Below are 72,089 nucleotides of genomic sequence, written 5' to 3' on the forward strand. Positions count from 1 at the left end.
TCACTGCATCCAATAATATTATCATTTTAATTATTAATTTGATTTTGCTATTCATTAATATGAATTATTCACACTTCACCAACTCTATAGATTAAATCTCATCCACAAAGTAAGCATCAATATGACCCATGCGCATTATTAATAATAATGTTATTATAATTACAATTATTATTATTAAATTATATATCTTCATTAATAGTTACTGAACTAGTCTTGACACTTGAAGTAGTGGTTAGAACATGTTTAATATTTTGTACCAAACATTATTAATAAATCTTCTTAACAATAAATTAACACAAGATCTCAAAACATCAGTTATTTTTAATTACTAGTGAAACAAAAATTGAGAGTGATGTGATATATATTATTGAGTTGACTAATTTAATTTAATTAAAAAAAATACTCAATAATTGTATATTGTACAAATGTATTTGTTTTCAAATATACAAAATGGTGTTTAGATGTCATCAATGTTGTAAATGAAATGCAATAATTTGAGGGTAGGTAAAATAGACAGTTGCAGAAGCTGACTATTAATCAATATGGTCATTTATTACTAATAAATATATATAGAAATAAATAAAAATTCAATTAGGTTAAATTTCATGCATGTTTCTCCCCTGTAATCAACATAAAACAATAACATGAGAGAGAATTGGGTTTGTTTGTTTAGACAATTGTAGATATTTTTCTTAATTATATAAAAAGTTTATTAGAAGAAAAAAATCAAATCTAATTCTTTTTTAAGATTATTATTTATTTTGTAACAATTAACATTTTTATGGTAATCATATAAAAGATAATTTTTATCATTTTTCTTACAATAAAAGCAACCAACCAAACAAGCCACAACATCTTCCACATGCCAAAACAGCTTATTTCTTTCTTTTTGTGCATGTCTATACATTCACGCAACACTGTCGGTGTTGGTAAACTTTTAAGAAAATACTAAATAAAATTTATTATTATTGTATTTTTTTTTTTCAAATTTATAACCTCATAATAATAAAAGTTTCAATCTTATATAAGTGCAACAATAATAAAATATTTTCAGCTTAAAACATTTTTTAATGAGAATTGAAGGTTCAAACTTTATTTGGACAGCTTTACTATTAGCCCATAAAACACTCAAAATTATAAAACATGAAAAAAAAATTACATAGGAAGCAAAGCACATCTGTCATTTTGTCTTGCACAATAACATTATTGAAAGTTATTACTACTGAATAAAATAAATAATAGACAACTATACATTATATAATTGATCAATCTTTAATTCCCACTTTTCTTTTTCCTTTTTCTTTATCTCTTTCCACAATTAATATGTAGATCTATGGGTTAATTAGTATTATGGCACATGGTATGAGACTATGAGTTTAATTTATCCACTGCTAACTTTAATATATGACCAACTCTTCTAGCTAAGCTAATCTATAAATATATACATTTTTCTTATAAAAAGATATCATAAATCCAATTAATATATTATATTAGCACATCACATGCTCATTTTTTTTATGGGTTTTAACTTTTATTATTTTATATGTTCAAATCCAAAAAAAAAAAATTAACCATATTTTGTAGACAAATATATTTTTACGAATGAATAAAATCAATAGGATTGATCTTTGTATAATCCGATCAATAAATCAAAATCGATGATTGAAAATTTAAATAAATCAAATTCACTAAGGTAAGGTAGTTTAAGTGATAAGAGTGATTCTTAAGAGATCAAATGTCACAAGTTTAATTTTTATTTAAAACGCCTTAAATAAAAGCAAAAATAATGAGTTTGGATCATAGTTTTAAAACCCGGCTCGGTCATCAACCCGGTGAAGAAACTAGGTCACTGAGTTACTAGTTTAATCGGTGGGTCAATTGGTTCAACTAATGTGTTTCATATCATAATAAAATAATACAAAATAGCAAAAATCCATCAATGCCACTTTAAATTGTTTTTTTAGTATGTTAAAAGCGTTATTAGTTGGTTCAGGTAGGAGGTTGAACTTGATGTGAATAAAAAAGTTTGTCATTCTTAGTGTCTAAAATTAGAAATCGTAATCTACCAACATGGAAAAACCAAAAAATGGAGAGAAGAAAATTGAGAGATAAGTGAGAAAGAAAATAAGTGATTTTTTAAAAATAAAATAAATCCACTAGGTTAACCCGGGTTGTCGGATTTTCGGTACAACCGACGGGTTAACCGAGTTTAACTAGGTTAATTGTATTTCCAATTTTTCATCAACTCAACCTGGTTTAACGATCGGTTCACCGGATTTATTGGTCCGACTTGTGGCCGGGCCGAGTTGTAAACTATGGTCTAGATGATTATGATAACTTCCACATACACACCATTTTTTTTTATAAAATAGATGTCAACGATTTAATTATGAATTTTGGGTAGAAACTAACCCTAGGTCTTCTTTGGTTTGGGTTATTTAAATAACTAAAATTTAAAAAACATTTTTTTAACTGATCTCTTTTATTACATCACTCAATTTATAAAATAAAATATTTTTAATTTAAAATTATTATTTTTTATTTTATCCTTATATATTAATATCATTATAATATTTTTACCAAAAATATTTTATTCTTCCATAAAATCACCTTCAATTAAATAAGTTATAATTTTAACCCAAAAGAATAAAACTATTTACCAATTAACACTTTAATTAAAAAAATGTAGAAACATAATGATTATTTTTTCAATATTTAAAGATGACTCTACATGAGAGAATAAAAAATTTTTTATTATTATTTTGTTAATCTAATTAATCATCTCTCACTTCCCCCCACTCGTTGACAAACAACTACAGCTAGCAAAAAGAAGAAAACTTTGAACATGTTACACAAATCTAGTAATTGAAAATCCAATTAGTTGTGATTCAACTTCTATTCATAAACATAATATTCAAAAACATAAAATAAAAAAAGTTTGATTATTTGAAATGATTAAAAGTACTATACAAAAAATGAAAAAAAATATATATAAAAATGAGTGATATTCTTCTTCCTACGTTAACACAGTGACAGTCTCCACCGCTGCTTCGCTGTGAACCAATCCCACTTTCACCACCTCATGTGTTCAGGGTCCCACCGCCAAATGCTCCGATCACACAAAATAATTTTACAGGCAGATTCATCAAACAAATCTTTCTTTCTCTCTCTCTCTCTTTCTTTCTGTCCGTTCTGTGTGACTTACGCGTTGAAGTTTAGAAATCCCCCTCTCTATCCTTTTGCCCTTTAATTATCTCTCTCTCAAAGAAGAGAGGTGAGGGAAGAAGAAGAAGAAGAAAAAACCATTTCTGCAAGGTGGGTTTCAGCCATTCTCTGAAGAAAGGAATCTAAAGTGAAACCCACCAAGGGGATTTTAGGTTCCTTAGTAAAAAATCTACATAAATGTTGTATCTTTGGACTTCCCCCATTTTGGTTTAACGAGGAGTTGTGTTTTTTGGGTTCTTCATAAGACTATTCAAGTGATTGACTAGTGAATGTGAAGAATTTCACTTTGTTTCAAGTTTAATGGCTACTAGAGGACGGCTTATTGCGGGTTCACACAACCGGAATGAGTTTGTTCTTATCAATGCTGAAGAGATTGGAAGAGTAAGTTTCTTCTTTCTTCTTTTAGAAACCCAATTGTAAAGATCTGTTATTTCATTACTCTGTTTCAGTCAAAATAGTCTAGTTCATTCATGGCGGCTTTCTTCTTGTTCATTGGCTTTCTTAAGCTATTTCTATTACATGGTAGGTAGATCTAGATTTAATTCTTATTCATTTGTTTGTGAATGGATAACAGGTAACTTCTGTGAAGGAATTAAGTGGACAGATTTGCCAGATTTGTGGTGATGAGATCGAAATTACGGTTGATGGAGAACCGTTTGTTGCTTGCAATGAATGTGCATTTCCAGTTTGTAGACCTTGTTATGAATACGAAAGGAGAGAAGGAAATCAAGCTTGCCCTCAATGTAAAACCAGATTCAAGCGCATTAAGGGTAATCGCAAAACCATATCTTCTGAAATCAAGAATGTTTTTATTTATAGTGTTGTATACCATTACATGCAAAGTTAACAGTTTCTGAGTGAAGATAGCTACTTTGTTTATTTTCAGGTAGCCCTAGAGTTGATGGGGATGAAGAAGAAGATGAATTTGATGATTTGGGTAATGAATTTGAAGATCATCAATATGCTGCAGATTCAAATCTATCTTCTCACCACCATAATTCCGGTCGTGTGGGTGCTCACAACTACTCCTCAAGAATCACCACCCCTTCAGAATTCGATTCTGCTTCTGTTAATCCAGAAATCCCTCTTCTAACCTACGGGGATGAGGTGAAATCAACGTTCTATTCTTTATTGTTCTTCGTTTTATCATTGCTGTAACTGTAATTGTTAATGGTTTTGTTTTTTGTTTGAAGGATTCTGTTATTTCAGCTGATCAACATGCTCTTATAGTCCCACCGTTTATGGGAGGTGGGGGAAAACGTGTTCATCCAGTTTCATTTCCAGATTCCTCTTCAATGTCGGCAGTTCCTCCTCGTCCCATGGATCCGAAAAAGGATTTGGCTGTTTATGGATATGGTAGTGTTGCTTGGAAGGATAGAATGGAAGAGTGGAAGAAGAAGCAGAATGGAAAACTTCAGATGGTTAAGCATGAAGGAATGATCAATCCTGAAGAAGATGAGCTTGATGATCCTCATTTACCAAAGTAATTAAACTAAATAATAGGTTTTTAATCTGGTTTTGGTTTATACTTTCATTCTTAATTTATAAATTATGATGATTTAGGATGGACGAAGGAAGGCAGCCACTTTCAAGGAAATTACCGATTCCATCGAGCAAGATCAACCCGTATAGAATGGTGATTTTACTTCGTATGGTCATTCTCGGGTTGTTCTTCGATTATCGTATTCGTCATCCCGTTAGAGATGCATATGCTCTTTGGATGGTATCAATTATTTGCGAAATATGGTTTGCTGTTTCGTGGATTTTCGATCAATTTCCTAAATGGTTCCCAATCAAACGAGAAACTTACTTGGACAGACTCTCGCTAAGGTACGAGAAAGAAGGGAAACCGTCAGAATTGGCTCCTATCGATGTATTCGTTAGTACAGTCGATCCCATGAAAGAGCCGCCTCTCATTACTGCAAACACGGTTCTTTCGATCCTAGCTGTTGATTATCCTGTTGATAAAGTAGCTTGCTATGTATCCGATGATGGTGCAGCCATGTTGACATTTGAAGCGCTCTCGGAAACCTCGGAATTCGCTAGGAAATGGGTCCCGTTCTGTAAGAAGTTTAGCATTGAGCCTCGTGCTCCCGAGTGGTATTTTGCTCAGAAACTCGACTATCTCAAGGATAAAGTTCACCCTGCATTTGTTCGTGAACGACGCTCGATGAAGGTATTATTATTTTTTTGAAAAAGTTTGACTATTTCTCATTAATCCACAACACCTTGAAGGTGACAATTGTGGGGAAAACGGTATGTCATGTGTTGTCACAAGTTTAAACAAGCAAAGAATAAAAAAAACATCAAGAAAAACACAACCATCGGTCACATTTTACCGTTTGAGATAATTGTGTGATTTGTTTATATAATATTCAAATCGTTTGTTTGTTTTGTAGAGAGAATACGAAGAGTTTAAGATTCGAATCAATAGCTTGGTTGCCATGGCTCAGAAGGTTCCGGAAGATGGTTGGACAATGCAGGATGGTACTCCATGGCCGGGAAACAATGTTCGAGATCATCCCGGAATGATACAGGTGAAAATTTAGAGCTTGTTTGATGAATAATATTTTAAAATGTTACACAAAAATAATGGTATTTTAGTTGTTGATTTAAATGATAGAGTGATCGATGAGAATTGGTTTAACATTGGCTTCTTTTAATCAATAGGTGTTTCTCGGGCACAATGGTGTTCGTGACGTTGAAGGAAACGAATTGCCCCAACTTATTTACGTTTCCCGTGAAAAAAGGCCAGGATTTGATCACCATAAGAAAGCCGGAGCCATGAATGCCCTTGTAAGCTCTCAAGATGTCTACTTCTTCTTTTTTGTTTCTATTGCATTATGACTCTTTTTAGAACAATAACAAGTTGTTGGACCCATTTCCATGTCTAATTCTCTTCCAAATTTCACAAATGTGGATTTAAAAATATTTGAAAAGAGCTTTTTTGTTTGGTTCTCAGAATCTTAGACTCCTCAATATTGTTCCATTCTGTAAGGGTACTATTAATCTTATATCAAACGTTGTTATTTTTGGTTGATGTTATTCAGATACGAGTATCGGCTGTCATATCAAACGCACCTTATGTGCTGAATGTGGATTGTGATCACTATATCAACAACAGCAAAGCGTTAAGGGAATCCATGTGTTTCATGATGGATCCAACCTCCGGAAAGAAGATATGTTACGTTCAGTTTCCTCAACGATTCGACGGCATTGATCGTCACGATCGATACTCTAATCGCAACGTCGTGTTCTTCGATGTATGTGAAGCAATAACTTTCTCATCTTGTGGACACCAAATTGGAATTTTAATTTTCATTATTTTTTTTACTAACTTAATTTGCAACAGATTAACATGAAAGGGCTGGATGGGATTCAAGGGCCAATTTATGTTGGAACTGGTTGTGTCTTTCGGAGACAAGCACTTTATGGCTACGATGCTCCTAAGAAGAAGAAGCCACCGGCAAGGTCTTGCAATTGTTTGCCCAAGTGGTGCTGCTGCTGCTTGTCTAGTCTTAGAAGGAAGGGTAAAAAAGGGAAAACGGGTGATGTTAAGAAGACAACGTCAACGACTACGACGGCGATGATAACTGCGAAGAGCAAGGATTCTTCGACGCAGATTCATGCGATTGAAAATATCGAGGGAAGCGATAAAGGTGAAGATTCAATCATACAAATGTTACCTTGTTTGATCTTGAGATTTTTATGGGGTTATTTGAAAATATCCTGCTCTAAGGAATAAACTGGTCTTATATTTTTCTTGTTTTATTTGAATTTCAGGGATTGATAATATTGAGAAGGCACCTCTAGTTCCTTGGATAAAACTAGAGAAAAAATTTGGACAATCACCCGTTTTCATTGCGTCGGCGCTTCTCGAGGAAGGCGGAGTTCCGACTGGAAAGTCTTCGGCTTCACTCTTGAAAGAAGCTATACATGTTATTAGTTGTGGTTACGAGGATAAAACAGAATGGGGCAAAGAGGTAACAAAAAAATAATAATAATTCATCCCAGTTTTTATATTTCCATTTGTTTATTTTTGTTTTAATTTTCCATTTAGGTTGGTTGGATTTATGGTTCGGTTACTGAGGATATTTTAACGGGATTCAAGATGCATTGCCACGGTTGGCGATCTGTTTACTGTATGCCTAAAAGGCCTGCTTTTAAAGGATCCGCTCCAATCAATCTTTCGGATCGTCTCCATCAAGTTCTTCGATGGGCTCTCGGATCTGTTGAAATTTTACTAAGTAGGCATTGTCCTATATGGTACGGGTATGGATGTGGATTGAAACCGCTTGAACGGTTTTCATATGTCAACTCAATTGTCTATCCTTTGACGTCTGTTCCTTTGCTCGCATATTGTACCTTACCCGCTGTCTGTCTCCTCACCGGCAAGTTCATCGTTCCTGAGGTACGTTTTCCAAAAGATGTTTTCTATTTGAGTTAAAATGTTATAAAAATAAAGTAAGACATTATTGTTCGATCTAGGTTATATTATAGATATAATTTCAAATAACCCATTATCCTCTTTATCAGTTCTATTATGAATCACATTGTTCAAATCTTCAACTAAAAAATTATAATATTCTTGATTATTTAAAACTAAATACTTTTCACTATATTTACAACCCTAATGTTTTTTTTTATCCAAATGACCCGAGGGTTATTGGGATAACCATTAGGTTATTGACAATAACTTTATTGGGTATAAGTTATTTAGAAATTATTTGGTAAAAAGATATTTTGAGTATAAATATATAAAATGAAAAAAACACATACCTATACATTAAATAAATAGAGAATATTTTGATAATTTGTTGATAATTTTTAATAACCTACCATCTCGATGGTTATTATTATATTTTAATTGATAATTCGAATCAATAGATCTTGATGCAAACTAGCCCAAAGCTGAAGTTTTCTTGGTAATAACTAACTTCCAATTTTGTTGTCTTATCAAACTCGACAGATTAGTAACTACGCCAGTATTATATTCATGGCCATGTTTATATCAATTGCTGTGACTGGCATAATGGAGATGCAATGGGGAGGTGTGACAATCGACGATTGGTGGAGGAACGAGCAGTTCTGGGTTATTGGTGGTGTCTCTTCACATCTTTTCGCGTTATTTCAAGGTCTACTAAAGGTTCTTGCTGGAGTCAACACGAACTTTACAGTTACATCAAAAGGAGGTGACGATGGGGAATTCTCAGAGCTTTACCTCTTTAAATGGACAACATTGTTGATCCCACCTATGACTTTGTTGATCATAAACATTGTCGGAGTTGTGGTTGGGGTGTCGGATGCAATCAATAACGGGTACGAATCATGGGGACCACTATTCGGGAGATTGTTCTTTGCTTTGTGGGTTATCGTCCATCTTTACCCCTTCTTAAAGGGGTGGATGGGTAAACAGAATAAGATTCCAACCATTATTATCGTGTGGTCAATCCTTTTGGCATCTATCTTAACCTTATTGTGGGTTAGGATTAATCCGTTTGTATCGAGAGATGGTCTTGTACTTGAAGTATGTGGGATGAATTGTGACTGAAGACCGACGATACTACGATGAGAAAAAGATTTGGTTTTTGGTGGATGCTTCGGGTGTGTATGGTTGACACGCAGTGTAGATAAAAAAAGGAGGAAACATTTATATTTGTTCTGCAAAGTTTTTTATTTTTTTTGGTTTGATTCTTTGGAATAGTTTGTGAGTGGTTTTGAGATAGAGACAATTTTCTTCTTAGACATTTGTTCCCTTGTCTCAATAAGTTAAAGGGATGAATGTGTTGTACTTGTTCAAGTTGTTCTTTGTTATTTATATCTATCAATCAATCCATTTCAATGGAATGTTTAATGGTCAATCTCAATAAGATACTCATTGAAATATATATTTGATTTTTATTATCACAATCACTTGTCACAATGTTTAGTTGTTCGTTTTGGATTATTCAAATAATTAAAAAAAAATATATAACATCATTTTACTATCCTCTTATTAATTAAATTAATTTATTAATTAAAATATTAAAATACTTTATTTTTTAAATTATTGTTTCTTTTACGTCTTTTTATCAAAAATAAATAAATATATATATTCTTACATTCTCAAAATTATCGCTGATAAAATAATTTAAACCTAAACAAAGCCTTACAAGATATTCAATGAAATAGATTCATTTGTCACCATTTTCACTTTTAAGGACATCTAACAAAAAATAGGTCTAGCATAGTTTTTGTCCCTTGATCATTTGTATGTAAAGCGATAGATAACCAAGCCTCCGTTTGGTTGGAGGTATAGCACTGTTTATATAGCATAATAATATGTACAATACATTTAATTAGTTGTTTGGTTAAAAATTATATATTTACAGTATTTATAATCATTATAAATTATACCTCATATGCCGTATAATATGTATAATATGCTGTATAAATTAGTAACTGATAGCACTAGGTATAAGGTTTACTAATTTTATTCTTCCATATTTAGCTTACATATAAATTTCCATTTATAATTATATACTCAACATTTCTGATTTTTAGTCATATTTTTCATTCTCTCTTAATTGCTTATCAAGTTCTTCTACTCCTTAACTGCAAATCCTCTTTAGTCCTTATCAAAAAAAAATCCTTCAACCTAAACTACAAATCTTCTTTAATCCTTATAAGTTCTTCTTCTCCTTCAACCTAAACTGCAAATCCTCTTTAATCCTTATCATGTTCTTCTTCTCATTTAACCTAAGCGACAAATCCCGGTGAAAAATGGGATTTCTACTCGACCATTTAGAAAAGTCTCTAGTGATTTTGGCTTTGTATATATAGGTCAAGATTGAAGGATTTCCGTTGTTTCCTTATTTAGTAAAGATGGGTGTTTTAGCTTCTGGCCACACTTTGTGGTCCGAAGAGAAGAAGAGAAAATCATATATAAATTATTTTAAAATATTTATACGATAATCAAATATAATTTTTAATAGTTTAAATATAATTAATAATAAAAACTAAAATAAGATAAATATTAAATTAATAATTAAAATAGTTTATATAAATATAAGGGTAAAATAGTCTTTTATTTCTTTTCTTATTCCACCAACCAAACACAAAATTATAAAATATATACAATTTATACCTATATTGAATTTTCAACAATACACATATAACCTATATAATTTATACATCTTAATACCCCATATAATTTATACCCTTATAACTTGTACCAATATAACTAATACTTCCTACCAAACGATGCCCAAGAGTAATAGTTTAGAAAATGAATACTAAGAGTGGATCGTGTTAACTTTTTAGTACATTTTCGATTAACTTAACTATTAAGTCTTCAATTTATTCTATCTTTTTTGTTTTTGTGAGAATCATTCGAATAGTTTATCGGTTTAGTTTCATTTTACTGATTTATCGATTAACCGATTTTAACGGTTCCGGTTAAACCGATTTTTACCGGTTAAACGATCGATTTTCGGTTGAATTATATTTCTACCGATTTTAATTATATATTTATATTTTATAATTTATATTAGTTATTTTTGTAAATATTATAATATTTAATTATTTATATATATTAGTCATTTTAATTTTTAAATTAAATTTTGTATAGAATTATTTTATAAAAAGAAAATATAATTATATAAAATTATAAAATAAATAAATAAAAAGCAACTAAAATAGTTTAATTGAGATATGTAAAATTATTTTTATAATATTAAAATAATTTAAAATTATATTATGATAAAATTCTTGACAAAAATTGAATTATCAGTTCTGGTACTCAAAACCATAAAAATCGATACGGTTGGTTGATCGGTTCGTAAAATAAAGAGGAAAATCGAACTTAACCGAAACCAGTTAATAATTGATTTATTTAACTTTTTATTTGAGTGAATAAAATTTATGTTTCATAAGTGTGAATTTATCATAATAATTTGTGTTTTTCTTCCTAATCTACTTCTTTTTTAACATTTTTTTAAATTGAGGTTGAATTTGGATGAGAAATTATAAATTTATATTTAACAATTTTATTTATTTATTTATTTCTAATTGACATTTTATTATCCTTACAAATGGGCCAATTACCTTTGTAAATTTGTGATCAAGTTATATATAGAATCTCGGCCCATTTGTCATTGGGTGTTCTTCTGCTGGGCTCATCAAATCTAGGTTATACTCAATTAGAACAAACTTCCTAAAATCTCACTATATCAATCGCAGCCATTAGGGTTTACTTATCATCCTCATTCCTCAGTCGACGACGCCCTCACGCAGTAAGGCAGCTCAAGGTACATTTCTTCTATCTCCATTTCCTTGTAATGTTGTATTCAGTTTCTGATGCTTAGACTTATGGTGATGAAACTTATTGACTGAAATGAATGTGCCTTTGAATGATTGATATGAATAATGTATTGATTTGTTCTGTGTTTTATGATCTTGAAGGATGTCGCACAGGAAGTTCGAGCACCCCAGACATGGGTCTCTTGGGTTTCTCCCAAGGAAGAGGGCTAACCGTCAAAGGGGAAAGGGTATGTTCTCTTTGTTTATAACTAGAATCTCATATACCAATTCATCTTCTTAGAAATGAACAGAGGTAAAGATTAATCTTTTCGAACTTTCAACTCTTTAACTCTTACAGTGAAGGCTTTCCCCAAGGATGATCCATCAAAGCCATGTAGGCTTACTGGGTTCCTAGGTTACAAGGCTGGTATGACCCACATTGTTAGGGAGGTCGAGAAACCTGGATCAAGTAAGAAATTGATAGTTTTTTTTGGGTTTGAATTTGTTATGTTGTAATGAATTAGCTAAATCTGATATGTGATGTTATGTTTATGTTAGAGCTTCACAAGAAGGAGACTTGCGAGGCTGTGACTATAATTGAGGTTCCACCAATGGTAATTGTTGGAGTTGTTGGTTATGTGAAAACCCCACGTGGTCTGAGGTCTTTGAACACTGTCTGGGCTCAGCATTTGAGTGAGGAGATTAGAAGAAGATTCTACAAAAACTGGTGCAAGTCAAAGAAGAAGGCTTTCACTAAATATTCAAAGAAGTATGAATCTGATGAAGGGAAGAAAGACATTGCAACTCAGTTGGAAAAGTTGAAGAAATATTCAACTGTTATCAGAGTCATAGCCCATACTCAGGTTCTTAAAATTTTCTTAAGATCTATTTAGCAAGATGAATATATGAATTATGAAGACTGATAGCTTTAATTTGCCTTTTTGTTTCAGATTAGGAAAATGAAGGGTCTAAAGCAGAAGAAGGCTCATATGATGGAGATCCAAGTAAATGGTGGATCAATTGCAGAGAAAGTTGACTTTGCCTACAGTTTCTTCGAGAAACAGGTTCCAGTTGATGCTGTTTTCCAGAAAGATGAGATGATTGATATCATTGGAGTTACAAAGGGTAAGGGTTATGAAGGTGTGGTCACTCGTTGGGGTGTGTCTCGTCTTCCTCGAAAGACCCATAGAGGTTTGAGGAAGGTAGCTTGTATTGGTGCATGGCATCCTGCCCGTGTCTCCTTTACAGTTGCCAGGGCTGGTCAAAACGGTTATCATCATAGAACTGAGTTGAACAAGAAGATTTACAGGCTTGGAAAGGCTGGAACTGAAACTCACACTGCTGATACTGAGTTTGACAGGTTAGTTTTCTCTTAATATTGGATAATGGTTTTTTGTTTTACAGATGGATGAGTTTTATCTAAATTCCATTTTATTATATGATGATAATAGGACTGAGAAAGATGTTACACCGATGGGTGGTTTCCCTCATTATGGTGTGGTGAAGGACGACTTTTTGATGATTAAAGGATGCTGTGTTGGGCCGAAGAAGAGGGTTGTTACTCTTCGTCAGTCCCTGCTTACACAAACTTCACGTTTGGCTCTTGAAGAGATTAAGCTTAAGTTTATCGATACATCTTCCAAGTTTGGACATGGAAGGTTCCAAACAACAGAGGAGAAGCAGAAGTTTTATGGAAGACTCAAGGCTTAGTGATGATAATGATATTTTGATGACTGAAGTGGCCTTTCTTTTTCATGTATTTTAGTTTTTTATGCCTTGTTTGACTTTATTCTGGGCTGCATTTCTGGATTCTTACACCGATTTTGTTCTTGGTTTTGGTCATGAATATTAGTTTTCTCTGTTTAATCAGACAGAATTGTGTCGGTATTGAATGGCTATTTATATTTCTTTGTTGTTGGTATCATCAAATCATAGTATTGACTTAATTTTTTAAATGTTTTGGATTTTATTTTTGGTTTGTTTTAAAATTAGGTTTTAATTTAGGAAAAGGTTAACGATACTGTCATTTTAATTAAGTTATTTTAAATAATCTTTTTTATTTGCTTGTTTTCCCCTAAGTAAGGACAAGAAATGATTTTGGGGCTGGTTAACACTAGTATATATATTGTTTTATAAATTAAAATATTTTAGTATTTTAATTAAGTATAGTTGTGTATAGTAAATATATGAAATTCTTGTATACAAAACGCTCAAAACATTCACTCCTCCCTCCATTTCCTCACTTAGTTTTTGTGTTTTAGTTTGATTATTCAGTTTCAAGTGCAGATATTTTTTTTAATTAGTTGATTATGTTAAATTTATCTTACTCTTCACTTGTTCTAAGTAATGGGTCAGTGTTGTTTGACAATTTATTTAGTAGTGGATTAGTGTGTTAATCTCTTTAATAGTTAACTAGAATTAATATTTTGTAGGACATCAATTATTTGATGAAGTATTTAAGATCATTTTTTATTAATATTATTATTATAAGTTAGAATAGACTTTTGATTAATACTTTGTACCATTTGTATCAAGAGAGAATCACCTCTCTAGGGTTTGATTTGTAATCGAAAAGGGTGGAGTAAGACGCATTCGATTCATGGACGAAAAAAACGTGAAATAAGACGCATTTAATTCACAAGGATGGACAAAAAAACGACAACAACCTTGCTAGGTTACCCACCTTCATTGGTCAGCACTAAGACCACTAGAGTGAATTGTCGGAAAATTTGCTATGGCAAAGGGATGTGGCATCTAATCGAGAAAAATGTGAAAGAACACGCATGAGCGGACTGTTTAAGCGAAACTCAAATAGAAGAACTAAAGACCAAAGATTGCAAAGTGAAACACGTCCTCTACCTAACAATCGACAAAGTTACTTTAGAACAAATCTTTGATCGCAGTTCAACTAAGATTGTTTGTGAGTCTTTAAAGAGAAAATTTGGGGGCAACGAGAGGGTCAAGAGATCTCTGTTCAACACTCTAAAACGCGAATTTAAAATCCTAGAGACGAAGAAGAGTGAAACAATTAAGGAATATTTCGCGAGGGTTACGACTGTAGCAAACCAGATGAGAAACAACGGAGAAACAATGTTGGACACCATTATCGTAGAAAAAATCCCAAGAACCTTAATTGAAAGGTTTACCTACGTTGTGGTTTCGATAGAAGAGGTAAGAGATGTCAGAACTATGTCAGTCGATGAACTACAAAACTCATTTGCTGTACACGAGCAGAAATTAAGTCCATCGAAAAAGAAGAAAATCAGGCCTTGAGAATGTCTATTTCTCTTAATGGAATAATAAGAGGTAAAGGGTTGGATAGAGGAAGAGGCGGAAGAGAATGACATTTGACAAGTCACATTTGAATGTTTCAAGTACAAAATGTTGGGACATTTTTAGATTGAATGTTCTGAGTGGGACAAGACAATTATGCGGTAGAGGATGAATAAAATAAGTTCTACTTATGACTAATGTTGAATTAGAGGTTCCAAACAGCAGCTCCACCAAAGTACAAGCAGAGCTCAAAAGTAATTATTGGTTTCTAGACTTAGACTGCTCAAATCACAAGTGTGGGGAACTACATTGGTTCACACATTTGGATACTAAGTTTAATCACTATGTAAAAATGGGAAATGACATGAAAATTGTTGTATTGGGAAAATGAAGCATCCAAATTAAAGGGGATGACATTAAACAATTGATTGAAGATGTTTATTATGTTCTGGAGCTGAAATGTAACCTCTTGAGTATGAGTCAGTTACAACATAAAGGTATATGACTTCTTCTGCTAGACGATGAAGGCAAAATCTATTATCCGAGAAGTGGATTAATAATGACCACAAAAATAAACTCAAATATACTTTTTAAAATCAATGCTGAGAATATAACACTTCAAAAGAAAGCCAAAGTAATAAAAAAGTAGTCTCTACAACTACATGTCTTTAAACTATTTCTGATGAGAAATCTCAGTTATGATACTGTAGAATGTGACATCTTAATTATTAGAGTCTACAAAATATGCATTTTTAAAATATGATAAAAGGATTTCTTTAATCACCACTCCTGAAGACACTTGCTATACTACCTGATTGGAAAGCAACATATGAAAAACCAGTAAAAAAAATATAAGTGGAGAGCCACAAAGAAACTGCAGTTAATTCACTCAAATCTTTGTGGTCCTATTATTCCAGCCTCTAGTGGAGGAAAAATGTACTTACTAATTTTTATTGATGATTACAACAGAAAAATATGGGCCTATATATGTGAAAAATCTGTTTTTTTTGAGAAATTTAAGAACTTCAAATTAATGGTTGAAAATGAGAGTGAACTACAACTAACTTGCCTTCATACCGATAGAGGTGAGGAATTTACCACCAAAGAGTTCAACCAGTTTTGTGAAGAATTAAGAGACAATTAACTGTAACATTCACTCCTCAATAAAATGGAGTTCCAAAAAAAAATAGGACAATAATGAACTCTACAAGGAGCGTGTTGGCTAGTAGAGAAATACCTAATTTTTTTTGGGTAGAAGCAACTGACTGATGTGAATACCTAATGAACAGAACAGAAGTCACACTTCCGTAGTATATAAATTGACTCCAAAATAAGTATGGAGCAACATAATACATTGTAAGTCACTTGAACGTTTTTGGTTGCATAGCTAATACCTTAGTTCCTGTACAAAAAAGACATAAATTTGATGATTAGAGTCATATTTGCATATTTTTTGAGTAGAGAATCTAAGGCATATAAACTCTATGATCCAGTGTTAAGAAAGATCATTGTGAGCAAATATGTGATATTCGAAAAAAGAAAATGGTAGGAATGTAAAAATAAATGTCTGAATATATTGTAGAAAATGAAGAGGAGTTAGAATCTTACAACTCATCATCTGAAAAAATAACAACAAATCAACCTAGTCTGTTTCCAGCTCCTCTCAAGAAACAACAACAATTCAACCTCCTCAACTTACTGTCCAATCTGTAAAAATTAGAAGCCCCTTCCCCTTAATGACACAAAATTATGTATTTATTGAAGACTCATCAAAAAAGAGGGATGAAATGATGTGGCTTAACTTATTACTCTTGATCCTGTCACTTATGAAAAAGATGCACTCAATAGAAAGTGAAAAGAAGCAATGAACCAAGAAATATCATCCATCGAGAGAAATAATATATGAAAGCTAGTGAAGCTTCCAATTAAGGCAAACAAATATTGAAGAGAAGTGGGTTTTAAAAACTAAATTCAATGAGAATAGAGAAGTTGATAAACATAAGGCCAAATTAGTTGTTAAAGGGTACACACAAATTATGGCATTGACTATAACAAAGTATTTGCTCATGTAGCTCTCTGAGATATTATTTGTATGATCATTGCAATAGCTGCTCAACAAATGAGGAATCTATATCAAATGGACGTGAAGAGTGCATTCTTCACAGAAAACTACTTGAGGAAGTATTTATTGACCAACCCAAGAGATTTGAGAAAAAGAGGGAGGACAAAGTTTATAGACTAGAAAAAAACTTTGTATGGATTAAAACAAGCTCCAGAGAATTGTTCAGCAGAATTGAAGCTTATTTCATCTGAACCAACTTTGTTTGTTAAATTAATTGCAAAAAGAAAAGTAATGATTGCTAGCTTATATGTTGATGATTTAGTTTTAACAGGAAGCAATGAGCAAATGATTGATGTATTCAAGAAAAAACTGTGATGTAATATTTTGAGATGACAGACCTTGAATTGATGCAATTTTTTCTAGGAGTTGAGGTAAAGTAAGATATCAATGGGACTTTCATAAGACAAAAGAAATATACAAGTGAGATTTTGGAAAGATTTGAATTAACTGGTTGTAATCCTATCCAAAATCCAGTTATTTATGGAGCTAAATTTAATAAGGATAAAAGTGGAAATAACGTTGATTCAACAAGATACCAACAAATGGTTGGTAACCGATGTATCTCACAATCACTAGACTATACTTGATGTTTGTAGTAAGAATAACAAGTAAGTACATGGAGTCACCCATTGAGTTGCATTTGAATCTTGTAAAAAGGATACTCAAGTATATAAGTGAGACCGTTGGATTAGGTGTATTATATGAAAAGGGAAAACAAAGAGAACTTGTTGGGTATACCGACAGTGACTACGATAGAGATTTTGATAATTATAGAAGCACATCTGGGTATATTTTTATGATAAGAGGAGGAGCTATATCATGGTCATTTAGAAAATAACAAATTGTTACACTTTTCTCTACTTAAGCTGAATTAGTGGCAACCACTTCTGTAGTATGTCAAGTACAATGGATGAGAAAAATTCTGCAAAAACTCTATTAATCACAAATCAAATGGATTACAGTTTTTTTGAAAATATTTTCACTATAAAAATTGTCTAAAAATGTTGTTTTGCATGGAAATAACAAACACATTAACACTCGTTATCACTTTATCAGAGATTTATCCAATGAGAGCTTAATAAATTTTGTTCATTGTAAAACTGAAGAACTGTTGGCTGATATTATGACAAATGTCTTGAGATTTGAGACTTGTAAAGATTTGAGAAGTTTGATTGGTGTCACTAAAGTTAATTTAAATTGAAATACAATCTAGTTAAGGAAGAAATTTGTTAGAATATGTTTGAATAAAATGTTAGTCTAATTATGTAGTTCCAAGTGCACATGTTTAACACATATTTTTTTTAATTAGTTGATTATGTTAAGTTTAATACTCTAGGTAGTGGGTTAATGTTTGACAATTTATTTAGTAGTGGGTCAGTGTTTGACAATTTATTTAGTGTTGAAAATGAACAATTGGGCATAAAATTAATTGGCTGAAAAAAGTGGAAGGGGTGCAAATCAAGGTCCCGATTTGTAAATTGAGAAAAGTCCTTCCACATACCTTGATAATAAATGTGGAAGACAAAAAAGTTCTTCCACATACCTTGGTAATGAATGTGGAAGGCATTGGACTTTCCACATGCCCAATACCTTTGGATTACCAACTTCCCTCTTGGAGACCTATAAATAGGTGAGTCCAAACATTGTGAAAAACACCAATTTGAAAGAACATCCATCTCGTTCTATCTCATATATTCTCTTTATTTTTCAATTCTCTCGGTCCTTATCGGTATTGATTTTCAGGTATATATTCAGTTCGCCTGAGTAATAATTTTGTGCTAAGTAATTACCAGGTTTCCCCATTGTATCCTGGGAAATAGGCGTTAGTTTAAATCCTCGAAGCACAACTGGAGAGGACGAATTTGTTTTAGAAAACTATACTTTGTATAGGCCTCAGTTTGGAATTTTCTGTTCACGTTTTGAGTTTATTGACATAGTGATCAAACAATATTAAAACAAATTCATTTTCTTCTACTCATTACATGTTATTGATTTTCAGTTATGGCTACTAAACCAAATGATGTTAGCATTCAAGAGGAAACTAATATCGTCGCACATTTTGTTGTGATTCCTACGCATAACACCCATGGTGAAAAACCAGAAAAGTTCTCTAGTGTGGATTTCAAGAGGTGGAAACAAAAGATGTTGTTCTATTTGATGACTCTAAACTTGGTTAGATTTCTCATTGTGGATTCTCCTAGGCTCCAAGAGGAAGAGGGTGAGAGCAGTGTTGAGTTCGTTAGTGTGTTAAATGCATGGAAACATTCTGATTTTCTATGCTGAAATTACGTATTGAATGGACTAGCCGATTCATTGTACAATGTGTACTATGAATGGAAGATAACTAAACAACTATGGATCTCCCTCGATAAGAAATATAAAACCGAGGATGCTGGAGCCAAGAAATTTCTTGTGAACCGCTTCCTTGATTTTAAGATGGTGGATTCTAAATCTTTTATGAGCCAAACTCAATAAATCCAAGTGATTCTTCATAAGATTCACGCCGAGGGAATGACTCTAAGTGAGTCTTTTCAGGTAGCTACTATTATTGAGAATCTACCACATAGATTGAGTAATTTTAAGAATTACTTGAAACATAAGCACAAGGAAATGAATTTATTGTTAGACTTCGTATCGATGAAGATAACAAGAGTTTTGAGAAAAAAATAATTTCTCCATATTGGTGCTAAGGCAAATGTTTTTTAGCATGGTCAAAGCTCTAAAAGGAGAAATTTTAATCCTGCCAGTAAAAGGACAAAACTCGAACCAAGGGCAGACATTTAAAATAGGAAATTCTTAGAGAAATACTACAATTGTAATGGTACTAGCCACAAGACACCCGAATGTAAGAAACCAAAGAAAATTCGGTAAGTAAATATGGTGGAGAACATATTTCAAGAGGTTTTAAATATGAATCTCTGTGCTATTATTTCTGAAATCAATCTTGTTGGATCTAATCCAAGGGAGTAGTAGTTTGATACCGGAGCCTCATGTCTGTACTGACAAAGAAATGTTTGTAACTCTTGATGAATCAGTTAATCAATCAATTAATGGTGAAAAGTTTTTTATGGGAATTCTGCTACCCCAAATATCAAGGGATAAGAGAAAGTATTTTTAAAGATGACTTCAGGGAAAGAGCTAACTCTCAACAATGTGTTGTATGTGACAGAGGTGCGAAAGAATCTTGTGTCTGGTTCACTTTTGAGCCATCATGGTTTCGCATGGTTATCGAGTCAGATAAAATTGTTTTGTCTAAGATTGAAATGTTTGTAGGGAAAGGTTATGTAAGCAATGATTTGTTCAAACTAAGTGTAATGACGATTGATTAAGTCTACTATGAATAAAATAAGATATTATACTTACTTATTTGAATCTTCAAATTTGTGGCATAGTAGACTTGTACATGTTAATTATGATACTATTCGTAAATTAATTAACTTGAAATCCATTCCCACATTCCAAATTGATAAATAACACAAATGTGAAGCATATGTTGAGAAAAAACTCACGAGATCATCTTTTCAATCTAATGAAAGAAATTGTGAATCGCTTGATGTTATTCACACTGATTTATGCGATCTAAAGGGAGTGCAAACACATAGTGGAAATAAATATTTTAGTACTTTTATTGATGATAGTACAAGATACTGTTATGTATATATCTTCTCAAAAGTAAAATTAAGACGAGGCAATTGGAAAATTTATCCACTACAAAAATAAAGTTGAAAATCAACTTAATAAGAAAATCAAAGTATTAAGAAGTGATCGTGGGGATGAATATGGATCACCATTTGCTGAGTTATGTGCTTAACATGGTATTAAACATGAAATAATTGTCCCTTATTCTCCTCAACAAAATGGTATTGCAGAGAGAAAAAATCATACATTGAAAGAAATGATGAATGCATTGTTGCTTAGTTTTGGTTTGGTTTGTCACAAAACATATGGGCAAAAGCTGTTCTAACAACTAATTACCTTTTAAATAAGGTATCCGTAAGAAATTAGACAAAAGTCCATATGAATTATGGAAAGGAAGAACCCCTTCTTATTAATACTTGCGAGTGTGGGGTGTCTTTCTAAGGTAGTAGTACCTACACCGAAAAGGTAAAGATTGGACAAAAAAACTATTGCTTGCATTTTTATTTTATATGCTCAAAACAGTAGTGCGTATCACTTCCTTGTAAATGATTCTCAAATTTCTGATCTTCATAAGAATACAATAATGGAATCAAGAAATGCATTGTTCTTTGAACATGTCCGTGCAAATCTGCATGTGAACGGAGTTCATCCAAGAGAACTATCGAGACTTTGAAACAAGAAATCAATAATGAGATTGAACACGATGATGAACATGAGGTTGAACCCAGACATAAAAATAGTTAGAATTGAAAATTTCATTGGTCCAGATTTCATCACTTTAATGATAGAAAGTGAACCTCAAAGCTTTCAAGAAGCTATGAAATCCTTTGAGGGACATCAATGGAAAGAGGCTATAAATTTTGAAATAGACTCCATTTTGCAAAATCATACATGGAACGGATGGATCTTCCTCCAGGTAGTAAAGCACTAACTTATAAGTGGATTTTCAAAAATAAAATGAAGTTAGATGGAACTGTTGACAAATATAAATCCAAACTAGTCATTAAGGGCTACCATCAACATGAAAAGTTTGATTATTTTGACATGTACTCTCTTGTGTCGAGAATAACTTCTATCGATGTGACACAATTGCCGCTTTGCAAAATCTTGAAGTACACCAAATTGATGTAAAAATCGCTTTTCTAAATGGAGATTTAGAAGAAGAAATTTACATGGAACAACTCGAAGGGTTTTCTGCACCTGAGCAGGATAACAAGGTTTGTAAGTTAGTGAAGTATTTGTATGACTTGAAACAAGCACCAAAATAATGGCATGAAAAATTTGATAAATTAATGTTAGAAAGTAGATTTAAGGTCAATGAATGTGACAAATGTATTTGCGTTAAACAAATGTATTTGCGTTAAGAGAATAGAAAATGGTTATGTCATTTTGTGTCTTTACGTAGATGACATGCTAATTATTGATAGTAATGATTGAATATGATTAAATCTATTAAGGCACTTTTGAACTAATTTGACATGAAAGATATGGGTTTAACTGATGCCATCATTGGAATTAAAATATATCGAACTTTGAAAGGATTAGTTCCGAGTCAGTCTCACTATATAGACAAAATGCTTGAGAAATTTAATAAGGATGATTTTGGGTTTGCTAAATCTCCGATAGACTTAAGCCAACATTTGTCAAAAAAGTTCGAGGTGAGTGTGTCTCCCAGTTAGAATACTCTTGAATCATTGGAGGTCTGATGTACTTAACGAGTTGTACACGACCACCCATAACTTATGTAGTGAGCAAATTAAGCAGATTCACAAGCAATCCATGTGTTGATCACTAGAAAGCAATTGTTAGATTGCTAAGTTACTTGAGGTACACTCGTGACTATGAACTACACTATACCAGATATCCATCTGTTATTGAAGGATATAATGATGCTAATTGGATATCTGATATTAAAGATTTAAAATCAACAAGTAGATTTATATTCACTCTAGGAGGTGCAACAGTTGCTTGGAAATCGTCTAAATAAACTATAATAGTCAGATCCACGATGTAATATGAATTTATTACTCTCAATAAATCGTCTTATCTTTGAAGATGTTCCTAATTGGGTAAAACCAGTGTCAGTTATTTGTATACACTATGATAATCAATCTGCAATTGGAAAAGCACAAAACAATGTGTATAATGATAAGTCTAGACATATACATTGTAGACACAATATCATTAGACAACTTCTCTCAACTGGGGTTATCTCTATTGATTACGTGAGGTCAAATGATAACATAGAGGATTCATTAACTAAAGGGTTAAACATAGAGTTAGTTGCGAAATCATCAAAATGATTGAAACTAAAGCCTATAGGATAAATTAGTGCGAAGAAAAACCCAACTTACGCTGACTAGAGATCCCAAGAACTAGGTTCAATGGGTCAACCTAATTGCACTAGTTTGAAAGATCACAGTGAGAATTTTACCCTAACCTATTCCTATCTTAAACCGTGAATACTGAGGATAAGCTCATAACTTTTAATGATTCTGGTAAAAGTAACATAGAATCACCTATGTAAAGAGAAATGAGGCCGCTTTGAAGGAATTGTATGCTTATACAACCAAGCGTGTGTTCATGGCCAAAACGAACACAATTTAGAGAACTGAATTGTATTAGGAAGAGTCTTGTGTGAAGTATACTTTAATTTACGTAAATGAATGTACAGTTCAAGGACATCAAGTTTACTGTCAACCAGTGAATTAATATGCTCTCACAAGGAAATGTTCAAAGGTTAATACCTACATATTATATGTAGGATTCAACTAACTTCATTATCGATATCTTCATTCATTTCGTTCATCGATATCTTCATTCATTTCGTTCATTTCCATCCATGTGGGGATTGTTGGAATTAATTGGGCATAAAATTAGTTGGCTAGAAAAGTGGAGGGGATACAAATCAAGGGCTAAATTTGCAAATTGAGAAAAGTCCTTACATATACCTTGGTAATAAATGTGGAAGGTAGAAAAGTCTTTCCACATACCTTGATAATGAATGTGAAAGGCAATGAGCTTTTTACATTCCCAAGACTTTTGGATTACCAACTGCCCCTCTTGGAGGCTATAAATAGGTGAGTCCAAACATTGTGAAAAACACCCATTTGAAAGAACATCCCTCTCGTTCTATCTCATATATTTTCTTTGTTTTTCATCCTCGAGGTCTTTATCGGTATTAATTTTTAAGTATATATTCAGTTCACATGAGTAATACTTTTTTGTTAAGTAATTATTGGATTTCTCCGTTGTATCGCACAACGGGAGGGGACAACACAACTAGAGGGGACATATCTGTTTTAAGGAAATTGTATTTTGTACTGGCCTCGGTTTGGAATTTTTTGTTCAAATTTTAAGTTTTTTGGCATAGTTTTCTAACATTTAGTATTTAGTAGTTAATTATTGCTTATTATTTTATAGGACATTAGTTATTTGTCTTAGTATTTAAGACACTATTTTATTAATATGATTATAAGTTAGAAAAATGTTTTTGATAACTATTTTTACACATAGCCCAGATGGAGGGGGTGGTGGTGATGTGAAGAATATGGGATTGTGATGATAATTTTTTATTAGTTTTGATGTCCTCTTAGTCAGGGACGACGGATCTGTTTAGGGCTGAAAAAAATAAAAAAAATTTAAAGTAAAAATGTTACGTTATTCTCTAAATTTTTTAAAAATTTCAATTTAATTTACTTTTTCTTTTTTTAATTATTAAAAATTCGTTTTTTCTAAAATTTTCACGATATTTTTGTAAGTTCACTCAAATTTTTTTCAAGTCTAAATATTTTAGATCAGTTTAAGTCTCAAATTACTCAACTTCAAGTTCGAGTCCTATTTGATATAAACGTCCCAAACTCGAGCTAAAAAAAAGTAATTGAGCTATTTTAATTAATAAATGAAAAAAGTACTAGATTCATTTTTTAGGTTGTTGTAATTTTTTAAAATTTATTCATGACCTAAAACTTTGTTGCCTTTATTCATGTTATTGCAATTAGATTCATATTTGTCTACATGAAAAAAAAATCATATTTGTCTAATCGACAAAAATAAATAATCATATTTTTCTTAACGACAAAAATATTCATATTTGTCTTAACAACAACAAAAAAAAATCATATTTGTTTAAACGACAATTTTTTCATATTTGTCAAAAAAAAAAAAAAAAAAAAAAAAAAAGAATAAATAACTATTGTTAATTTTTTCCATATATGTCTACATGTGGAAGGATTTGAAAAAAAAAAACACCACATGAACCTTTAACCAACTAATAACACACTATTAATAAAATTATTATTATTTAAAATATAAAATAACTATATATATTTTGTAATATAAATTTTCAAACAATTCATTATTTTATTTAAATTTATTAAAAATAATTTTAAAAATTAAATTTATAATATCATCTAACAAAACAAGAGTTCAAATCCTATGATTGGTTTTGCAAATATAATGATGCACCTGCTCAGGGTTTGTCTCAATCATCTTTAGCTCCTACCGCTGGTGGCTAGGGTTTGAGTAGTAATTATGGTATAAATCCAAGTGTAATGGGAAACTATGGATCTCATCGGGCTTGCAATGTTTGAGTGTTTACCAATTACCATAACGCTCAAATTGGACATTCTCGAGTCCACTTCTGCAGCTTAGCCTCAAGGACACGATATAACTTTGGATCTTCAACAACTAACTAATTGGTCAATTTCAGGCCCGAAACTGTCTCGTACCAATTGTTATAGCACTTGGACTTGCACAATCAAGAACGACATGGCTTGGTCCCTCAAAAGATCCTCAAGTTGAGAAAAAGTATAGACAAAATGAGTTTTGGCGATGACAAAGGACACATATTTTAGCCCGACCCATTGTTTGAGGATCAACCAATCTTTAAAAAAAATGGAGTTTGCGCGGTCCAAATCAGGAGAGATTGTAAAATTATTATGGTCTATGATATAAAAAATGGGGAATGGAACACTCTTAGACGAATTCCCGAAAGTTTCATAATCACTGATTTTGTTAATGTTCTCCAATTTCACGATCGCAAGGATTCTCATATTTAGAAAGTGAAAAATAACGGAAAATTCAACTATAGTTTATCTTGGACATTGCTCGCACTAGGGAAAATCTATTGACTAACATCATATTGTGTGGTCTAAAAAATCAATCCACAACACCAATTCATTCATTGGCTTACTTTCCGAGAAAGATTGACATCACATAACCGTTCTCGAAAAAAAATTAGGTTATGTTATTTAAAAAAAAAGTAGATACAATCTTAGTAACTAAAATAATAAGGAAAACAAATAAGACATAACAAAATATTTACTTCGAATTGAATTGTAACCTAAATAATAATCAATAAAAATATTTATCAACATTTTAGTTAATGTTTAATAGTTTAGGTCAAACTTTCAAATCTTTTAATTTTTAAAGTGTATACTAAAATTTTGACAAGACTAGTACATGATGTATATTTGCATTTTATAATTATTATTTCAATTCATAATTTTTTTAATAATTAAAATTGAGTTATCAAATAAACAAAATTCAGTATTCAAAAAATAATCTTCAAAATTTGAGTAAGTGGAACTGTGAAAGAGTTTTATATATTTGACAAAAGAAAATATAGTTTTTGATATTGGATCTTTTATTCCAAATTACACATCTTATAATTTTAATCTAGAAAAATAATTATGATAAATAACTAAATTATTATATTGTTAACAAAACAAAATAAATAAATAAAATTATTGAATCTTTTAGAAAAAAAAAAAAGAAAGTAAAAAGAGAATCATTCATATATTGATGTGGGACGCATTTTGCTTGTTGGAAATAGGTTTTCTTATCAGTCCCTTTCTCTCTCTCTCTCTTTGGGTGCATCTTATCGCAAGGTGAGCTATAATGGTTTTTTGTTTTTCTCATCTAAATCAACCGTTCTTAACTTGATTTATAGATTTGATGATCTACTTCTTCTTTAGTTTATGTTCTACATACTGGGTTTAATCGGAATAGATTTTGTTAGTCGGAGTTATAGGGATTTGAACCAAGTTCACTAGTCGTACTGCGAATTCATTCATTAATCGATTTGGGTTTTTGATTTAATCAAACAAAAGGTGAAGACTAAACTTGGGTTATGGTTGATTTTTTTGTTTGTTTGTTTAGTTAGTTAGGGTTAGTTGACAATTTTTAGCAAGCTAAGATTGGGTGATTTTCATCGTCTTTTTCATCTGTGTTTTGTGTCTGATTCAGGTCTTTTTACAATGACGGATCCTTCAAAAGTCATTCATGTTCGCAATGTGGGTCACGAGATTTCAGAGGTAGTTTCTCTAAACAGTTCTAGCTTTTATAAAATGGATGAAATTCTTATGTCTTTTTTTAGGTATATTGTCATCTAACATATGTTCTTGTTTTATTTAGAATGACTTGCTTCTACTCTTCCAGCCATTTGGGGTCATCACTAAGCTTGTGATGCTTCGAGCAAAAAATCAGGTTTTTCCTCTATCTTTTTAGGTCTATTCTTAAAGAGTAAATTTCATTTTTCTGAATTGTATTTTATAGGCACTCCTTCAAATGCAAGATGTTCCATCAGCTATTACTGCATTACAATTCTATGCAAATGTTCAACCGGCCATAAGGTATCATACATAACATAAGAGTGTTCTCTATTTCATTCGTTACCCGGAAGATATGTTCAATTTACTTACAAACTTATATTCATATCCAGGGGACGAAATGTCTATGTCCAATTCTCATCACATCAGGAACTAACAACTATTGATCAGAATTCACAAACTCGAGCTGAAGAGGTTAGTTCCTTTCCACTTTTTAATATTTTACGAACTTGATTTGTTGGACCTTGATTGGTATGTATTTGTTTTCACAACTCTGATTTGGTTTTCAGTCAAACACTATTAAACCCTAATATTTTTCAATGTTAATTGTATACTGGTTTATTGTTTGGGGGAAGTATGCATTACGAAAGAGATAGAATCATAGAAGAACTACTACACATTTAAGAAAGCTTTAGCACAACTAAAGGAAATGATGACTTAAGACAATAGTGTTAGGCCAAAAAAATGTCAACTGAAAGTGAGGATGGCCTAAAAGACAATCCATTTGGAAACACTTTTTATGGTAGATAACTCATTTGGATGTGGATTGAGATTAGATCACATTTGACAACCAAATTAATCATACACATTAAATTTTTTGAAACCTATTAAGAAATTGTTTCCAGATAGATAGGCCTATTATTCTAACACCTTGTGATTCATCCATCTGAATCCAGAGACATAAAAATAAGTGTTTTCAAATAAGGTGTTCAGTTGATAATATGAGTGTATTTCTTTGTCATTATGTATTCTATATTCAAGCATACAAAAAGAATTGATTTGGTATAACAATATGGTTTCTGAATCGTTCTTCTATTACTCTCTATTCATTTCTTTTCTTTTCTCTTCTCTTTCACCTGTTTCTATGTCGCTCTGCTGCTGTTGGGTACAAATCTGGATATACAACAGCCCAATCGAATTCTCTTAGTTACAGTTCATCACATGCAATACCCTATTACTGTGGAAGTGCTGCACCAAGTGTTTAAGTCGCACGGGTTTGTGGAAAAGATCGTCACGTTTCAGAAGTCCGCTGGTCAGCTTCTCCAAGTTTCTGTTCTTCGCCCTCTCTTTCATTTCTTTTCTTTTCTTATTCTATTAAGAGAGATGATATATGTAAAGATCTTACACCTTTTTTCATTAGAAAATCTGTTCCATACAATCTGATTTGATAAGACTATTGAGATCTTCCATGCATATTATAAAAAAATAAAATAAATGGTCTGGTATTGTATTTTTCTCAAGTGTCTATTTATTTTGCAGGTTTTCAAGCACTTATACAGTTTGAGTCACGTCAGAGTTCTTCTGATGCTAGAAATTCACTTCAGGTATATGTAATTTTATTCACATGTTTATAAGTCAAACAAAATATATAGTTTTGAAAAGCTAACCGCAATCATACATCAAAATAGGGGCGTAACATTTACGATGGCTGCTGTCAGCTGGACATTCAGTTCTCAAAGTAAGTTTTTGAGACATTCTAGTGCTACTGCTTGTTTGTTAGTTTATAATGGTTTTACTCTATTGACATTCTCTGCTTTAATTCAGCCTTGATGAACTACAAGTGAACTACAATAATGAGAGATCAAGGTAATTCTGCTATTTATTTGCCTTCAATCAATCAATCAATCTATCATATATATATATATATATCGATATGTTTTGCTTTTGTAATTTTACTTTTAACCTCTTTCTGTATTATAATAGGGATTTCACAAATTCGGCATTGCCTTCTGAACCTAAGGGCAGACCCTCACAGGTAACAAATAATTTATTTTGTCCATATAAATTGCTGATAATAGGTCTTGTTTGATGAATCCCCTTATCCCGTCATCATTCAAATCAGAATTACTAAATGTCATTACTTAATATATTTTTTATAATAAATTTTGAAATATTAAATATATTTTTTATAAATTTTTTTGAAATATTTTAATCATTTAACCCAAATAATCCTATATCAAACAAGTAACCCTATATCACACAAGCTCTTGGCATTCATCTGTTTATAATTTTCATTTTCAGGCTGGGTATGGAGACATGGGAGGTATGTGTTAAATTTCAAGCATCTGATGCCAATTGATGCTGCGATTTGATGAAAAATTTCAACTGATATTGTAATATATTTTTTTATTTTTGATTGCAGCTGGATTTCCACAGGTGAGATTATTTAACGTCTTTTCATATACTCTTTTATTTTTTCAGTCTTTATTATTGTGTGTTTTGTTGTAGATGGGAAATGCTGCTGCTGTTGCAGCTGCCTTTGGAGGAGGTTTACCTCCAGGAATAAGCGGGACAAACGACAGGTGTACCGTTCTTGTATCGAACTTCAATACTGATGTAAGTCTCACCCTTGTTATACAAATGAGTGAATTGGTATTTATTAATTGTAAATTGTGTGTGTGCAGAAGATGGATGAGAATAAGCTGTTCAACCTGTTTTCAATTTACGGAAACATTGTAAGAATCAAGCTGCTACGCAATAAACCCGATCACGCACTAGTCCAGATGGGGGATGGTTTCCAGGCGGAGTTAGCCGTTCATTTCTTAAAGGTTGGTTTTTGTTTGTACCAGTTTTTCCAAATATAAAAATGGTGAGAAAAAGAGGGGGGACTGAGTAGGTGAAATGAAATTGAAACAGGGTACAACTGTGTTTGGGAAGCGTTTGGAAGTGAATTTCTCAAAGCATCCAACAATCACAACTGGTGCAGACACGCACGAATACAGCAACTCAAATCTGAACCGTTTTAACAGAAATGCTGCGAAGAACTATCGGTACTGTTGCTCGCCTACGAAAATGATTCACATTTCGAGTATCCCCCAGGATGTGACGGAGGATGAGATTGTGGCGTATTTTGAAGAACATGGGGTGATCCTGAACACAAAGGTGTTTGAGATGAATAATAAGAAGCAGGCTCTTGTCATGTTCGAGACGGAGGAGCAGGCCACTGAAGCCCTCGTGTCTAAGCATGCTACCACTTTAGATGCTTCTGTCATTCGTATATCCTTTTCTCAGTTGCACAACATCTAGTGTCACTTGTTGCTTTTTATCTCATCTAAATAACACACTACAACTGTTTCTATCTCCTTTACTTTTCAAACTGTTTGTGAGATTTTGCCTTCTGATTGATTGATTATTGGAACAACTATCTTCTTTTTATTGTAACATTATTATTATTATTGTCTGTCCTGAGTTATATGGTGTATAATTTAGTCAATTGTTTTTCTAAATAAATAAACAAACAAACAAGGATAAGCAATCTTGACAAAAGACTTAAGTAGTGTAGGCTGTGTAGCAAGAAATGTTAAACTTTTTCTTAACAAATCAAAACCTAGTAGAGTAGGGAAATTAATCATTATTGTATTTACAATACAATCAAATATAATGTATGTTGAAAGAGTCGACAAATACATCCAAATTTTCATTTGCTCACATCATTCTGTTTAAGGGTATCCTCTCATTCAGACGATGAGATGTTGACAATGGCGAAATAACTTGTGGCATTGTCATTCCAACCGACACAATTATCTCTGCAAATTTACAAGGGACAAATTAATCAAAATTTAATAACACAACTTTAACATTCCCAAAAGAAAATACTAAATTGGATACTAAAATACACTCTATTAATACACTTTTAAGTCTATTAACAGTTTCTAACTAATTATATATTTCAACTAATGTGATTAAGCCAATGTTGGCAAGTATATATATTTTTGAAAACCAGGGTTTATTCCCTGGAGGACACCACACACTTTCCAACAAAGCGTTTTTAGTGGGAATCTAAAGAAAACCAAGAAAAGAAGGTGTAACAAACCTGAAGAATTAATATATAATACTAAAGAGATACTGTTGCAGGATAAAGGTTTCAAACTAATCACATTATTAATATATAATACTTTGATATATATATATATATATCAAAGGGAACCACAATCTAATCTAAGAGAGCTTGTTGACTGTGTGGATAATTAATGTATGAAGGCAAAGAAAGAGAGGTAAGAAAGAACTGACTGACCTATTCCTTCTCGAATCGATAAATTAGGCCTTATGATCTCCTTGGAATTGACTAGGAATATGTCTCCAATGTATAAATGATTTGTTGGAACATAAACACTGCATAGTTCCTCATCTCCACTATCTCTCTGCAATCAACCAATTCAAATTTATTCTCAACACCAACTCAATGTAATTTTACAATAATATAAATGAAACCAATTCACATATTGATGGATAATAAATAAATAAAAAATAACCTAGGCTTCATTAAGGGCAGCTTAAATGGGATTATGTCAAGTGATCCCAAAACATATGGACTGTTTTATTGCCTGAATGTCAACCATTGTAAAGATCTAATGACGGACATTTAAATAATTATCATGGTTTTCAGATTATACCGATAAAGTATATACTATATTGTATTAAAAAACGTTTAGTTTTGAAACCATAATCCAAATCCCAAATAGCCTAAGTTAACCAACTCAAACAAGTTTCTACTATGGAAAGTGTAGACTGTGGAAAACGAATTCCTACTACATAGGAATTAAGAAGCGGGCTTTATTATCTCCTTTTCAGTAGGAACTAACTTAGTAGTGGTAACTTCTTACTTGTACAAATATACATGTAACTAACTGATTCATTAATACACAATCATCACAGGCTTTTTACCCTCTTAAAAATTCTTTTGTGAACCATCACAGACAAACAATGTAAAAAAAACAAATCAAGTACCACAGAAAAATTCATGAAGACTTACCCACCACAAGTCCATGTAACTTATGAAAATAATGTAAGCCAAGTGCTCTACATTTTTTAGCCCATACATCAATAAATCAAATTCCAAAGAAATAAGAAATTCTATCTTTCTGTAGCCAATTAATCCATATAAATCAGAGTTTGGCAAATGGTCCACAACTCACAAACATATGTAAGGAAATAAGTACCTGGAGAACAACTGTTGATGTAATAAAACCAAATGCATATTCACCAACTCGTGGATGACGGATTATGGCTACCTCCTTGAAAGCACTGATATTTTTATCTGTAAAGTAAAAGTGGAATGTAAGCACTTCATCATCTAGCCTTCAGGTTTGAACTCAAAACAAAATATCTAAAATCCTTGGTCTTTATTGCAAATATATGAACTTTGAAGCAGTATCAAGAAGAATGGTCTATATGCCAAATATGAATCCTATTTAAGCAATATCTCATCAAATTTAATATAAGAAACAAAAATATCTCAGAAATTTCTTGTCCTAGAAATATAAAATGGATACTAGAGAGATGTGAAGCAATATAAATAGAATACCAGAAAATATTGAACTGGTATTTCAAAGCAAGACGACTAAAAGATGAATTTGTCATCTAATTTATCTTATTATTAGTTTTCTAGATTATGGTTGCTCTTGTCATCTAGATGATGGTAAACTATCCATCTACTATTGCAAATACAATAGAACATCACTGAAAATTTAATACAATCAGCATTGACACTACCTGGAGAAATAGCTCCACTAATTTGCTTGGACGCTGAATATATGTGCTTCATGAAGGGCATTTTCTTAATAAACCATTCTCCAATCCAGAAAATGGTGGCACCCAACCATGATGAAGCAAAAATACCCACAAAGATGATGAAAATCAATGATGTCAAAAATCCAAGACCTGCCAAAAAGGAGATAATATTAGCATTGAAAATATTTACCTTGCAACATATATTTGGTTACAGCTTTTTGTGTGTTAAATAGACTCCAGATATGCGTTTAGCAACAGTATTAGTTATGTAATGTTCATACATTTGGGACATAATGAACTACCACGAATTTACTATTATAACTTCTCATATCCTCTCTGTACCGACTCTACAAAATCTATATATAATAGAAACTTAACTTCAGCATTTGTTAAAGTTCTTATCTTGTAATCAACAATAGACTCGGGTCAATTTTCCTAATAATCGTTATAGGTGGATATTTAGAAATAGTAAATGAAATATTTTCAACATAATTAAAAGACTACAGTGGCACATACAATTATAACTTTAAATGACAAAATTCAAGTATCTCAATAAGAGGTGTCCATAAAAATGACAATGTGATGCTTACACATTAGTCACATCACAGACATGTCATATTAAAAGCTTCTGGTTTTAAGATCACAGCTAAATCAGAATTTAGCTGGTCAGATTATATTTTCTATTTTTGTTAATTTTTAGGAAGTAACGATTTCCCTTTTGTTTGACAAATTTTTAATCAAGTATAAAATAAAAACCACAAGCATCAGCGACAAAAGCTGTAGATAAAATTCTCTTTATAAAATAAATGTGAGAAACTGGGCTTCCAGAAACATTGAGTGTGTCACTTTAACACCTTCCAGAGTATATTTAATGCCTACAAGGAGCTAACATATTATATTCACAGATTATTCCTCAATTTTCAATACCTGTCATTGATTTTTCTTCCTAGGAAATTCTATGTCACTAGACAAATTTGTGACTCAACACGTGAAACATGCATTTTCTACCAGCCTAACAGAAAGAAAAAATAAATGTTGTTATTCTATAGCTTACCAAATACGTCAACCCCAAGTCTTTCATATATGGGACTGAAGAAACCATCAACAAACTGAATAAACCACCAGGTGACAAAAAAAGTGACAGCTACTGGAAAAAGAACCACACTGAAATTCCAAGTTCAGATACATATCAAATTGCAGAAAGAATAAAGAAAATAAACAGTAATGTTCAGTTATTTAATTACCATCCCGTCATGAACTTCTTTGAAACCCAACTTTGTAGAACAGCATAGCAAGCCTGGTGACATGTTATGGCCAAATAGATGAGTTAAAAATTAACTATAAATCAGAACCTAGATTATCCATTAAAATAACCAATTGGTTGTGCTGTGCATCACTTTTATTGGTCTACTCTTTTTTCTCTCCTTATTACATAATTTTTCATTCTTTGTAGATTTTCATTTGATAATATCCAATCAATTAATAGTTTCTCAACAAACAAAAAAGGATCAAATCAATTAATATAATGTTTTCGATTTGTTTTATTTAAATGGATCAATTCTTTCACTATAAGCTCATAAAAAGTTCAATACAATGCCTTTTCTTAACGGTAGCCATACAATTGAATACCTTAAAAACTGTGGTATTGTTTTAAGCCATATAAACAAAGTGAAACAAAATCCTTGATCCCCATTAGCAAACATGACCTTGGATCCAGTTGATAGATGTTTATTTTGCCCCACTAGACACTTAGACACAGCACACATGAAACATATTGTTCCTATGCTGAAATACCCTAAACCAAATGTGAGGAACAAACCATGATCATCAAAAGCCTTCATATTTTCCTTCCCTTTCATCATAGATACTAGATTAAGCTCAAACCAGTAACTTAACATTGCGCATCTTGGAATAAGAATAGCAAGGAAAATGATCCAATACAATTACATAAGATGAATGCATGCTCTTAAGTCTGAACAGATCCAGGGAAATGTTGCCTGTTTCAGAAGTCTTTTCAATGATAACTAAGAGCTTATATAAGTAGTCACAATTTAATTGATCAAAACTAAGCATCACATGCAATTGTGAGCTTATCTTCTCCTCAATCCTTCTGATCCCGTCCATAAATGTTCATTAGAAATGGTCTACTACTATCGCTAAACGTCCTCAATTTACTTTGCTAAAACAACTGATATTAACGAAAATAGTGCCGGTACACAGAAGATTTGCAAGAGCTATGTCATTGTAAAGTTAAACAAGTAACTGGACACAAATCGGATCCAGGAGTTGGTCGATTTAACAAAAAGAAAAGAAACACAGTCCATCATCAAGTCAATCGTGCGGAAAGAGTAGTCAAGTCTACAGAAATAGATAATCATTGAGAAGAGATAAAAAATTGACCTTCCGAGTGGAGGAATTAGGGGAACCGGGAGGTGACTTTTCAGGATCCTCGGGATCGTTACCGGAATGCCCGGTCGCAACCGACGTCGATTCCATGCCCTCCATCATCTAACTGTTAGAAGGAGAGAGCGAGAAATTGGACTTGTGTGTTACTTTATCGCGAGTTGACCAGTTATTTCTCCTTCGCTGTTTTCATTTTTTTTTTCCGAAGCTTACCTATATTTTAAGAAAAAACCTTGTAACTTTGTAAGGATACAAATAAGATCACACTTTTAAAATGTAAAAAAAATTAAAAAAATAATTTAAATGCATAAGCTTGAAACAATATATAAAAACACAAGAAAAAAAGAACACAAGAGATACAGATTTATAGTGGTTCATTCAAATTGAGTTACGTGCACTTTAGTCATCACAAAATTTTTGCCTCACATTTTATCTCTCTAGAATTATCTCTCATCCTTGTAAATCATTAATAATCACATATTTATAGAGTAAACGTTTAAGTAATAAACCTAAATAACTCTTAGTCAGACCCAAGTCCAAAACTAAATACAAACCCAATAAACTCTAATTAACACTTATGGAGTTTATTATAAGTGTAAGCTCCATAACTCAACAATCTCCCACTTGGAGACTAACTTCATCATCTCTCGATTGGTAGCGGCTTTTCCATCCGGTGTCTTAACGAAGAAGACCAACTGAAGTTGCACACAACTTTAGTTTCTCATCTGTCACAACTTTCGTTATCATATCAGCTGGATTCTCACTCCTGAAAAATCTTCTCAAAAGCTAATACTTCATCTTCTAAAGCTGACCGGATGAAATGATAACGAACCTAAATATGCTTTGTCCTTCCATGCAGGGCCGTCTCGTTCATTTTTGGGGCTTAGGCGATCTAAGATTTGGGGCCTAAATTTTAGAGAGAGAGAGAGGGAGCCGAGTAAAATAAAACATAATTTTTTTATAGTACTGCATAAAATTTTTTTAGAGAGAGAGAGAGCCGAGTACAAAGAAACATAAAACATGATTTTTTTTATAGTACTGCATAATTTTTTTTGGGCCTTCTTAATTTTGGGGCCCTTGGCGGTGGCCCATCTTGCCCACCTTAATAGCCGACCCTGCTTCCATGATAAATTGGATTCTTTGCCAAATGAATGACACTCTGACTGTCGCATTGCAACACACTTCCCTCGTAGTCTTGACCCAATTCTCGCAAAAAGGGTTGTAACCACATCATCTCCTTAGCAACCTCTGTCACAACAGCATACGATTCCTCACAACTAGAAAGAGACAATATTCTGTAATTTTGAAACCTAATTGATACCTCCTAGAGTATAAATGTACAATGTTGTGCTCATCCTAATATCAACATCACCACCATTGTCAGCATCAACATATCTTTCCAAACCCATATTAGACTTTCGAAAATACAAAGTGAGACCCGTACTTCCTCTTAAGTATCGTAGTATACACTTTACTATTTCCCAATGTTGTCTACCCGGGTTGCTCATGAACCTGCTAACAACTCCCATTGCATGTGTAATGTTTGGTCTTGTGCAAACCATCGCATATATAATACAACCAATGACAGAGGCATGCAGAACAATGACCATGTAATTTTTCTCTTCCTCTGTTGAAGGCGAATGATCTTTAGATAGTCTGAAGTGACTAGCTAAGGATGTAGTAACTGGTTTTGCATCATACAAGTTGAACATGCTAAGAACTTTCTTCACATATTTTTCTTGTGAAAGCTTGAGAACTTATTCATCCCTGAAAATTCTCATCCCAATGATTTATTTTGCAGCATCCAAATCCTTCATTGCAAACTTTTCAGACAACTCTTTCAGACAACTTTTTTTGAGCTTGTTAATCTCATACAAGTTTGCTCCAATAATCAACATGTCATTAACGTAGAGGAGCATAAGAATGTACGACTTATCAAACCTCTTGATATAACAACAATGAGCAATACTACTTAAAGCCAAAGGAAACAGATTCACAAAAAACATATTCAAGTGCGGCTTTGGAGCAGTAGTTTACAATATTTGATAGGAACGTAATGCGAGAGTCTATGGCAGAACCCGTAGAAGTATTAAAGAATTATGGAGAGACATAGTCTCGAATTGTGGCGCACTTGCGGGAACGTGAATATCAACAAAAAATGGAATTTATTGTTTACTAAAATTATTAGAAACGAAAATATTGTAATCAGATAGTTCATTTACATTTTTGCTTTTATTTAGAATGACACGACTTCAAAATCATTCTAGGTTTGTCTAGAATGATCTCTTAAACTCGTGGTTTTTTTCCCGTTCTTGGGATTTTTTAATGAAATGATGCTAAGTTATTTTTCCAAAAAAAAACAACAATGATCAGTTTAACACCTCAGAAAATTGTTACTTTTCATGAAGCTATCGAACTTATTGTTACTTTTCATGAAACTTTTCAGACAACTCTTTCAGACAACTTTTTTTTGAGCTTGTTAATCTCATACAAGTTTGCTCCAACAATCAACATGTCATTAACGTAGAGGAGCATAAAAATGTACGACTTATCAAACCTCTTGATATAACAACAATGAGCAATACTACTTAAAGCCAAAGGAAACAGATTCACAAAAAACATATTCAAGTGCGGCTTTGGAGTAGTAGTTTACAATATTTGATAGGAACGTAATGCGAGAGTCTATGGCAGAACCCGTAGAAGTGTTAAAGAATTATGGAGAGACATAGTCTCGAATTGTGGCGCACTTGCGGGAACGTGAATATCAACAAAAATTGGAATTTACTGTTTACTAAAATTATTAGAAACGAAAATATTGTAATCAGATAGTTCATTTACATTTTTGCTTTTATTTAGAATGATACGACTTCAAAATCATTCTAGGTTTGTCTAGAATGATCTCTTAAACTCGTGGTTTTTTCCCGTTCTTGGGATTTTTTAATGAAATGATGCTAAGTTATTTTTCCAAAAAAAACAACAATGATCAGTTTAACACCTCAGAAAATTGTTACTTTTCATGAAGCTATCGAACTTATTGTACCATTACCTTGGAACCTGTTTCAAATCATACAGACTCTTCTGAAGCATACACACGAGCTCATCTTTTTCTTTGACTTCAAATCCTTTTGGTTGTCGCATATAAATCTCTTCATTTAAATCACCATGAGAAAACACAGTTTTGACATCCATTTTTTGAAGATGAAGATCTTCTTTCACAACCAAACTCAAAATAGTTCTGATTGTCATCAATTTAACCATTGGAGAGAAGATCTCATTATAGTCAATACCTTCTTTCTGTTGAAATCCTTTCACAACCAACCTTGCCTTGTACCTCATGGTTTTATCATGTTCTTCTTTAATTCTGAAGATCCATTTGTTGTGAAATACTTTCTTTCCCCTTGGTAGCTTAGTGAGCTCCCAAGTCTAATTCAACATCAAAGATTCCATCTCATCTTTCATCGCAGACTCCCACTTAATCGATTCATCAGATTGTATTGCTTCCTGATAGCATTCAGGTTCATCTCTATCTATCAATAAGATATAGTTCAGAGATAGAGACCACCTCTCAAATGATTTTCGATTCCTTGACGATCTTCTCAACTGTATAACCGGTGTTTGCTGATTTACCTCTGGGGCCATGTTCTCAACGATTTCATCTTCAATAACACATTGTTCTTCTTCGATAATCGATATATATTCAGCTAAAAATTCTTTCAAATCGACTGTACCAGTCTCTTCCAACTTGGAATCACCATATAATGTCTTCCCAACACAATATTTGTAGAGAACTTGTTCATTGAAGGTAACATTACTGCTACGAATGATCTTCCGACTTTAATTATCCCAGAAACGATAACTAAACTCGATATCACCATAACCAATGAAAAAACATTTATTAGACTTTGGATCAAGCTTTCTCCTATCACATTCATTAATATGAACATATGATAAACAACCAAACACTTTCAAATAAGAAATGTTTACATTTTTATTGCTCCAGGTTTCTTCAGGAATTTTGAATTCAAGAGAAATAGAGGGTCCCCTGTTTATTAAGTATGTAGTAGTATTGATAACTTCTGCCTAGAAGGTTTTAGGCAGCCATGCATGCAATCTCATGCTTTTAGCACGCTCGTTCAATGTTCGATTCATTCATTCAACTACTCCATTCTCTTGAGGCGTTCGGGAAACAATCTTTACCATACTGATCCCATTCACAACACAATACTCTTTGAAATCTGAATTGATATATTCACCTTTGTTGTCGGATCTCAAACACTTAACTTTCTGATTTGTTTCATTTTCAACCATAGCCTTCTATTTCTTGAAAATAACAAATACTCTAGACTTGTGCTTCATAAAATATACTTATACATTTCTTGTCGAATCATCTATAAACGTCACGTAGTATTGTGATCCGCCAATAGAAGAAACAAGTGCAGGTCCCCACACATCAGTGTGTACCAACTCTAGCTTTTCTTTCTTGAGCTCCTTCCCAATCTTTAAAAAACTCACCCGTTTATGTTTTCCAAGAATGCAGTTTTAACATAACTGATGTTCAACAGACTTCAGTTTTAGAATCTGTTCATTCTTCAAAAGAATTTTCATCCCTTTTTTGCTCATATGGCCTAACCTACAATGCCACAACTCACTGTTCTTCGAGTCATCAACTACAGCAACAACTGTTTATTTACATGTTGAAGTCATGTATAACGTTCTAGTTTTGTGACTCGAGCAACAACTATTGCTCTTTTAGTCACCTTCCACGCACCATTTCCACAACTGAAATTGTGACCTTTTTCATCAAGTTGTGTAACAAAAATCAGATTGCGCATTAAACCTGTAATGTATCTCACCTTATTAATCTTCTAAACAAAACCAATTTCCATCTTCAATTTGATATCCCCATTCCAACAATATACAGTGGCTCACCATATATGAGATAAACTTTCCCACAGTTTCTAGTCACATAATTCTCCATTAATTCTTTATGGGTAGTGGTGTAGAAAGACGCTACCGAGTCCAAAACCCATTAATCTATCTGGCTATCAACAAACAGAAGTAACGCATCAGTGATAGTTTCTGTAACAACGTTGGCTGCATAATTTTTATCATCATTGTTTCTCTTCGGTGCTTTGCAGTTCTTCTTCAAATGACTCTGTTTACCACAATTCTAGCACTCAAATGTCCGCCCAGACTTGGATTGACTTCTCTTGCTCCTCGACATAGATCTGCTCTTACCTCGGTTAAAATTTCTATCATTACCGCTGCCCATGTTTTCCACATTTAGAGCAGAACCTTTGAAACGTTTCACCAGAATCAAATTTACAAACCTCTTCAGTAAGAATACAACTCTAACTTCAACAAATTCCAGTTTAGCACTTCCAACTGAATTACTAATTGCTGCCCTCATAGGTTCACAACTATTTGATAGAGATGATAGCAAAATTAGGGCACTAACTTCAGCCCAAAAATCAATCTCAATAGATATCAATTGATTCACAATTGTATTGAATTCATTCAAATGAGTAGTGACAGAAGTACCATCAACTATTCTTAAGTAAAAGAGTCGTTTAATTAGATGTACCTTGTTGTTAGTAGATGGTTTCTCATACATATTAGAAAGAGCTTTCATCAGACCCATGGTGGTTTTCTCCTTTGCTACATTGTGAGCAACCATCTTGACTAGCGTCAATCGGACAACTCCCAAAACCTGTCTATCAAGGAGTTTCCATTCAACTTCATTCATCTTCTCTACTTTGTTACTCAAAGGAACATGAAGCTTCTTTCCATAGAGATAATCTTCAATCTGCATTCTCCAGAAGGTAAAATATGTCCCATACTTCCAATCCCATATCCTATACTGCTCTCGATTGCCATCGTTTCCAATGCTCAGATTTAGCATAACTGCTCTAATACCAGTTGTTAGGATTTATATCTCCCAAATCTGACCAGCTTGAAACAATCTATAAAAATGTAAGAAAAAGAACACAAGAAGACACAAATTTATAATGGTTCACTCAAATTGAGCTACGTCCACTTTAGCCACCACTAGATTTCACTATGAAGAAGAAGGAATACAGAGTTTTTGCCTCACACTTTATATCTCTAGAATTATCTCTCAACCTTGTAAAATCCTTAATAATCACATATTTATAGGGTAAACATTCAGGTAATAAACCCAAATAACTCATAGTCAGGCCTAAGCCCAAAACTAAATACAAACCCAATTAAGTCTAATTAATACTTGTAGAGTTTATTATAAGTGTAGGCTTCATAACTCAATAATATATGAGTGTACGCCTTTTATTTCACTCCGTTTCGATTTCGATCTTAATGTTAAGCCCCCATCTTTAAAAACGTTTCGTGCGATCCAAAATTAGTCGACCTCATGCCTTACATTTCTCTCGAATGCCGAGTGGGACAATAAACCGAAATAGTAAGCTCAACCTGTGTATTTAAAAAAAATGTTTTTAGTCGATTAATTTGCTAAGTCTCATGGCTCACATTTCTCTCGAATCTCGTAAAATTAAACGAGAGATTAACTCTCTCAGGAGTCGTCAAGTCTTAAATTGAGATAATGAACCGAAATAGAATTGAGAAAATAGTTATTTGACTCTTTTTAAGATCGCCACTTAGTTTACTTCTCGAAAAATTAAAACAAAATTTTCTTTTTAAATATTTTGTGCTCGATGCTTGGTTATGTGTGGGAAAAAACCTTTGGCGCTATGTCCTACATGTCTGTCCAAATGGAGAGTCTTTACTCCAAACCAAATTTGGCATTTTTATTTTAATCATGACAAGTTACACAAATTTTATTTAATTTAAATCAATAACCTAATTTCGTTCATTTCCCTACGTATGCCCCTAGCCTATATGAACAGAATTCCGATAAACGATTCGGTTTAAAAATGGTTCAAACTTGCAATGTGTCCAAATATTGAAGTTAATGCATAAAAAATAAAAAATAATTCAAGAATCATCATGAAATTATCCTCATATTTTTAGGATACGTGTAGCACAAGTTATGAACACTACAAATTAAGTGAAATGAGATAAAATAACCAAATTACCTTTAACTAGAATTTTCGAGTTCCATAAAATGTGAAAATTTATTCTGAGTCATTTTCTATTTTTTTAGATTTTAAAAATATATTTAAAGCTTTCTTAAATAAAAAATGGCCTAAAGTGTAGAAATTGCCAAACAAACAGGCCTTATGGCAGAACTGGTTCAGCCAACTTAATTGTGAATCAGACCGCTCACACTGACCCAGATTTAGTCAACATTGAAGAAAAGTTGATATTATCGTTGAATTTATCAAATTAAAATGATTCTAACCGTCCTAAAATCATCATAGAAATTCGCCTAAGCCTTTTGATTAGAACGAGAACATGTTAATCACTCTAGCTAGCAAGATAAAGAAAACTTTACAAACAGTCAAAACATTTCTAAAAGTTCTCGAAACCTCAACACAATCTTAATTTTCCTTCGTAAATTGTTTGTAAATGGATCATAGAATGATTCTAGATCATCTCTTTCAAGCATGCACTTGAAGGAGATGACCTGTAAATTTCAACCGAAGTTTAAAATTAGGTGAATATCCTCTAGGTTAATTTATAGTTTACGATTAGAAAATTAGTTCTTAAACCTATGCAGTGACGTGATCTAAATAACTTTCATGTGGGACATTGTTACATTTGTTCAATAAGGTTAGCCCAATTGATCTTTGTTGGGAAAAATTATGAGAGTCTAAGATGCCTACTAAGATCTCATTTTTTGATTGGAGTGTTATTCACAGCGGAATTCTCATTGACGATAGATGTATGAAAAAAATGCATAATTATTGTGAGTCGTTGTCGTATGTGTTACAAAGATGTTGAAACAACTTCTCATCTACTTTTACATTGTCATGTTTTTGTATGTATATGGATTTTTTTGTGTGGAATTTGACTGGAATACAATGAGTTATGCCGGAAACTGTTAATGACCATTGAGAGGCATGTATTGAGACGACTAAAAATGCGAGACTTAGAAGATGAGTTTCTATCCCTATAATTTTCTGGTTGAAAAGAATCGTGATGGAACTCGAAAGCAAAACCTCAACTCGAATTCTAGACCAACATGCCTTCTACCAAATTTTCCTAGAGCTAGAGAGCACCATAATTTGTCCATGAACTACCAAATTATCCATAACTCAATAACGGACCTCAATATAGCATTTAACCTCTATACGATGATAGGTCTCTTGAAGAGCGATGAAGAACATGTCAAAATGGCATAAGCCTAATGATTAATGAAGATATATTGAACTTCCATTGAAGAGAAATTCATCTATACTTCCCCGTTTAAATCCTATGATATACCAAATTAAAGGCATATGACTAAACTTTAATTTGGTACTAAGCATGACCTCTTTTGCAGTCTATGTCGACCATGAGAGGGCTCGTAAGTAAGTTGCCTATGTCCAATTTAGGGGATTAAACTTCCATTAGACATTGGTGAAGCTACAATCCACTTCAAGAGACGTGTTGTCTACGAAAATTAAAGCCCCGAAGATTACTATCTAAAGAAATCGATCTCAGCCCGTGGCTCAACATGTGTCGGCCGAGAAGCTCCCCGAGATCCGATAGACGCGAATAACATGCTCCAAATTTAATAATACGCTAATTCACTATAGTGCACCATCCAAGCCGAGTCCGGTACCAAAATAAAGTTAGGGAGGAAGGATTCCCAATGCAACCGACTTCAACTTCGGAAACGAGCTGAGTCATTCTAGCCAAGCTCGCAAACTTGGAGGCCAACTATTTTTATTTCATTAATCCCGGGGTTAGGCTTACCTATTAAGCCTACCTTTTTCCCACTTGCTAAGTAGTTGAAGAGGAAGCTTGGAGAGAGATTAAAAGGCTTGAAGTAACTACTAACGAAAATCTCCATTTTTGCCTAAACAATTGGACAAAAACTTAAAAAAACAAAATGGAAACGTGTTCTCTAGTCGATTTGGACTGTCCTAGCACTTGGAGTCCCTTCCCCATCACACTAAAAAAAAAGAATGTTCCGACGATTTTACCTACGTCATTTGTGACAAAAATAATAAACGTCAGAAAATTAATGAGAATAGAAAAAAACGTAGAAAATAATTAAGGAAATTTAGCCCAAGCTATTTCCATTGCTTTTATGAACAATATACACAGGACACAAAATCCATCGAAGTATTTTTGATATATATTTTGACAAATTTAGATTTTGTCAGAAATGTTTTTTAATGACATGTTTTTCAATAGATATTTTGACGAAATAAGCGACGATAGTTCTGTCAAAATTTTTGGGTTATTAATGATAGATTTTTGACAGAATTTGTATGAAAGTTTTCGTCAAAAGTTCCGTCACAAACTTCATTTCCTTCTAAATGAGACAGTGCTCTATCTTCTGCAAATTTTCCTATGTCTCTATCTTTTGCAAATTTCGCCGCTGGTACTCTACAGTCATGAACAATGTGTTGATTGTTTACTCTACAGTGGTAACAGAAAGTGATAATAGAGCTCATTCACGACCAACATCCACATTTGATTAGTAAGAAAATCTAGTCTAAAAATGTTCATTTATGGTTTTGTTTCTTATGATCTTCTAGCCGTTTTTGTTCATTTCCGATTAATAAATTTTGAGATTCATGATGATTATGATGTTTAGGACTGTTTTCTTTACCTGATTCGGTATAACCCTTGAAAATTTTGAGTAATTAAATTTCTGGGTTTCATTTTTATTTCAGGTGGTGTTGTCACTTTCATTCTAGTTCCATTTTTTTTTCTTGAATCTTCTGCTAAGTCATTGTATCCTCTTCCTAGCCACCAGAGTAAACCTCTTCAGACATTTTGTCCTTACAATATTTCTCATAGAGGTTCAAATGGAGAGATTACTGAAGAAACTGTTGAAATTTATTTGGTAAGCAAAATCTGGATTCAACCCATTGAATCACAAAAAGAAGCTAATCATGCAAATTCTATTTGAAATCTAACCCTGTGTTAGAACATTCAATCCATTGAACCAATATTGCAAAATTTTAAAATGATATTCACTAGGATTCTCCATTATTCATGATTAAATTAGTTATGTTGGAGATGATGAAATATAGGACTCTAGATTTTCATAGTAATGTTTGTTATATTAATAAGAAACACTTTTTCTTAAGGATTTTATTGGATTCTTACTCTATGTGTGCACTATGTAAGGAATAATAACCAAAAAGTTGTTTGTGTGAAGAACATGACACCAGAAGAAGTACTAAATTATGCAACAAAGATATTCTCCTTTCAAAATTGATCCTACGCTCGTATGAGCCGGTATGTTCTTCGAATCCATAATTCCAATATGTATGTAGAATTAAAAATACAAATTTTAATTGCTTATATTGACTCTTTCTCAATCTGTTTAGATCTGAATTAATGTATATATATATATTATCAGGGTGCATATTATAAATATGAGAGAAGATCGATTGTGGATGTACAACAAAAATTTGTTAGATTTTTGAGGATTAACTGATGAGTTCATTAAAAAGACTGAAGAGTTTATACATTTTCTTATGAGAATATTAAATTTATGAATGCATGACATATTTTGTTCCCATGTAGAAAATATGGAAATCGTAAATTTCAGGATTCAGAAACTTGTAGAAGTCATCTTTATCGAAGTGGCTTCATTGAGAACTATTATACATGGGTATGTCATGGGGAACCACCAACTCATTTTGTGCAATTTTCGGGTAGACAAGTTAATGCTGAACCAAAATTTAGTGTTGATGACACTAATTTGTATTGTAAAATGATCTTCAATGCTTCTGTTAGTTGTGATCCGCCAATACAAAATGAAGATGAAAGTTCTTCCTCATACGTTCCTTTAGTTGATCTTGTTGAAAGAGACAAGTTTAGGAAAATGTTAAATGCTGTAGATTAACCTATTTGGCAAGGTCACCCAAGTGAAACACAATTATCAGCAACTGCGAGACTTATCAGCCTCAAATCTGATCATAATTTATCTGAAAGCGCAATGTATGATATTATCGATTTAATGCGCAACCTAATGCCACATGACAACAACTTGCCCACAAATTATTATAATCCGAAAAAATCGATTACAGATTTAGGTTTATCGGCTGTAAAGATTGATGCGTGCAATAGAGGGTGTATGATTTTCTAGAAAGATGAGAATCTATCTTAACATTGTAAGTTTTGCTTACAACCAAGATACGAGCAAAATGATGGAAAATCAAAAAGGAAAAAGCTTTGTAAACAATTAATATATTTTCCTTTGACGCCAAGATTGTAGAGATTATATGCATCGAATGTGACAGCTGAACATATGACGTGGCATGCACGACATGATATTGAAAATGATTCTACGTGTCATCCTTCAGATGGAGAAGCGTGGAAATCATTTGATCGTACATATCCAGAATTTGCAGCAGAGCATCATAATATTCGTTTAGGATTGTGCGCTGATGGATTTGCACAAAGTATGTCTGGAAAAATTATTCTTGTTGGCCGGTGATTGTGACTTCATACAATCTTCCACCAGGTATGTGTATGAAAACACCATACCTATTTCTTTCTTTAATTGTGTCCGATCCAGAAAATCCAAAGAAAAATATTGATATTTATATGCAACCATTAATAGAAGAGATAAAACAATTGTGGGTTGAAGGTGTTTCAACATTTGACATATCAAGTGGACAAACATTCAATATGAAAGCGGCTCTTTTATGGACCATTAATGATTTTCCAACTTATGCAATTCTATCTGGCTGGAGTACTGCCAGAATTGATGGATGTCCAATTTGAATGAAAAAATCAAAATGCTTCAGACTTAAGACTTAAGTTTGGTATGAAGCATTACTACTTTGATTGTCATAGACAATTTTTATTAGAACACCATCAGTTCAGACGAGATAAGATTTTTTTTTATCAAAGACAGAATTGAGATATCACTTCCTCCATAAAAATTGAGTGGTAATGAAATATTATCGATGGTTTGTGATTTGCCCACGGCTATGGAAAATCCACCTGACACACCTGTAGGTTTCCGAGTCTTGCACAACTGGACAAAAAGAGTATTTTTGGGAGCTTCCTTATTGGAATCATTCTCTCATCCATCACAACCTCGATGTCATGCATATTGAGAAAAATGTTTTTGACAATGTTATCCACACAATGATGAATGTGAAAGGAAAAACAAAAGACAATGTCAACGCGAGAAAATATTTGTTTCTTCTTTGCAATCGTCCCACACTACATGTACATCCTAATAGAAATGACCCAAAGCCTAAATTTGTTTACACATTAACCAAAGAAGAAAATCGAATAGTGCTTGAATGACTTAAAAGTCTAAAATTTCTGGATGGTTATGTGTCAAACATTGCAAGATGTATTGATTTAAGTGAATACAAGTTGAAGTGGCTAAAGAGCCATGACTGTCATATCTTCAAGGAACGATTGCTTCCAATTGTTTTCAAGAAATTACTAACGAATTATATGTGGGGTACGTTAATAGATTTGAGTAATTTTTTTCATGAACTTTGATCTACAACGTTGAGTATCTCAAATATTAAAAGATTAGAAGTTGATATTCCAGTGATTCTTTGTAATCTAGAAAGAATATCTCTTCCATCTTTCTTTGACTCAATGAAGTATATTTTGGTGCATCTTCCTTATGAAGCCAAAGTTGGAGGTCCCGTTCATTATAGATGGATGTATCCATTTGAAATGTACACTATATATTATATTTAAGTTATATATTATTTATGATTTGTTAATAATATGGAGTTTATTTTAGGTTTTAAAATCATTTAAAAAAGAAAGTGAAAAATAAAGCAAAAGTGATAGCCTCTATATGCAGCTCTTATCTCGTTGAAGAAATATCCACATTTGCATCCCACTTTTTTGAACCACATGTGTAATCAAAAAGGAAAAGACCACAAAGTAATATATAAGGTGCAATTAATATATCTATTCCTCCACATTCTATATTCAATTACCTTGACCCCAAGTGATAGTTTGACGCATAGGCATTTGAACGATGAAGAACTTCGAGCTACACATCTGTATGTTCTATTTAATTGTCCCGAGTAGATCCATACTATAAGTAAGTTCGTTATATATAAATAATTATTAATACTTCTATAAATATACATGATATAACATATTATAAATTTATGGTTTATAGGGTATATTGTAATTCTCTCGATGTTGGTGATAATTTTGCAAAATGGTTTTCTAACCATTTAAGAATTTAAAATTATATTTTCATTGTTGAATTTGTATATATTAAAAATCATTCTATATATAATTTCAGATTTTAGGTGATCCTATTCTTGTGGCTGAAAAGGGGTTGCTTTATAACCTTGCATGGATGCCCAAAAACCCATCAATGAGTTGGCATATATATTTCATTAATGATCTTTATTGGTTGTAAAAAAATGAGAATTCCTTATGATATGATCTTCATTGTGGGTTATTCATGTCAGGCCCTTGGGACTGTGGGTATTCATCTGTATACTACATATAATTATAAATTTTTAATCATTTAACATACTTACCAGATCAGGATTTTATTATGTTTTTTTTGGACTGACAGAAGCACTATTTTCACATCTTATTTATCAAATTCCATGGTTGATAATTAATACATTTTAGAGGGATGAATAGTTGAATATTTGATAGTAGTAAATTGAGTCAGATTCAGTTCATATTTTATATTTTGATTGAATAAAAATCACTTAAGACCAAATATCCTTGATTTTAAAATCTGCAGATAGCTTATTGTTTAATGTCCTCTTAAACATCGATTCTTACTATACATTATATTAAATAAAAAAATGAATTTACAGTCAATGAGCATATGGTAAATAATAATATCATGCAGATATAATAGTCAATATGGTAAGTAATAATAACATGTAGAATAACAGTTCGTAAGGAGATGAAGCGGCAAAGAAAAAAAGTAAAACGACAAACATATTCTAATATTATTTAAAAGAATTGATTAGGATTTAAAAAAAATGTATCATCAAATATAAAACATATTTTAATATTATTTAATTTTAATATTTTAATTAAATCATCATATTTTAATATTATTTAATTTTTTTATTGTATATATATATATATATATATATATATATATATATATATATATATATATATATATATATATATATATATATATATATATATATATATATATATATATATATATATATATATTGAAAAACCCTAATCACTTCTTCATCGACTATATATATATATTTTGAAAAACCCTAATCACTTCTTCATCACGGTTTACTCTCCATTTTCTTACATCTATCTTCTTCATCGATTTGTTTCTTCTTTAGGCGGGTGCTCAAAATCAATGGATATCTTTAAAGTCTGAATCGAGTAAGTTTTTCCATATCTTTCTCTTTGACTGTTTAGGATGATGCTCTCTTCACTCTTTGAAGTATGATTCGAGTAACTTACAATCTTATTTGAAGTCTGAATCAAGTAAGTCTGAATCGACTAAGTTTAGGCGGATCCATTTTTCTTACATCTCTTCGACTTTCTACTTCAAACAGGTGACTGTTTGATTAATAGAAGAGATAAAAACAATTGTTAGATTTCCATAGAGGAGATTGATTTAGGTTTATATTTTCCAATAGGCAAATGTTTCTGCTGATTTCTATGTTTAATTTCGAAGTTGATGCTTAATTTTTTAGATTCGGTTTATATGATTTGAGAGAAATGTGAGATAATGTGAGTTAATTTGATGTTAGATGTATGAACAACCAATCATGCGTTATATTTTTAGGTTTTATTTATGATTTATGTATTTCTAAAACCTCATCACTTCACATTGACTTGGATGTTGTTTTATTTTGGCGTACTGACAGAGTTGGTCGACTTCTCGTTATATCAATGTGTCGTAGCCTTATTAGGTGCTTCTTTTGAATTTTATATGATAACACAATCTAAAGTTTACCTTTCCTATTAAGAACTATAAAGTATGATTCAAATAGGACTAAGACAACTCTTGATTGATTTAGAAAGAACTCCATACAGAAGCTTGATCTGAAATTAGTTGAGTGCATCTATTAATTCACTTGTCATTAAATAACCTCAAGAAATTGTTTATATGCATGTTTAGCAACCAAATTCTCTTTTCATCCATGGTACCATTCCCTTCTATTTATCATAAACATCTACAATCCAACCACATGTGCAATCAATACTCATTTCTAGTATTGTTGTATTGAACTCATGTTCCTTAATGTACAATGCATAGACTATGAGGGATTCTAATTTTTTTGTTGTTGTAATGATTGATTCTAAATTCATTGGTTTTTGTTCGATTCCATGCATATTTCAATAATGTAGGAACTGCCATAATGAAAAACAAGTATATACTAATTAGTGCTTCATGAGTTACAGGTGCTTTCAATAGAGATACTAAGAGAAATATGACCAACAAACAAGAGAAAAAGTTGGGAAAATGATAGATTGATTTCGTCAAGGTTCAGTAGTTCACATCACAAATTGGTAAGTACTTTATCAATTTTATTGTTTAAAGCTCACATGCTAGATTTGGTCAACAACTATGTAATTTTAGTAGAACATATTATCATATTAGTGCATAAACTTAGATAATATTTTGGCTAATCATTGATATTTTGGCTTCCTTAGAGGTAATGTCATCTTCATTTGAAGATAATGAAATTGCACAAAATATTTTGGAAATCAAATGCAATGGACTTAAGTAAGTTATATTTCATTTATTATAAAATACAATGGACTTAAGTAAGTTATATTTCATTTATTATAAGTAGAATATTTTAAATTAATTTAATAACTTGTAAATTGTTTCATACTTTTGACAGCTTTGAAGCTGATATTACGAGAAGATAAAATAGGATGATAACATCTTGTTGGTAGGGAGGTCCATACATTAATTGGAAAATAGTGCCAAAAGAAGTAATAAACTTATGTTGGAGTGAATTCAATGTAAGTTAATTGAATTTAGGTTGCCAACATTTGTGATGAATACCTTAATAAAAAAAAATACATTTTAATTTTTCAAACAATTTAAACCCTTTGGTAAGTTATTCTATAACCAACTTCGATCAATTTTAACAATTCAAATAGTTGAATGTTTATTTCTTATTTTTTCTTCAATTATTTGTATAACAGGTGAAATTCAAATACAATGAAACTCAAATGGAAGAGATCCGCAAAATATTCAAAAGAAATGTGGGCGAAAAGATAAGGAATGTGGTATATGATGCGAGAAAAAATAACACAAAGCCATGGTTCATTAACCCCGATAGTTGGGAGATAATGCAAATAAATTTTGCTGGTCTCGAGTACCAGAAAAAAAGTGAGAAAGCAAAAATAAGTTGGGAAGCGAATTCTGTAGCATCTATGGGCTCCACATATTGTTGAGGCTCCATAACTATTCAAGAACATAATAAACGATTGGTAAGTCCATTAATCTTTTTTTATCTGTAATATTTTTTTAGAAATATTTGTTAGAATTCTAAGATATTTATATTTGGCCAATTATGGATTGTGATTAAGAGTTTTTATTACAGGTTTATAACAAATATGTTTTAGTGTATTTTGATCAAGTTGTCAAAAACTTATCAAAATGACCTATATAAGATTTTATATACATGTACTCTTTATTTTATAAGGTCACAATAAATATACATTTGTCTTCTTATAATTATAGACATAGTTTCAACTTCTATGCTAAAAATCAGCAGGAATATTGTAAACATAATTTCAACTTCTATCATTATTGTTTTCATGTTAGCAATTCTATATTTTTGACACTTTGTGAAAACCAGACCTTTGGTTGGTTCGTGAACCTATAAATGAATATGAATAACATGGAACTGTATCAAATTTTCCATTGAAAAGATGTTTCTGAATTTTTAAAGATCATGTTTGCAGATGACTTGAAATCATACTTGTCATGTGATCTTTATTTAGGCAATGAAGCTAGGGAGACTGCTCACAATATTTGAGTATTTCCATCATACACATAAAAAAAGGATGGCAGTTGGAGTGACCCACGAACAGTTGCAGCAGTGGTATATTAAATTATCTTTTGTTATGTTAATATATAAGTTGATATTAAAGTTTACTAAGGTGTTAAATGTTTATTATTGTTTTTTTAATATATTATTGATATGTATTTCTAGGATAATTTTACAGAGCTCAGCCAAATTAATGATGGTTGTGAGGAGGCAAATAAAAAAACAGATGATGAATTGTGGGTCATAGCTGTGGGTGGGCCTAAAAAAGGAAGAGTATTTGGTATGGGTACGACTGCTAGCTCCTATTTGGATGATCAAGAATCCTGCTCGGTACAAGTTTCAAAAAAATTAATATATTGGAGGATATAATACAAGATTTGAAAGAAGAAAAGCTCCAAGTAGATGTAATAATTGAAAAACTTTTAAAAGGACAAGAGAATATGCATGCTCAAATGTGCAAGTTAATGGCATTTTGTGAAAGTCGAAATAATGATGAGGTACAATTTCAATTTTACAAATTATTTTTAATGCAAAAATACGTGTTATAACTTTTGTGTTTTTTTAACAGAACGAATTAAGAGAAAATTAGTGTAGGAGCTCAAGAGTAATACAAGTAAGAAACTTCCTAACTATTTTTGTTTGTGATCTCTAGGAATAAAAATATAATAGAATCATTTTTCACTCAAAATGTAATTACGTAAATGTGTATGCACTAAAGAAATCATATTAGCAGCGACTTGCATCTCTCTCACAAGTTAACGAGTGTTGATAATCTGGTCTTTTGAGATGTTACAACTGTTTTCGAGTGTGTCATCTTACATTATTGTCTCTTTTGTTATTGGTGGTGCATGGAATTAGCCCTCTAGTTGTTCATTCTTGGAAGATGTAAATCGGAGGGATACTTAAAAATGTGAATCTACATGTTGTTAGGTGTACATGAACTGGTAAGCTACACTACTATGTTGCCTTATGCTAGTAGTAGTATTGTCAAGAAAATGAGTCAGTCTTAGGGTTGTGGAATCTTCATCTTTTTTAGGAATCAATAATTTATTTTTGAGTGAAAAGTTATCCACAATTTATATTTTGTTTGCTAGACCGACATATTATTATATATATATAACCATTGTCGTGAATTCTTGAGACTTTGGTCAAATTTAAAGTGTATTCTTCCATTTATATGGAAAAATTAGTCAATAAATCACCATTTTAGTGGAACAATCGTGTTGAAAACAAATGAATGGATAAAGTAGTTATAATTTATTATGTGATTACCTTTTACAATACCATATTATAACATGACAATGAAGAAACGCGGTAAGGTTAAGCCAAAATACCAGGGCATGGCAAAAGAATGATAGTTTCTTGTGTATTTTTGGAATAGGAAGAAAATAATTAATTAGTTTGATGTTACTGGATGACAATATATATTATATCTATTTTAGAAATCTCGATTTTATTTTATTACGTTTATATTCAATTTTTTGTATGTAGACGTGTATAGTTTTGTTGTTCATTTATTACCTCTAATGCATTTATGTGTGCAAGGATATGAATTAGATCCAAGATAAAGTTGTTGGAGCAAAATGGTTACATCAAAGCACTAGTTGATAAAGTTGTTGGAGCAAAATGGTTACATCAAAGCACTAGTTGGAAGTGTTAGCTAAAATGAGAGGATCGATTAATTTTCACTTTTTGAAAAATTGTTAGAAATTAATATTGATATATTTTGTTAATGTTTTTTTTTATGTCAGTAACTATTGAATGATACATTTTGTATTTTGTATCTTGTTTTTAAGTGAATATTATTTTTGACTTAAACCTTTGTTTTAAATATTATTATTAAAATTTATAAATATACAATGTATTATAAGAAATAAAGAATAAATATATTAATTTATGACTAATATTCTTATGAACAAGGGAAACATTATGACAAATATTCTTATGAAAATAGAAATATTTTGACGGATATTCCTACGGAATCATTGGAAATGAAATAATCCGTCAAAAATATTGTCGTAAATTCCATAGTAAATACAATGGAAATTTTTTACTTAAATTATATGTCATAAACATCGTCGAAATATTCGTCATAAATTCCATAGTAAAAGTGACGGAGTATATTATATAAAAAATTTCATCACAATATGGAATGGAGGAAAAACCGTCATAAATATTTATAACAAATTATTTATTCTTCGGAATATTTATTGACGAGTGATATACCGACCTTTATTATAAAATGGAAAATATGTCACTAATTATAAATTCGTCAGAAATTTTATAGGAAATAAACGTCATAAATGGCTCATTCTCTTGTAGTGTGAATACACTATTTATATTGGTTGGGAGATGCCATTCTTTTCCTACACGGTAGATTTAAGTTTTATGTTTTAGCTACTAACTGTCGATTAAGCAAGGGCTGACCAACATTAGTTTCCTTGTTCAATCCCTATCATCCAAATTCTTTCTGTGGTCGAAATTGATACTTTAATCAAAATTTTAGTATTTTTTATTTTTGTTTCATTTTGATGACTGACTCTTTTAAGTCTAAATTGAACATTATGAAATCGCTTTAAATTTAAGCGGAGGGCCATGGCGGTGGGGTGTTATACAAGTTCTCCTTTAATTCCCCAAAAAAATTTATGTGGTTGATAATTGAGCACCTAGGAAACACCAATGAGATCTTTGTATCGATATGGTCATTTGAATTTTTACCATTCTCAAAATGATCAAGCCAATCAAAAGATAACGATTTTGAAAAATTGGTTGTTTTCCTTCCTTTTTTTTGTTGGGTCTTGATGTAGGAAAGAAGACGACTTGGCCAGACGTTGGAAGATCGTGCGTTCTAGATGGTTGGGATGGACTCCGTGCATGGGTCTAGTTTTGCGCGTGTTACTGATCCGCTCTTCTACTGTTGGGCTATGTCAGCTGCTTGGCTGTTTGCAACGCGACAATCTACTGTAGTTCGTTAGGGATGCACGACGATTTTCTGTCACTTCCAATCAATTTTTTCTTATTCTCATAATCCCTACAAAACAAATAAATCCAACATTAATACTAGATATATATTGTCTTTATCTACTCTCTTAAATCGCCTATTTTATTTAATTATATGAGTTTTAAAAAATATTCCGTAATTTAATAACTTTAGGATTCAATGGATATGACATTATTTCCAAAACAATTATTTATTTAAATTCCCTACAATGAAACCTTATAATTTTTTATAAAATAAATTTATTGGCTTGAGATTATTTAAAAAAACAAAAAATTAGAGAGTAAAAAATGAGTATTTATAGAATACCCCTCTCGGACAAAATTTAGATGAAACTCTCGAGTTTAGAAAAATATATGTCAAAATTTGACCAATAAACACTATATTTAAATCTCCAATGTATAATTTTTTTTCGAATTTGTCTTTCTTTCTTTCTTTATTTATAAAAGTATTGTAGGGATAGAAAGATAAAATCGGATGATGCTTGTATTCAACGACATTTTCAACATGATTACGCTATGATCGCCCATTGTTATGAGTACGACGATAGTTGGAGAATTCAAATCTTAGCGACTATCTATCTAATTTGAAATGATCAATCACCATTCTAAAATGGTTCTTTCGAGCATATGCTCAAATGATGATCATTTAGAAAACTCGTTGTTCAATAGTCACTCCTCAGTTAATGTCTATTCTTGACAACGTGTCTAAAGTGATGTTTGTATGATAATCGTTTGAAAAAATCGCTGTCTAATAGTCACTCGTCGGTTGATGACTATTGTAGTGTAAAAATTAAGTGAACAAGCTGGGAGATCGACTTGAATCGAGTTGACTTTTAAGATTATCGACTTAGACTAGCTTTGTCTTGTGAGAGTCGCCACTCAATTTATTTAAAATTAGGAAAAAATATTGCGTTTGAAGAATGCTTTTTTATTTTACAAGATTATGTTTTTTCGATTCGATGTTGGTCACAATCGAGAAATGACCTTAGTACTTTCTTAGCTTGTTGAAGCCAATAACTTCCTAGGATCAAATTTTAAGAAGGTTCCACGCTGTTGATAACAAGATGACAAAATATATCTTTTCTTATTGTCTCAAATAGATTTTTACAACTATTTATAAGAAAGCGACTCTTCATAAGCTTGACTCTTCAAATGACAAAACAAAATTATTCTGCATATTAAATAGCTCCCACCCAAATCTCTTGGTTATCCCACTCATCCCTAGTTATTACTCTATTAAACATCAAAAAACCAAATAACATATTAATTTAAGTTTATTCAACAATCTTCCCCCTTAAACTTAAATATTCTTCCCATCTCTCATTCCAATAAGCCTTTTACAAATCTCCAGCAGTGTGGTCGGTAATGGCTTGGTGAATATGTCAGCGGCTTGAGCTCGACTTTCAACATGATCCAACTCAATCTTTCCTTCTTTGACTTGTTCTCGAATGAAATGAAATCGTACGTCAATGTGCTTGCTCCTTCCGTGATTAACTGGATTCTTTACCAACTCGATTGCCGACTTGTTATCAACTCGAATCATAGTCCCTTCATCTCGAATCACTCCCAAATGCCTTAGTAAATTTGAAATCCATACTGCATGACACACACTCCAAGAGGCCGCCACATACTCTGCCTCGCAGGTCGACAAAGTTACAATAGGCTGCTTCTTTGACAACCAAGTAAAAGCCGTATTTCCGAGTAGGAATATATAACCCGAAGTACTTTTCCGGTCATCAACATCACCACACCAATCACTATCAGAGTAACCCACTAATCGATAGTTATTTGATTTTGAATAGAAAATACCAAGTGAAAGAGTTCCTTGAACATATCCCAGAATTCTCTTGAAGGCCTTCCAATGTGTATAGCTTGGATCCTCCATGAATCTGCTTGTTATCCCAACACTCAACATTAGGTCGGGTCTCGTGTGTGTAAGATACCTTAGACTTCCGACTAAGCTTCGATATCTCCCAGCATCAGCTCGTTCTCCTCCATCAAACTTTGAGAGTTTAGTGCCTGGTTCCATTGGAGTTGAAACTGGATTGCAGTCCTCCATTTTAAACTTCTTTAAAATTTCAAGCGCATACCTCTCTTGTGATATAAAAATCCCTTCCTCCGACTGCTTCACTTCTAGGCCAAGAAAATATTTCATCAAACCTAAGTCAGTCATCTCGAACTCCTTCTTCATTACTTCCTTGAACTCCTCAATCAGTTTTGTGTTGCTTCCGGTGAATATGAGGTCGTCGACATAGAGAGCGACTACCATCATATCATTTTATGATTTCTTTGTGTACAAGGAATGCTCATAGGGACATTGCTGGTACCCATTTTTCTTGAAATACTCGTCAATTCTCTCATTTCAAGCACAAAGAGCCTACTTCAGCCCATAGAGGGCTTTTCTCAATCTCAACACCTTCTTCTCATCACCTCTCTTCATATACCCAAGTGGTTGCTCGACGTACACATCCTCCTTCAACACTCCATTTAGAAAGGCTAATTTCACATCCATCTGTAGAATCGGCCATCGGTTTTGAGCAGCTAACGAGATTAGAAGTCGGATTGACTCCATTCTCATGACAGGAGCAAAGACTTCATCATAATTGATTCTCTCCTTTTGTCTATAGTCCTTCACCACAAGTCGAGCCTTATAACGCTCAACCTCTCCTTCGACATTCATCTTTTTTTGTACACCCATTTTACTTCAATGGGTCGAGTTCCTTTAGGAAGATCGGTTAGCTCCCAGGTTTTATTGCGTTCAATTGCCCCAATTTCTTCATCCATAGCCGATCTCCATTTCTCGTCTTGCACGGCTTTCTCAAAATTCAAATCTTCTGAGTCGGCGAGGAGACATACAATGTGGACTTCATTTGTAGTGTCATATATCTCCCGTAGACTTCTCATTCTGGGCTGTAGAGGCTCGGATTCATCTTCTGAAAGCTCGGTGCTTGTTGATATCGGAGGCATAACAACCTCTGAACTTGTTTCTTCCTCAATCGGGTTACTCCAGTTCCATGTCATTGATTCCTCCACGTGAACATCTCGACTCACCACCAATTTCTTATTAATAGGATCAAACAATTTATATGCCTTAGATTTTTCATCATACCCAATAAATATGTACTTCTTGCTTCGATCTTCTAACTTTGTCCTATGCTGACTTGGTACTTGCCTATAGGCCACACTACCGAGTACCTTGAGATGAAAAACACTCGGCTTTATACCACTCCAAATCTCTTGAGGCGTCTTCTCTCCTAACTTGGCATGTGGACATCTATTTTGCACATAGACTGCGCACTGCACCGCCTCTGCCCAAAACTGTTTTGGTATATTCTTTCCTTTCAACATAGATCGAACCATATCGAGAATAGTTCGGTTCTTTCGTTCTGCTACACCGTTTTTCTGCGGAGAATATGGAGCAGTCAAGAAACGCTTGATTCCATATTCCTCGCAGTATTTGTTGAACTCGTTAGAAGTGAACTCAGCTCCTCTGTTAGATCGGACTGCTTTGATAACTTTGTTTGTTTCTTTCTCCACTATCACTTTAAATTTCTTGAAGTTTTCAAACACTTCTGACTTCTCCTTTAGAAAATAAACCCACGTCTTTCTCGAAAAATCATCAATTAAAGAAAGGAAGTATCTCTTACCACTAAATAATTCTGGAGTTATTGGCCCACATAAATTAGTGTGAATCAGTCCGAGTTGCTCCTTTGCTCTGTATTTAGAACTACTTGGGAAAGAAGTCCTCGCTTGCTTCCCGATCACACATTCTTCACAGAACCTCTTTTCGAATATAATGTTAGGCATTCCAAGCACCATCTCCTTTTTCACAAGCTCGTTCACCCCCCCGAAGTGAAGATGACCGAACCGATAATGCCACTTCATGGCCTCATCCTCTAGATCAAGTTGCATACATTTATCTTGAACTATTTTAAGCTCAAGTTTGTACATACAATTTTTCATCATTTCTACCTGGGCAACGAGTCTCCCAAGTTTATCCTTCAGCTATAGTTCTCGGTCCTTTATTATAGCCGAGTACCCTTTCTCCATCAACTGTCTCATGCTCAGTATGTTCCTTTTGAGATCAGGTACGTAGTAAACATCTCTGATCTCTCCGATTCCCCTATTTTTCTGCTGATACTTGATCGTTCCTCGACCTTTGACGTCTAATTTTGAAGCATCGCCGAAAGAAATGGATCTGGACTCTACCTTTGAGAGAATTTTGAGTAAGCTCTCGTCGCCACACATGTGGTTACTTGCGCCAATATCCAAATACCAAAATGAGTTATCAGAACAACTTGGCTTGATCTCAGTTTCTGGAATTTTTGTCACCTGCAACAATCATTCATCTTCTTTCTCAACAAAGAAGTTTGTTGGTTCCTCCTTTTTCTTCTCGGATCTACAATCTTTGGAAATATGACCCAGTTTTCCACAATTATAGCATTTTATCGAGTAACAATCCTAGGCAACATGCCCATTCTTTCCACAGTTGTAACACTCAATATTATTGTTTGTGTTTGTCTGACCACCCCGAGCTTGACCTCTGCCATGCTAGTTCTGTTGGCCGACTTGCTCACTTCCTCGTCCTCCTCACCACCTAGGCTTCTGCCTCTTCCTCTGCCTTTGGTACTCTGAGCATAGAGCACATTCTCCTCTTTTATTGTCGCCTTCGCCTGGAGAGCCTGTTCAAGAGACTCCCCCTTCTTGTTTTTCCTTCTATGCTCATGCGCTTCTAGGGACCCAACAAGCTCTTCAATGGTGAGCGTTGATAGATCCTTAGATTCCTCTATTGCGCACACAATATTTTCGAAACTATCTGTCAATGACCTCATAATCTTTTCAACAACTCGGTTTGATGAAAGACTCTCACCATTCTGATTTAGTTTGTTCACCACAGTCTCTACTCGAGTGATGAACTCAGATACGCTTTCAGACTCTTTCATCCTCATGTTTTCCAGATCGCCCCTTAGGGTTTGAAGTCGGACTTGCTTCACCCGTTCGTCTCCTTTGTTTGCTATTTCGAGTGTATCCTATGCCACTTTGGAAGATTTTGCGTTAGCTATCTTCTCAAAACCAGATTTGTCGTCAGATCGGTATAGTAGATATAGAGCCGCCCTATCTTTAGCTCGAACGACCTTCAACGTGTTCAACTGGGAATTTGAATACCCATTTGTGTTCTCCGGTTCCTCATACCCAGTCTCGACCACATCCCAGTTATCTTGGGAACCGAAAAGGGCCTTCATCTGTACCTTTCAGTTGTCGTAATTCACGCCTTTTGTCAACTTGAGTAGATGAATGACATTGGTTAGACCTGTCATTCCTCTCAAATGTTTACACTCAACACACACACCTCACAAGGCTCTCGATCGCTCTTGTTTTTCTCTCTCAGCCAGTGCACATCGCTGCGTTCTCTTTTGAGAATAACAGGTTTTCTCACACTCACCTCACACACAATAGCTCTGATACAAATATTTTGATAACAAGATGGCAAAATATATCTTTTCTTATTGTCTCAAATAGATTTTTACAACTCTTTATGAGAAAGCATAGACTCTTCATATGCTTGACTCTTCAAATGACAAAACAAAATTATTCTGCATATTAAATAGCTCCCACCCAAATCTCTTGGTTATCCCACTCATCCCTAGTTATTACTCTATTAAACATAAAAAAACCAAATAACATATTAATTTAAGTTTATTCAACACACGTCGATGACGACAAACTTCGCCTCAAACGATACTCCTGCCACTTTGATCTTTGATCGTGGTTATGAAATTCTCCTTAATTTCCCTCTTTGAGATGTTAAAGCTCTCACATAGAGATCGGAAAGGAACAACTTCGCCTTGGCGACCCCTACTTAGACCAAGGTACGCCAATGACAAATATTGAGTGCTAGCTCATTGTTTACAAGCGGCATGAGTATCAATTTTCCTTAAAAATGGATAGAGATATAGAGAGCCTTAGTATGATTAGGACCTGAAGTAGACAAGTCCTTATCTCCGAAAGAAATGTCATGGAAGATAACATCAGAAGTGTCCATGGAAACCAACTCAGTAGTTGTGGCATCTAAAGGGACAACTATTTTAGTGAGCCCGACCAGCAATGCATACCGATGCTTGACTATGCTCATCAACAACTCCCAAATAGATATGTTGGCATTGATTTTCTTGAGCTGGGTTAAAACATTAATAACATGAGAAGAAGAAAATGGTTCTTCTACCCTTTTATGAGCAACAAGAGTTTTGGTAGATTCCTTGGACTTGTCTGAGTCAAGGTCTTTAAGAAAAGAAGATTGAAAGTCTATACCAACTTTGGTGACATTGACGCTCATGTTTACCTCAAATGGGTCATTTCTCTTTATGATCATTTCCCACTTGCGATTAGCCTTGTTCGCTTCTAGAATTAGCTCAGTTGTAGGTATCTTTGGTACTACCTCACATGTTTAAAGCGATCGGGGATCACAATAGAATGAACATGCTTCTCTTTCGCATAGTTCTAAGGAATTGCTACGACATTGAGGGCTCATTTCTTTTCTCATTTAGGATGAGAAGATATTGTGTTGAATTCAAGAGAATCAACACAAATCATTTCCATAAGGTCATCTGACAAAAATAGTTCATCATTAACCTCTATAACGTTAACCCCATGTTTGGGCAACAAATTTTTAACTATATTGGACTTAGGAATAACTCTAATATCGATAAGATCTTATAATTTTCTCTTTAGGATTTTACAATGATTAGTTCCATGACCATGAGCCTGATGATAATCACAAAAGTCATTTGGGTATCTACCCATTGGATCATTACCCGGTCTTAGGGTCAAGAGAGTAAGCAAATTATGGGAAATGACTATCTTTAAAGCCTGACTTTGGGTCATTTCGAAACTGTCATATTGGCGTGGAGTGTGGACATTGTCCTCACAATTAAGGTTTTTAGGATTCGTAGTGCTGTTGATAATTTCAACTTTTCAACCGCAATATTAGAAGTATTCACCCATGAGCATTCCACATAGTGGACAGTGACGACTTTGAGTTTTGGAGCTGGATAAGTTTGAGAAAGGTAATAGGAAGGAATATCTTTTCCTTTTTATGGAATTTTGATCATCCATGTTCTTCCCAACCTTGATCAGCGTCACCATGCTCGTGAAGATGGATTAACTCATACCCTCATGATACATCATTCATGTTTTTTATCATCAGATCCATTTATAATTGTTCATTATGGGAGTGTCGATATCCGAGACAACAACCCATCATTTGTCAAGGAGAGTTTCAAGCATTTTCTTATCCCCTTGCTTGATAAACTTGAGATCTCTCTACGTTACTTTAGGGGTCACGTTCATATTTTACCTCTTCATAAATGTGTTGCCGAGATCTTTGATAGTTGTGAATCGAGAGATTCGATTCCTTAATTAGAATTTCGAGGCTTTCCCTGCCAGAAATCGAGAGAAAAGACAAAGAATGGTAAGGGTGTCTAACTGGAGAGGCCCCATGGTGTCCTAGTAATTGTCAAACAATAAAGTAGGGTCCTCATTTCCTACAAACATCAATATGTTAGGGAGTAATAGATCATGTGGGATGGAACCTTTTCTAGATTCCGTGAACCTTTTCTCCTAGTCATTGACATCTTTGATCGTTATTCCTTTTTTCATTTCATCCAACTGAGAACACATTTCAACTTTGAAAACCTTCAAATCTTCCATCATATCTTACTGTATTCTTGAAGATATATAAAATGCACCATCAATAGTAGTGGTGGCAACAATAGTAGGTGTGACAATAATATGAACTTGTCGAACGGTTTTAGTGGTTTCAGCCATACCAGAGTTTGTAAGTTGAATTTTAATGAATCTACCTGTAGATGGGTCTCTCGTAGGGGCTGTAATATCAGGGCTATACAAACTCCCTATAACAAAAATCACATATCAATGTTCTATTTAATTTCACATTTAGATTCATTTTATATGTAATCATTATAAATACAAACATGTCCTAAATAGAAATAGATGTTCGAAACTAATAACTTGCTTTTTATTATAAAATATTGCATCAAAAATGATGCCTTTCCACAAAAGGTAATATATATTGTTACTCATGCACACAAAAGATCGTGCATAGTACAAAAGTAGATATAAACTTAAACATAAGAAAACTAAGGATTAGATGCATAATTAGGGTCTTCCTTGAGATTTGTCTTGGTGTGGGACTCATTTAAATCATATCTAGCCTCCTCCCTAACGATCAATGCCGCGTCATGATCGAGATCAAACCTCAAATCTGAATCTATCTCTAAAGGATAGCCGTTAAAGTACGTAGGCTCGATATCATTGGCAAACAAATCCCTTGTGCGACTCTTTGCTCGCTATTACCTCTTGCTCCATGGGTGCGTCCTTCGTAGCTCCATGTTCATCGTCAATATCCATGTCTATCTCCTCGTACAAATACTCGTAGCGACACATATCCATCACTGGAAACTCTATCCCTACTAGAAAATTTGAATCGAATGCTGATGGATAAGAGCCATTGTCCAATCCCGACTCATGGACTGGAAAGTAGATGTCGTTGTAAAAACCATCGTCTTCGTCAGATGAGATATCCATTTCCACACTAGTCCTCCAATGAAGACCTTTATATTTGACAATAGAGTTGGGCCAGAAATCAACCGTCTACACTTTCCAAGTATATTGCCAAATGTCTACATAGACATCGTAAAGTTCAACTGTAATTGGTCCGTCAACTATAGAAAAAGATCCCACTATGGGGATTCAAACCATTTAGCAAACTAAAGATGTAACAATATAGTACAATAGATGGAAACCTCCTCTAGACTAAACAAAACAATGAAATATCGAGTTACCATACAGAATACAGAGGCAATAATGTGATAATAAGGAACAATAAATTAGATGTTATGATTGTCTTCAATATGATGAGTTCGTGAAGCTCTAGAAACTCTCTATTCGAGCCTTTTGAGCATGATCATAAAAGATGACATCAAAATGAAGAGGAAGGAATTAAAGTTTTTCCATCATCCAAAGATAAACAATAAGAGGGGAGCCCCTCCTAGACATGTGGGTCTACTCGTGAAGAGTTTGACGAATCCCAAGAATAATTTCTATCAGAATGATCCCTAATAAATCTAATTGTGCATCTTGCATAACTACAATGACTTCCAGAATACGAGGGGAAAGTCTATGTATCTGATCTGAACATAATAGAAAGTGGGACATGAGGATGACCAGGATCTTGCGACATGTGATCTTTCGGTCCTCATGATCAGAGGATTGATCCAGAAGTTTATGCCATATGGATAGAGTGATGCCTCCGTTCCAAACTAGGTAATGAGAGGTGTGATCATCAACGACGAAGAAAGTCTGTAGAATATCTTTAGGAGAATATACATCCTCTATAGGAGAGAGATATAGAAGATCTCGAGAGGGAGAGCGCAAGATGGCGTGAAACTCCTCGATTGTAGGAGAGATACGATATCGAAATCTATGCTATAACTTGATTAGTATAAGTCAAATGTGTGATAACAGGTATACAATAGATTTTCAAAAACATGCATGTCTTGTTAAAGATTGGTAGGGGAACATCCTATTGATAGGAAGTAGAATAGGAAATTCATAAAAGATGAACTGGAAGAATAAAACATCTGATCCTATATGCATGATTGCTAAAAATGATCAAAACTGGTTGTGGTATAAACGACTTAACCACCTAAACTTTAAAATGATTAACAATATTTGTTCAAAAGATCTTGTAACTAACATTTCTAAACTGAATTTTTCTAAAGATAAGGTCTGTCCTGCTTGTTAAGTGGGCAAACATGTCAGATCAACTTTAAAAAACAAAGGGAATATCCAATCCGATAGGTGTCTAGAATTATTGCACATGAATTTGTTTGGTCCAATTCCAATAACCAGTTTAGGGAATGAGATATACCCTGTTTATAATTGATGATTACTCTAGATTTACCTAGGTAGTATTCTTGGTATCTAAGGATCAAACTATTGAAAATTTAATTAAAATTCTTAGAAGAGTACAAAATGAAAAATCCTTAAGTATCATAAAGATTAGAAGTGACAGAGGAACTGAATTTACAAACATAAATATGTCTTTTTTCCTTGAGGAATCTGGTATTAGACACGAGTTTTCTAGTGCCGGAACTCCACAGTAAAATGACGTTGTTGAAAGGAGGAACAAAACACTGAAAAAAGCAGATAGGTCAATGCTAGTTGATTCCGGTGTATCTTAAAAACTTTGGGTATAAGTCATTAACACATCATACTACACTTAAAATAGACCAGTGATTAATAAATGTTTTTAATAAAACATCTTATGAAATATTCTATGGAAAAGTTCATAAGATATCATATTTTATGATATTTGGATGTAAGTATTTTATTCATAACAATGGAAAAACTCATTTGACTACTTTTGATGCCAAATCAGATGTTGACATAATGTTAAATTATTTTTCAGTTAGCAAAACATATAGAGTTTTCAATAAACAAACTCTAACTGTTGAAGAATCTACTCATGTTGTATTTAATGAATCTGTTGAAATTAACTCTAATGAAGTTATTGAAGTATCTAACAGATTGGAAGCTACTCATCTCCAATTTAATAATGATGATGAAGTTCAGGTCAACAGAAAAAACCCATCTAATCAGCCAGCTGACCCAGTTGATGTTCAACCAGACAGCTAGACTGAAAGTCAGCAGGCGACTGATAGTCTGGATGTTGCTGAAACAATTGACTAGACACCTGACCCTCTGGGACCAAACTTCAAATGGAACAAAAACTACCCACCTGAGTTAATAATAGGTAACCCATCTGCACATCAAAAACCAACTAATGGTTGAATTTACAAACTCTGCTTTTATTTCTCAAATTGTACCTAAGAAAGTGGATTAAGCATTGTTTAATCCATATTAGATCAATGTTATGCAAAAACAACTAAATCAGTTTGAAAGAAACAATGTTTGACATTTAATTCCATGACCAGATGATCAATATGTTATTGGAACTAAATGGGTTTTTAGAAACAAATTTAATGAAGATAGTTTAGTTATGAAAAACAAATCAAGGCTAGTAGCTTAAGGATACCGATAGGAGAAAGGAATTGACTTTGATGAGTCATTTTCCCCTATAGCTAAACTTGAAGCTATTAGAATTTTCCTAGCTTATGCTGCTTTCAAAAAAATTAAAGTATATCAAATGGATGTTAAAAGTGCTTTTTTTAACGGTATACTTAATGAGGATGCTTATGTTGAACAACCTCCTGGTTTTCAAAATCACTCTCTACCTAATCATATTTTCAAATTAGATAAAGCTTTATATGGTCTTAAACAAACTCGTAGAGCTTGGTATGATACATTGACTAAATTCTTATTTGAGCATGATTTTATTATTTGCACAGTAGTTAAAACACTTTTCAGATTTGTAAAAGATTCACAAATATTACTTGTACAGACTTATGTAGATGACATCATATTTGGGTCAACTAACCCCAAATTATGTGAAAAGTTTTCTAAGCTGATGCATGATAAGTTTGAGATGAGCATGATGGGTGAGATGACGTTCTTCCTTGGTCTTCAAGTTTGGAAACTTGAAGCTGACATTTTCATAAATCAAGAGAAGTATATCAATGAATTACTGAAGAAATTCGGCATGGTGAACTATTCAGATCCTCAACTCCCATGAACTCATCAACAAGCTGGATAAAGATGAAGGTGACCATGATGTAGACATCATAACTTATAGATGAATAATTGGATCCTTGCTATATCTAACAGCCAACCGACCATACATTTTGTTTGATGTCGGCGTGTGTGGAAGATTTCAAGCTAATCCTAAACAATCTCATTACATAGCTTCTAAATGTATTTTGAAATATCTGAAGGGAACTCAATGTGTTGTAATGTGGTATCCGAAGGATTCCAGTTTCAACTTAATTAGTTAATCTGATGCTCACTATGCAGGTTGTAAGATTGATCGGAAGAGCACTAGTGGAATGTGTCAGTTCCTTGGTGATCGTCTGATCTCTTGATTTAGCAAGAAGCATACTTCTAATGCCACATCTACAACATAAGTAAAATATCTTTCTGCAGACAGCTGTTGTGCTCAATTGCTTTGGATTCAATAATAGTTGATAGATTTTGACATTCAGGCAGACGAGTCTCCGATCTTTTATGACAATACTAGTGCTATCGCGATCACTTATAAACCGGTGTTGCACTCCAGAACGAAGCATATCAACATTCGACATCACTTCATCCGAGATCATGTAGCTCAAAAGCATGTTTGGTTGGAATACGTGACAGTTCAACAAGTGGCCAAAATCTTCACGAAGCCACTCCCTGAGACTAAGTTTTCTTACTTTAGAAATATTTTAGGTCTTCTAGATCTAAATTAATTTAGTATTCATAAACTGAGGGGGATTTGTTGATAAGCTGATAAGCCAGATGTGTTGAAATGACTATTTCCAACCGTGCTGAAAAAATAGTCGACTGATGACACTATACATCAGAAGAGACTATGCTTAAGCAACTTGTAATTTCAGCATAGTAATGACACTAAGCTATTAGGCAAAATATCTTGTTGGATATTTGCTGAGAGTCAGCAGCACTCATTTAGCACATCAGTGTCACAAAGCTAAAATGCAAGGCACACGAACAACGCAATTAGTCGGCTGTCTTAGTGAATATCAGACGACTCGTCTTAAGCCGAGTGGAACAACTATTTTAATCTTATCAATACGTTGTCGTTTCACTTCCCTTTGGATAATGAACAATCACATTTTTAAATTAGATTTTTAAAATAAATATTTGTTTTTTAAAAACAAATAAGATGAAGACACATGTCTATCATGTTCTATAAAGTGTGACCAACACTCCTAAACTGATTCATATTTCTCTCTTAAAATCCCTTGCGATTTTTTGCGATTTAAAACCATAAATCTCCATCTTCTCTCTAGAACTCTACCATTCTTCATCTTCATCTTCTCAAATTCTAACTTTATGAAATGACTTCGTTTGCTCAAAATACGATGCAGGTGGATTTCGAATCCTTCTACACCCTAGGGATGCCGAAGATGGTGGCAATGTTCCAAACCCTAAAAGCTTCCGGTTTGAGAAAGTTTCTCAGGCGTTCATTCACCGTTCACTTACCGAAGGTTCGCGAGTTCTTTACGTTTGTAAGGATAGTTGGAGAAACCGTTTAGAGAACGGTGAAAGGCGCAAAGGTTTCTATTTTTCTGAAGAGCTATGCACCCAATATTTTGGGCTTCCAACGGAAGGGCTCACAACTTTCGACTTGGTTCCGGCCAAATCGATCAAGGAAATGCAAACGGCCTTTTCAGACGTTTCCCTCCTTGTTGAGACTCATGAAAAGAAGAAGCTATTGAGGCCAAAGTTCTGTCTTCTCAGTGACATTATTTCGAAATCTCTCCAGGCGAAGGTAGGGTTGTTCAATGCTTACATTCAAGATCGTTTTGAAATAATGGTGGCCATTACTAAAGGAATGCCTATAAACTAGTCATTTGTTCTATTCACTACCCTTTTGACTATGGTGACGTTGCCGAAGAAGTAGAACACTGGTTTCTACGTACAGATCAGCAGGCTGCTAAAGCACATCTAGGTCAACCTTGGAAAGAGGGTAAACATTCATTCTAATAGAGTTATGAACAACAGAAATGTCAGTAACTACTATCTCAGGATGAAAGGGATCAAGGACATCAACCTTGAATCTTCCACTCAATAGTCAAGCAGAAATTCAACCACCCTCTCTAAGTGTTAATCCCTTTCTCGTTGTCCAACTCCAAGGAAGAGAAGGAAGTTGGTGGTTGAGGAGTCGGCTGCGAGCTCAAACAACCAAAACCTTGACTCAATCGAAGAGACAACGGATACTGTCTCCAAAGACAAGAAGGCTAAATTGGAGGAATCCCCTGCAACAGAGGTAACTCCTAAAGTAGCCTCTAAAACTGCTCTAGCCGTAGTGTCTGCCGAAGCTATTGAGGGCCTAGTTGAAACACCAGTTGTTATGTCTGCTAACAAGGTTGCTGAAACACATGTTGTCTAGACATTTGTTACCCTTACTGCAGAACAATCAAAAGCAACAACTCCAAAAGCAGTTGTCCCTATGTCAACTGTCTCTCTAGTGGCAATTGCAAGAGGGGTTCAAGCTGCTAGAGGTATTGTATTTAGGGAACCTGTCCCTACTACTGTACAACCTGGCAAAGTTGTAGGAAAGGGAAAAGATATTGTGGTCTTTGTACCCGAAACTCTCTCCCCTAGTGAAACAAATCGTCGATTTAATTATGGAGGAGGTTGAGACGACATCGACGGAGAGCTGAGAGTGTTCGATAAATGGACCAATATAAGTCTTCACAAGAGATTCACTCAATTCCTTTACGGCGCCAATCTAAGTCTGAAGTTTAAGGCGCTGATATTTATGGAGAAATCAGTCCTGACTTGGGCCTACACTAAGGACATTTAGGAAGCTTTCAAGAGGAGAGAACTAGTCGCGGCCAACGTTTGAGGAGGTGCCTTGCAACCAATCCTTCATCAAAGACAGGCCAACTATGATCCTTTAGAGAAAACCACATGGATGGTCACTAGAGTAAATGCTAAGGTTCAACATATCCTGGATTCTTTCATCTCATCAATCATGTTGTTCATTCATGTTGGGTCAAATTATTTTGACTAAGTGTCAAAGTAGTTTGACCATTGGAATTTTGATGATGAATGTATATAAAACTCAATCTATCCCGTCTAATAGTTTTTGGTGCAGGTGTATCGAAAACAGGATTTATTAGACTTAGTCTTAATGAGGTTCATCAGATTGATTTGGCATAAGATGCATTGAGTTACACGGAGTTAGACGTGCAGTCTAACAGACGTAGTTAGACGTGCAGTCTAACAGACGTAGTTAGACGTGCAGTCTAACAGACGTAGTTAGACGTGCAATCTAACACACGGAGTTAGATATGCAGTCTAACTAGTGAGAGTTAGACGTGTGGTCTAACTCCTTCAGATTAGTCTGAAAGGATGTATAGTTAGACGTGCAGTCTAACTAATAGAAGTTAGGCGTGTAGTCTAACTCCTTCAAATTAGTCTGAAAGGATGTGGTATTAGACGTGTTGTCTAATTCCATTAGACCAGGTGGTCTAATGGATCCTAATATTAGACGGGGGAGTTTAATTTCATTAGACGATGTTGTCTAAGTGAAATACGTCTAATGCTAGGCCTAAGCAGTTGCTTGAAGCTAACACCCGTCTACCCACGATCAACTAGCTGTACACTACTCCTACTCCACTTTCCTGTGAAGATTAGTACGACAACCAGTTGTAACCAATTGAGATTAATGCCACGTAAGCAAATATTCTTCCCACTACTTGTTTTTGCAGGAATATCCTTGAAGAATATTTGGCGCACTATCAGATTGGTATGGCCACGATCCTAGTGCTCAGAGTCTGTTGTGTACTATGGAGGCGTTCCAATAGAAGCTCTCCACGTGTCATTATGGAAGATTCGACCGTTGGTACCTACCCCTTATTTAAAGATCCTCAAGGACAACGAAAGAATCATCGATCTATCGATACTCAGATTATTCTATCTTAAGCATAAAAAACTGTCATATTGAGAGAGCTGCTTTCTTACTTTTACCGAGTCTACAATCAAGAGAGAGTTATAATCAAAGAATTGTATTAGATGAATTATATTCTTCATATTGTAAGTTGAACAAAGTCTGTTCTGTTCAATAGTGAGCTAGTCGTGCGACTGTATTTAATTCGTTGAAAGTTTAGTGAATCATTCTGGTGGTTGGAAGAAGGAGTGACGTATGAGAGTTAACTCTGAACATCCATAAACAAACTGCTGTGTTGTTTCTTTCTGTCATCTTTTCACGGTACGAAGCCCTTTTTCCTTCTCCGGCACGGGATTCTTGGTTCTTAGCTTCAAACCCAAGCAAACATTTCCGCACTTGAATCGTTCAAGAGTTTGCAAGGGTTTGTGCAGAATAGAAAGTGATCTAAATCCTTAACATGATTTCTATCAAATCGTTTTTCCTAAGCCGTTATCAATCGCCAGACCACCGTCTCTATTGATTACGCTGATCCTATCAATTGGTATCAAAACTATGTTTCCTATTATCAAGTTTAAAGAACCTGAATCATGTCTATCATCAACGAGATCCCTATTCTGTCAAGAGACAACTGTGACTATTGGATGATGAGAATGCAAGCTCACTTGGCTGCTCTTGATTACTGATGGTCCCATAAAGATTTCGAAGCCAAGAGGTGAGTGAACTATTGAAGATAAGATGAACAACAACCTAGATAATGTGGCCAGAAATATTCTATATCAATCAATCAACATGAACATATTCTACGAAATCAAGTCCTGCTCCTCTGCTAAAGAAATAAGGGAGAAGATGACTTAGATTTATGGTAGAAACGCTCAAGCAAAGAAGAACCAGAAAGACAAGAAAGTTTTCATGTGTGTTGAAAAACAAATCCAAATGGGCAGACAACGAATTAGAGGAGTATCCTACTGAAAAAGAGACTGAAGTTGTAACATGCTTGATGGAAGACGACCAATCCAAGGTACAAGTGAATGATGGTCTCGAGGAATCTATGTGGTATCTAGATAGCGGCTGTTCCAGGCATATTACAGGAAATAGACGGCTTCTCACCGATATAGCAGATTGTTCTGGACCTAAGATCACTTTTGGTGATAACAAGAAGGGTAAGACCATGGGTAAGGGTAAGATTATCCATGGTAATCTAACCATTAATGAAGTGTTACTCGTGGATAACTTGTGCTATAACCTGATCAATATTAGTCAACTATGTGATAATGGCTTGTTAGTTGATTTTCAAACTCATGCATGCTTAGTTGAGGATCAACATGGTAATACTTTACTAACTAGTAGTAGAGTAAGAAATTCATATTAAA

At 33.3% G+C, this 72,089-nt stretch overlaps 4 protein-coding genes across 4 annotated transcripts; 3 read left to right on the forward strand and 1 right to left on the reverse strand.

Annotated features, from left to right (window-relative positions):
• Nucleotides 1–3,201: 3,201 nt before the first annotated feature.
• LOC124928930 (cellulose synthase A catalytic subunit 6 [UDP-forming]-like) lies at nucleotides 3,202–9,086 on the forward strand. The gene is made up of 12 exons (XM_047469183.1): nucleotides 3,202–3,606; nucleotides 3,800–3,995; nucleotides 4,112–4,332; nucleotides 4,419–4,708; nucleotides 4,789–5,401; nucleotides 5,625–5,762; nucleotides 5,896–6,021; nucleotides 6,276–6,488; nucleotides 6,578–6,884; nucleotides 7,009–7,208; nucleotides 7,286–7,636; nucleotides 8,195–9,086. The coding sequence occupies exons 1-12, from the start codon at nucleotides 3,526–3,528 to the stop codon at nucleotides 8,774–8,776; spliced, it is 3,318 nt and encodes a 1,105-aa protein (XP_047325139.1). The 5' UTR covers nucleotides 3,202–3,525; the 3' UTR covers nucleotides 8,777–9,086.
• Nucleotides 9,087–11,374: 2,288 nt separating this feature from the next.
• LOC124931338 (60S ribosomal protein L3-1-like) lies at nucleotides 11,375–13,424 on the forward strand. The gene is made up of 6 exons (XM_047471781.1): nucleotides 11,375–11,513; nucleotides 11,668–11,753; nucleotides 11,864–11,974; nucleotides 12,064–12,368; nucleotides 12,456–12,865; nucleotides 12,957–13,424. Exons 2-6 carry the CDS (start codon nucleotides 11,669–11,671, stop codon nucleotides 13,213–13,215), a joined length of 1,170 nt encoding a protein of 389 aa, XP_047327737.1. The 5' UTR covers nucleotides 11,375–11,513; nucleotide 11,668; the 3' UTR covers nucleotides 13,216–13,424.
• Nucleotides 13,425–26,405: 12,981 nt separating this feature from the next.
• LOC124928815 (polypyrimidine tract-binding protein homolog 3) lies at nucleotides 26,406–30,331 on the forward strand. Its single transcript, XM_047469067.1, has 15 exons — nucleotides 26,406–26,430; nucleotides 26,789–26,856; nucleotides 26,957–27,028; nucleotides 27,098–27,174; nucleotides 27,264–27,345; nucleotides 28,060–28,183; nucleotides 28,411–28,475; nucleotides 28,560–28,609; nucleotides 28,696–28,737; nucleotides 28,855–28,906; nucleotides 29,173–29,194; nucleotides 29,294–29,307; nucleotides 29,380–29,487; nucleotides 29,556–29,699; nucleotides 29,788–30,331. The coding sequence occupies exons 2-15, from the start codon at nucleotides 26,800–26,802 to the stop codon at nucleotides 30,175–30,177; spliced, it is 1,299 nt and encodes a 432-aa protein (XP_047325023.1). The 5' UTR covers nucleotides 26,406–26,430; nucleotides 26,789–26,799; the 3' UTR covers nucleotides 30,178–30,331.
• Nucleotides 30,332–30,441: 110 nt separating this feature from the next.
• On the reverse strand, nucleotides 30,442–35,256 carry LOC124928814 (protein LIKE COV 2). Its single transcript, XM_047469066.1, has 7 exons — nucleotides 35,062–35,256; nucleotides 33,906–33,958; nucleotides 33,716–33,825; nucleotides 32,644–32,811; nucleotides 32,091–32,188; nucleotides 31,166–31,292; nucleotides 30,442–30,677 (listed from the first exon to the last, which is right to left on the reverse strand). Exons 1-7 carry the CDS (start codon nucleotides 35,167–35,169, stop codon nucleotides 30,577–30,579), a joined length of 765 nt encoding a protein of 254 aa, XP_047325022.1. The 5' UTR covers nucleotides 35,170–35,256; the 3' UTR covers nucleotides 30,442–30,576.
• Nucleotides 35,257–72,089: the final 36,833 nt, after the last annotated feature.

Source organism: Impatiens glandulifera, chromosome 3 (genome assembly GCF_907164915.1).
Source record: "Impatiens glandulifera chromosome 3, dImpGla2.1, whole genome shotgun sequence".
Classification (NCBI taxonomy): Eukaryota; Viridiplantae; Streptophyta; class Magnoliopsida; order Ericales; family Balsaminaceae; genus Impatiens; species Impatiens glandulifera.

What these genes read in the sequence shown, in the direction of transcription:
- LOC124928815 (XM_047469067.1), top strand. Translation starts at nt 26,800, where the DNA reads ATGACGGATCCTTCAAAAGTCATTCATGTTCGCAATGTGGGTCACGAG. An exon ending in ATGCTAGAAATTCACTTCAG is followed by an intron (nt 28,476 to 28,559) that starts GTATATGTAATT and finishes ACATCAAAATAG; the next exon opens with GGGCGTAACATTTACGATGG. An exon ending in TACAATAATGAGAGATCAAG is followed by an intron (nt 28,738 to 28,854) that starts GTAATTCTGCTA and finishes GTATTATAATAG; the next exon opens with GGATTTCACAAATTCGGCAT.
- LOC124928814 (XM_047469066.1), bottom strand. Translation starts at nt 35,169, where the DNA reads ATGATGGAGGGCATGGAATCGACGTCGGTTGCGACCGGGCATTCCGGT. An exon ending in CTAATTCCTCCACTCGGAAG is followed by an intron (nt 33,959 to 35,061) that starts GTCAATTTTTTA and finishes ACATGTCACCAG; the next exon opens with GCTTGCTATGCTGTTCTACA. An exon ending in AAGAAGTTCATGACGGGATG is followed by an intron (nt 33,826 to 33,905) that starts GTAATTAAATAA and finishes TTGGAATTTCAG; the next exon opens with TGTGGTTCTTTTTCCAGTAG.
- LOC124931338 (XM_047471781.1), top strand. Translation starts at nt 11,669, where the DNA reads ATGTCGCACAGGAAGTTCGAGCACCCCAGACATGGGTCTCTTGGGTTT. An exon ending in GAGTCATAGCCCATACTCAG is followed by an intron (nt 12,369 to 12,455) that starts GTTCTTAAAATT and finishes TTTTTGTTTCAG; the next exon opens with ATTAGGAAAATGAAGGGTCT. An exon ending in GCTGATACTGAGTTTGACAG is followed by an intron (nt 12,866 to 12,956) that starts GTTAGTTTTCTC and finishes TGATGATAATAG; the next exon opens with GACTGAGAAAGATGTTACAC.
- LOC124928930 (XM_047469183.1), top strand. Translation starts at nt 3,526, where the DNA reads ATGGCTACTAGAGGACGGCTTATTGCGGGTTCACACAACCGGAATGAG. An exon ending in GTGAACGACGCTCGATGAAG is followed by an intron (nt 5,402 to 5,624) that starts GTATTATTATTT and finishes TTTGTTTTGTAG; the next exon opens with AGAGAATACGAAGAGTTTAA. An exon ending in GCAAGTTCATCGTTCCTGAG is followed by an intron (nt 7,637 to 8,194) that starts GTACGTTTTCCA and finishes CAAACTCGACAG; the next exon opens with ATTAGTAACTACGCCAGTAT.